This window comes from Cyprinus carpio, chromosome A4 (assembly GCF_018340385.1).
Source record: "Cyprinus carpio isolate SPL01 chromosome A4, ASM1834038v1, whole genome shotgun sequence".
Lineage (NCBI taxonomy): Eukaryota > Metazoa > Chordata > Actinopteri > Cypriniformes > Cyprinidae > Cyprinus > Cyprinus carpio.
Window position 1 is genome coordinate 28893056 of NC_056575.1, and position 72089 is coordinate 28965144.

A 72089-nucleotide genomic window follows, 5' to 3' on the forward strand; every position below is an offset into this window, starting at 1 on the left:
CATTTTCAATAAAAGAGCCAATCACCAATTGATAAAGTCATCACGTCACTGCAGCTGCCATTAGAAGCTCCGGTTGCTATAGAAACAGTCAGCGTTTTAAGACATGTGCTAGGACTGCGCATCCGCATTGGCTGGTTTAGTCAAAAAAATAAGCTTTTGTAATGCAATTGGAGCATAAGAAACAACATTTATGAGGCAGTTGCTGTCAGATTCAAATATGAAATTAAATTGTAAGGTTGGTGAAAAAAGATAGGAGCTGCACTTGCATGCCAGAGAAGCATTTCAAAGATAGCTGCCAAGTGAAATGACTTTTCTTAAAGGGACCTTAATTCCAAGAACATAAAGAATGGACTTTTTTTGTTCTTGTGGAGACCAGTCTTGCCAGGTGTTGGAAAACTTTTTTTCCTAGACCAGGAGATGTTGGGATATCTTTCATACAGAAGTTACTCTTTATTGAGGACTCGCTGTGTGTCACTGCAGTCATCCAAGTCTAACTAGTCATTGATACATTGTGGTTTATATACATTTCAAGGGGGAGAGATACATAGAGGTGGAGACAATTTAAACAAAGCATGCAGATGCAGTACAGGAATCAGCCAGACACTGGCATTTTCCCAGCCTTGATCTCATCAGCATAACAAGTGTCATTCAAATACATAGGTGCTAATCCAAGATAGAGCATAATGACAAAAGGTCATTATCTCAGACACCTGGGCTTCCTGATTTGATCCTTTTTTTACCTCAAAATGTAAAACACACTGTACATAACTTTTTTCAGTTTATATACTATTACATTGGAACCTAGATTTAACATTTTATAAATTTGTTATTCCACACAGGCTACCTTGAAAGAATGAATTCGGGAGGACGTGAGAACACAGAACACATCTTTGTGAAAATTGAGCAGATTCATTTATGATGATATTAATTCTGCTACAGTTACTACTGGCAGCTGATATAAACAATTATAATTGATTTTAATTAATTGTAATTAATTTATTTATATACATTTCCATTTTGATCTAATTTGCTACATCCAAGTATTGATAAAATTTTCTAATTAAAAACAAATAAACTTAACTTATATACCTATACCACTATGGTACCTATATACATATATAAATAATACAGAAGCACATGAAAGAGTTACATAATTTATGTCACAGAGGCAGTTAGCATCTGTTGCCAATACATGTAAGCTGCCCTTCATATTGGAACGCCAAAGCCAGTATGTGAACACTCGATTGTGACTTTTGACCTTGTGTCTGCAAACACATATATGAATATTTACATCAGCAATAAACTTCAGCAGATAATTTTGTTAAACTAACACAATACAACAACACAAATGTGTTAAGCTGTGAAGAGAACCAGGCTGAAAGCCTTAATTATTCAGTCCAGTGTGTGTTTGCCTTTAAAACATGAGCCCTATCATATTCAGTAACATCAAAACGTGGCCAGAAGTGCAAACTACGCCTCTCGGCTGGATAAAGGTAACCAGCGTCTCACTAGAACAGTTGTGATGGATGAAGATCACAATCAAAGTAATATCGACTGCATTCAGGAGTTGTACAGTAAGCACGTTTGAGTCTGTTATAATGATGCACAAACAAACCATTTATGTGTACTCTCAACACACTGACTTTCTCGGCACATTGTATTAATGCACAGACACATTTCAGTATATTTGAGTTTTTTCCACACACCTTCAGGATAATGGTATGATTTGTCACATACTGTGTATAAATCTACTACAGCACACAGATCTATTCAGAATTACTAAACAGTCAAATCAAGGTGATTGATTTAGTTTTTTTTAGGCATCTCCGTGTGATCCTGATCGGTATCACAACTTGCCTAAAATGTAAACAAATTTCTTTGTTGTTGCACTCTATACATACTATACACTGTGAATTTGAGTTTTTTTTTCTTAACATTCCTTAACAGTCCTTTTATCAGGGGTGTCCAAAGTCCGGTCCGGGGGCCAGTCATGGCCCAGCTATGAATTTCAAACAGGCTGAAGCTTGACTATTCAAATATTTGGGGAAGTCGTGGCCTAACGGTTAGAGAGTTTGACTCCTAACCCTAAGGTTGTGGGCTTTGAGTCTCGGGCTGGAAATACCACGACTGAGGTGCCCTTGAGCAAGGCACCCAACCCCCAACTGCTCCCCGGGCGCCGCAGCATAAATGGCTGCCCACTGCTCTGGGTGTGTGTTCACTGCTGTGTGTGTACACTTTGGATGGGTTAAATGCAGAGCACAAATTCTGAGTATAGGTCACCATACTTGGGTGTATGTCACGTCACTTCACTTCATATTTTATATGTGACCCAACCATGCATTATTTACAAATCTTGCAGTTTTGCAATAATACTAGATTTTACACCAATTATAGCAGTAAACTATGAATTACTGATTATTAACAGTTGTTAATGATCACCATGGCCACATAAAAAAGAACTAGATGAGGAGGGCTGTCGATTTTTATGAGCACTGGAAATCAGAATATTTTTCACAGAGAATCATAACTGCATTGTTCTCTCATTTCCTCTTTACATATTTTTCAAAGTTAAGGCTGGCATATAAGTTGCCTTTCTTCCCTATTTTGGCATATATCCAACTAAAATGGCTTCTGGAACAAGAAAATCTGTTACTCTGTGTCTACACCAGACACGAGCGGCGTGACACGACTAAAGACAATAGAGCTCATCATAGAACCCATTATAATAGTATTTGTCTATACTGGATGCAGTGCATTGCAAGTGACAAATCCCTGATGGTCCGATTCTATTTCTGACAAACTCCAAATGCTCACGCTGCTTCTGACATTAAAAAGAAATGGTTTGGAATGTTTGCTTTGTCACATCCAGTGTGTCACGCTACGCTGCCGGAAGGAACACGGAGTCAAGAATAATTAAGAGAGTCTTTATTAATCCAACACGGGTAAATCCAACATGGAACACAGGAGGAAGACACACGTACTGACTTTTTTAGACCCAACAAACACAGACTGAAAGGACATGGGTTTTAAAGACAGGCTAACGAGGGACTAAGGAGACACCTTGGAACTAATCCAACACACCTGGAAACTAATCAAATCAAGGAGGGACAGAAACTGGGTCACACAGAACACGGGGAATGGAACACATGTAGGGAAAACACAACATTATGAGTCCAGGGGTGTGATATTACACCCCCCTCCCAGAAGGTGCGACCTCGCACCATAGAAACAACAGAGGGAGGTGTGGGTGGGAACTTGGGAGGAGGTTCCGGTGGAGGACGGACCTCCGGGAGGGGGCCAGCAGACAGAGACCATGGAGGAAGGAGCCAGGGAGGAGACGACGGAGGGAGGAGACAGGAGGGACCTGGAGCAGGAGGAGCCCAGCAGGACCCAGGCCACAGCCATAACAGCCCAAGGTGGAGCCGACGGTGGGAGGAGCCATGGAGGACGAATGGCTGCCGACTCCAGGGAGCCAACCCACGGCAGCGGAGCAGGTGGAGGAAGAGCCGGAGAGCCGAAGAGCTAGGGTGATGGGGAGGATCCGGAGGTCCTAGGTGTAACTGATGGCGCCGACGACCAACGCAGAGATGTGGATCCAGGAGGCTGCGGTGGTGCCAGACCGACAGAGGACCGAGGTGGAGCCGAGGGGATGAAGGAGCCTGACGGAGCCAGAGGGATGGAGGGACGAGGCGAAGCCAGTAGAGTGGAGTCCCGAGGTGCAGGATGGTCGATGCCAGACCAAGGCGGAGCCGGAGGGATGAGGGAGTTAGGCAGAACTTGTGGACTGCCGGGCCACGGCGGAGAGGAGGGAGCTAGGAGCCATGGTGGAGCAAACGGGCCGAGGCGGAGTCCTGGCCTTGGAGGCAGGAGACGGAGGTGAGGGAGACTCAGAGCACGGCGACGCTGGAGGATGGCAGTCCGCAGAGCTCGCACCACAATGATGGTGGTTTGTGGGTTGAGGGCGAGCAGACGACAGCGGTGGAGGAGGCAGGAGCAGGTGGGAGGGTGGGCATTTTGGATTAGCGGCCACAGTAGGGCACATTCTAGGATCTGGCACTGGAGGACACATTCTAGGAGCAGGCACTGGAGGACACATTCTAGGAACAGGCACTGGAGTGAGCTCTGGGGCTGGAGCCGACACTGGAGCGAGCTCTGGGGCTGGAGCCGACACTGGGCTTAACTGGGGATCAGGAGCCCATCATGGGCTTAACTCGGGAACAGGCATTGGAGAATTGGAAGGGCTGGACGAGGAAACCAAGGACAAAGGAGGGCTGGATGGAACCAGTGGAGACGTCGGAGAGAGGAGAGGGAGCAGTTCATCCTCCCAGTTCAGAGTCCCCAGTCTATAAGATACTCCTCATTTTTGCACTTTTGGCACTCCATAGTCCGCTCACCCTCAGCTGCTATGCAGGGGGTGGAGCTCTGCCATCACAATCACACCATCCGCGGCTCTCTCCCTTGCAGTGGGGAGATGGTGGGCTGGGCTCTGGGTCCGAAGTGAACCTGGCGAGATCCTCCATTGGGCAGACAGTGAGTGGGGACCCGTTTCTCACCAGAGTCCACTCCACGAAGGCGGCGAATTCCTTCCGAGGACCATCTTCGGATGACAACGCTCTGCACTCTGAGTTCAGGCTGGTGTTATAGAATGCGCAGAGCACGTCATCCGGGTAGCTGGTGATGTTAGCTAGCAGTTGGAACTGTCTCGTATGGTCCTCGAGAGAATGTCCTTCCTGCTCCAGCAGGAGGAGGAGGAATTCGGGGCGAAGGAGGGGATCCATGGACACATCACTACAGAAAAAAAAGGACTGAGGAAAACCGGAAAACAAACGGAAGGGAGACACGCAATTGAAACTTTTTTGGGTCGGGTCTTCTGTCATGCTACGATGCCAGAAGGAACATGGAGTCGAAAATAATCGAGAGAGTCTTTATTAATTCAACACAGTTGTAAATCCAACATGGAACACAGGAGGAGGACACACATACTGACTTGTAGACCCGACAAACACAGACTGAAAGGACATGGGTTTTAAAGACAGGCTAACGAGGGACTAAGGAGTAGAGCTGTAATCGGGCCTTAAAAGTTAGGCCCGACAGGACCCGAGCCCGACAAGTTTCGGCCCGAGCCCGACAAGTACATTTTGATTGACAGCTTTTTAAAAGCCCGAACCCGTTTACAGCCCGACATTATTCAAATGTGCGCACACACACAGCTCTTTTGCCTTTTGTCAAGAATGAGTCATTTATACATGTTTTAATATAATTTATTCATAACTAATGTAGACTAGACCACTTGGAAGTTGGAATACCGAAATAAAATAAGTCCGCTTATTTTAACATCTCAGCACTCTAAATAGGCATAGGCTCATTTAGCCTATAAATAGACCAATGCACCAATAAAAACGAGTCTTTTTTAACAAATTAAATTAAGATAAATTTTAAATTAAGATGGGTATTTGGCAATAACGAAATTAAGATAAAGGCTCCGCAGGATTTGCTTCGCCACTATCACTGACATTTAATAAAAGAATAATGCCAACATTAGCGTATATACTCTTTCCACATTATGCATTTTTAGACTTAATGAATATTTAGTTATCATTAAAAAAAAACCTTTACTAATAGAGATTTGGATAATCCTACATGTTTTTGTGGAGGAAAATTATTGAATCCACTGTAGATGTCTTCAGCGCGTTCCTGCGCTCACTGATGGTGCGTCATTATTCACTCATTATTCTCATTATAAACATGGTCAAAACTTTTCAACACCTCAGACTTTGCTTTAGTTGCTGGTGCAATTAAAACGTAATCGCCAGAGGCAAGCCTCCGTACCGGTTATACCTACTCAGCATCCATTTTTCGCATCTTTCTCGCGCTAATCGGAACACATCACATGACCGCTCGTTACCCCCTACGCAAACAAACTGAGCGCAAGCCCGAGCCCGGCCCGAGCCCAGCCCGCGTAAGATGATACAAATTAAGCCCGAACCCGACCGAACCCATCGGGTCCCGTCGGGTTCGGGCAAAGATCTTCAGCTCTACTAAGGAGACACACCTTGGAACTAATCCAACACACCTGGGAACTAATCAAATCAAGGAGGGACAGAAACTGGGACACACAGAACATGGGGAATGGAACACATGCAGGGAAAACATAACATTATGAGTCCAGGGGTGTGACACAGTGTATATACAATGTTTTATGTTTGGTGCCTCCTTCTGTTTCAAACTTTCACATATTATTTTTAGGTTATAATAACATTAAAAATTCAAATCCAGATTTTGATTTTCAAAAAATTATTATAAAAACTGATTATCTTTTCCCAAAATGCAATAAATCCATTGAATCAATATAAAAGTAATTTTTCATATTGAAACTGTAACAACAAAGAAAATAAACAAAAAAGTAAGTGGATCCACATATGACAGCCTCTGAACTTGGTCAATACTAATCTTATTAATAGCTTACGTTTCTTCCCCACCGCAGAAACCACCACAGGTTCATCAATGCCATCAAACTTATTCCTTTTTTTAGGGCTGCATGATAAATCTCATGCGATTGTTATGTGCATCTCGTCAGTAAAGGCGGTTCTGTGACTAGTAATAAATCTCCATCACATGCTTTCAGATAGAGCTGCATTTACACAAAGCTGTAGATCATTGACAAGCTACACAATATCGAGTTTATAATCGAAGGTGATTCATCTGCGTTTTGGAACCAAACTCTTCTAATTAATATATAATATATATATATATATATATATATATATATATATATATATATAAATATATATATATATTATATATGTATATATACCACATACACACATTTATTCTGGTTCTCTTTAAAAAAGGATACTCCTGCCTATACACACACACAAACACACACACACACAGACACTGAGGAATTGAAATAATAAAACATCATGCTTGACATACTTAGTCAGTTTGTCCAATAAGCAGCTTGCAGGTCCTCCAGTTTTTCAGAGAGAAGTTTGACACTCCTGAATCTCTTGGGTGATTGAAGCTCAGATCCAGTTCTCTCAGGTGTGAGGGGTTTGAACTCAAAGCTGAAGACACATAATGACAGCCTTTCTCTGTCACCATACAGCCAGACAATCTACAAATACAGCAATAATCCATGTGACATCTTTTATGAGGTCATGTGTTAATGTTTACTTTATTAAAAATAAATATCCCTCATTAGAAAAGCAGTAATGTCACTATCAGTATATGATGTCAATGATATAAAAACAAAACAAAACAAAACAGCTAAAAAGCCATGTAAACATTATAAATAAAATGATAGAAATGGCTGTCCAGTGGAGTTGTGTCACTGTTGTTACCATTGAATAAACAACACTTGTTAAGAAAAAAATTTAGACTTTTGACATCACTTTCTATTTACATCTATATCACTTTTTACTGTCTTTTCACCTTGGGAGAATACATATCGTCATTGTCATGTTGAAAAAATGCCCACCAACGCAAGCGGGTAGCATGTTCTGTTTCAAGTTGTGTGAATTCATGATAGCATTGATACATTCCTATATAAGAGCTTTACTGCCACCAATCTCCACTGTGGAAACCAGGCACTCTCACTGTACTCCTCCTCTAACAGCACCTGTTAGATCTGAAATGATTGACTTGATCTCATGAGTCCTGAGTATGGATTCCTAGAGGTCTATATTTTGTAAATATGGGCCACGGAAAAGTCTAATTGAGTTTATTGTACTTTGGCTACAGTAGGTAGTTTCAGGGAGGACAACAACCATGCATGTCACTTCTGCAGGCTGCATCTTACTCGGTGAGATACACAGAGCCTGCAAAAGCTATGAAAAAAGTGATAAGTTAGAAGTTATTTTAAGTGACCCAAACTCTCAGCTCTTGCATGAAATGGAGTTTGTGTGGAGCAGGATTTACTGTGAACCAAGCCACTCAGAGACCCTAGCTGGGTTTTCATCACCCTGTTTTTATACGCTTTTTGAAGTATCGCATCAGAATTGAGTGATGGAAATGCTGAATTTCGAATAAAAGTGCCTTATTTTGCAAAAAAGTTTTTACGCTCGCTTGAGGTGGTTTTTGACTTGTGCAAAAAAGGGTTAACGTGAATAACTGGAGATGGAAATGCATTTTGAGAATAAATTCCTCCAAGCGCATCAAAAAAGTCATGTGACTGCGATATGGGAAGGTAAATCCTGACTAAACAGCAGACCAATCTCATTTCACAGCATCTAAAATGTTATGGTCATTCGGAAATGCCTGAGCAAAGTCTGTCATCAAAGTATTTCTGTATTTTTGCCTCCCAGAACTGTAAAACGACTGAAGCTGCAATCCCAAACAGCAGCATCCACCTCCGAAAGCAATAACCGCATTCATTGTTTCATCTGCTCGTTCTGAGGTGCGAGTAAATTATTATATATGAAAATAATTATATTCAGTAGCTTCTTCTACTTTTCTTAGTGATGTATAGTGCCAGTTTATCAGGAATTGACGATTTTGTTCACTTTGACTTGTTGGATGTAAATGGTGCTAGTTTACAGATGTTTTGTGTGATATTCCAATTTTGCGCATGAGTTAAATTTGCAGCTTTGGATGGAAACCCGGCTACTGAAAACACTGGATCAAGAGCTGCTTGCGTGTAAATTAAGATACTGCCATGCTGTGTTTTTATATCAAATTACATCACAAGCTTTACAATTTGATAAACACACTGAATATTTTATTAATTTATTTGATTGAGAACCATTTACTTCAGTATCTCCAGCTGACAGTTTGGGCTCTTCAGTCCATCAGAAAGCAGCTTCACTCCTGAATCCTGCAGGTCATTGTTACTCAGGTCCAGCTCTCTCAGGACAGAGTTTGAGGATTGTAGCACTGAAGACAAACTTCCACAAGACTGAGCAGTGAGATTACATTCACATAGCCTGTGTAAAGAACAAAACAAATATAATGTATATGAATATTTGTATATTTATATGTATATATAAAAAAATATGTTTACTTATTGTGTTTATTTATCTGGTTAGGGTTTATAATCTGGAGCACATATGACTTCCAAAAAGTTTTGACTGTGGTGATACAGTTGAAGTAAACTCAATGATCAGTGAATATATCTGATGGTTTTAACTTAAAGAAAGAGTTTAAGGTGATTACACAAAATTAAGGGCTTCCATTAGATTTTAAATGTATGTTCAATTCTTCATAAAACACCTGTCACAGCAAGGCAGAGAAGGGACAGTGGATCCAGTTGCAGCAAGTTTGTATGTTAAAATTAAAAAAAAAAAATGTCCAAAGGGTATAAAGACTAAGGGAAAAAAACAGCAGGCAAACATGCATAGACAAGATAAATATATTTACATTTAGTAATCCAAAGTGACTTACAAATGAGGGCAATAGAAGCAATCAAGACCATCAAAAGGCCAATAATATATAAGTGTTGTGACAACTCTCGGTTACCCTAACGGTGTACATGTAGCAATTTTTTTATTTGTTTATTTTTTATAATAAATTAAAAGAAAAAACTACATAGAATAGAAAAGGAATAGGGAACGCTAGTGTTAAAGGGTTTTTCTTTTTAATTGATTTCCATTTTCTTTTTTTAATTAAGAACCAAACTAGACACAGGTAAGAAACTAATCAGCAACTATGGAAACTAACAAGAACATACTTAGGGACCTAGGACACAAAAGACACAGGAAATAAACCAAGAAATCTAGAAACAAAATACAACAGGATGAAAAGAACATAAAATGAAGAGTCCCGGAACAGAAACAGAACATCAACATGACAACACCTGGACATGTACCAAACATTTTCCTTAACTTAAGATATAATTTAGAATAATAAACTGGTTAAAATGTGAGTACAACAAAGCAAAATCTCTAGTGTTAAATTACCACTGCTCACATGACATATTGTCCCAATCTACAGATCAGTGATTTACAGTTATTCATGATTTAGATACAATCAATGATTATAAGTACTCTGTCTGAAACCACATTTCACAATGTAGGCTACAGATACATAATGAACAAATGGTAAAACAGTCATCATGGGGTGTTTTCCCATAATTTAAGTGTTTTTATTTGAAAAGACAGTGAACATCTCAAATTATGACTGTAACCATGGTTCCCAGAGAGGAGGAACGGGACACTGCGTTTTGGACTGACGCTGTGGGGAAGGTTCATACAGCGTTTACCGGTTCATCAGCGTTACCGGTGTCTGAAGCATGTGTGCAAACACTGGAGCACCATGAATATAAGAGTGTGCCTGCAATGTACATCATCAGCTTTTTTTGTCTCCAGGAGCTGCTTGTTTTCATGCACATGTAAGATGAACACTGAATGCACTCATTATGTTGCATTTGTGGTAAATTCTAGCTTTATTCTATCCAGTGGCAATGAAATAATAACAATGGTAATAATAATAATAATTACTGCTGAAATAAAACAAATGGCAGCTTCTGTCTTGGGCTTCTAGGGCGGGCAGAGTAGAGGCAGATATTATCTATTAATTTTCCTCCTCTGCTGAACACCTTGTGACTTTTGGCAAGACATATGAAAAGCAAAACAGGCCTGGGAGTCCCTTCACAGCATGGAATCTGCCCAGATGCTGCTCAGCAGTGTTACTGGAGGATGGTGTTCTCTCCTTTCTGAAGAGGGTGTTAAAGGGGTGCTATTATGCTTTTTTCACTTTTTTCAACTTTAGTTAGTAGTCTGTAATGTTTGCTGTTTGAGCATAAATAGATCTGCAAAGTTACAAAGCTCAAAGTCCACTTCAAAAGGAGATATTTTTTTTTAACAGAAATCACTTTTCAAAAACTACAACAATCGACTCATTTGGACTACAACCATAGGTGTAATTTGTGGGTGGGACATGTCCCCACCACTTTTTGCCAGGGTCGATATTGTCCCTACCACTTTTTTAAAAAGTGATTGAAAAATATATTGTGGAAGGTATGTATTAAAGGGAAAACAAGATCAACAAAGCATTCTTGATAATCTAAAAATCTAATTCATAAAATTTTGACTCCTTATGCATTACTCAATACTTGTGCAGTGCAATCACAACGTGATTTGCAGCTGTCGCAATTTTCGTAATGTCATTATAGCATTTTATTTTAAAAATGGAGCGCTTCCTTGTGCTTAGTAGGCCAGTCCTCTACTAAAGATTTTTCTAGTCTTCTAGTCACACGTTATATTAAACTGATTCATATAATAATATATTAACCATAATTTAATATATAGGCAGACGAGCCTACTCCGCGCTCCGGCTCGTGCGTAAAGCAATTGCCTCAAAGCACCGGCAAAGTGATTATGAATGTGTCAGGGGGAAAGAAGACATTTTAATTATTTATTAATAAACTAGTGCTTTCTGAGTCAATGTCGGGTACAAAGATGAATTTGGCGAATGCCGACGCTGACTCGCCATCTCCACATGGACGTGCCTTTAATAGAAATGCATCTTTAAAAAAATTAAGTGTTAAAATTAAAGAATATTACAAAATCGAGTGGGCGATATTTATTTAGATTTATTTTATTATTCATATACAAAATAATAATTACCTGTTTTGGTTATACTTAATATGAATTGCTAAAATTAATTAATTAAAATTTTGTGAGCGGTCGCAATGGCGCGAACACACCACGCGTTGTTCAGCGCATAAAAGCTGCCATATTTCTGTTGCAAATGAGAAACATCAAACACAACTCGTTTGAACTGCGCAGCGCTTCGAGTGTAGAGCCTGGTTTATACTCGCCGCATCAGCAGGAGCGAGAAGGTGCGCTCAGCAAATATGACACGAATATTGACGGTTTTCACACTAAAGTAAAGAAAAAGACCGCATCTTAAACCAGAGAAGGTGAACATGTTGGTATTCTTGTGTAAAACAAGTTTAGTTTTACTTTTCTTTTCTTTTTGTTTTGTTTTAATTTTGAAAAGCTTATCTTTGCAGTTTACTTCACCTTATGCTTAATAGTTATTTCCGTAAAACTATACGATAAAAGTTCATCAGCATGCATTGATTAATAGCATGTTGTAGCAAAAAAAAAAAAGAAAAAAAGTGCTCTTGACCAACTGAGAAAGTGGGATAAATGAGTGTGGAGCGCTGAGTTGCCCAGCTCCCCTTGTTAGTGAACTAGCACCCCCTCAGCACCGGCATTCAACATTCTCTGGCGCCGCCCCGAAGCAAACATTACGTTTTTCCAACTCTAAACCCAGTACCCAAGTAAATTAGGTTATTAAATAATAAAATAGCAAAACGAGTTGCGCGGTGTCCCCACCACTTTTCAAAGCAAAGTTACGCCACTGACTACAACGCATATTTTCCGGAATTTGTGATATCACAAAGATTGACGAATGGGACGAGACCTGGTTGAGCTACACTAGAAAAGGTAGCAAGTTTTATCACTATGTCGGAGACGGGCTAGTGTTCCCAAGGCAAACAAGCTTAGAGTGGTTACAATCATCTGGGTTTAAATCTTGCTCAAATTGATTTGATTTTGAGAGCAATATTTAAACTGAAGCTGACAGCAGGCAGCTATAGTAAGAGGCAGGACATTTCCCGACCAGTGCGCCGAGTGCTGTCAATCCACAACACAACACTCGCCCCCAGCTAACCAATCACAGCGCATTTCGTGTTTCATTTGATACAGGAACTATTCGAGCCGTTCATGCCAGACTGGGGAGAGAGGTGTTGTTATAATGTTAAATATGTGAAAAACAAAATCAAGACCTTGTAAACCTTGTAAAGCCACTGGAATCACCTGACTAAGGCATTTATAAATGTTTATCCTCTTCAAAACAAATGAATTTCTCTTCTTAAAAATAGTGCTTTAGCATACCTGCATGTTTGTGCTTTTGAACACAGACGCCCAGCTTACAACTTCATCAATACATCATATACTGATCATTTACTAATGGTTTATTCATCATTACGTTCATGATTAACAATATTGTTATTGATATAATGATACAGGGAGAAAACAATTTTGACGAGGAGAAAGTAACTTCAAGGGAGAGATTTATAAGTGATAAAATAATGTATCAACTAATAACTTTATAAATACCATCTACTAATCGATAGAGTTTGATTATTTCATGATTTGAACTTTTTTTAAGATAACTACCAACACATTTGGAAATCGTTAGCATACCACTCATTAATTATTATGAACATATAGTCATGTTTTGTAAATGATTCGTTCATCATTAACTAATAACTTATAAGTGACTGAATGAATAAAACATTACTAAAATGTTAACTTATCACGTATTAATCATTTATGAATGTATAGTCATGTTTTGTAAATGATTAGTTCATCATTAACTAATAATTCATAAATGACTTATAACAGAACGTTATTATAAAGTGTTACCAAAAACTTATATTCATCCTAGGCTGAATTTTGTATTGCATAATCTGTATGATGCTTGTTCTCAGCGCTCAGTATCATGTCCGTCATGTCGTCATTATCTGCGTCAAGACACAAATGCGCTTCCATCATGTTTTTCTAATTACGTTTATGTAAGCATGGTGAAAGTGAGTTAAGGTACGTTTAAACTGTAAATCCGTCAGTCTTTCTGTTGATAGATTTCACGTGACGTCACACACATCATAGAAAACACCCACCTGGAGGACAAAACCCAAGCTTTGCTCCACTGACCACCAGTTATTTTTACACAGATTGCATTAAGTAGTAATGTAGTGAAACACAGATATTAAAAGGTGAAATTCAGTAAACACTTTATGATGATGTATATATGTACAGGCAAGCTATGAAACCAGAATATTAAACACAATGTGCAAAGTTTCACGTTAAATGGTTTCCCACAGAAAACCATTAGAAAGAAAACACTGAACCATTAAGCAGATTGCGTTCATATTCCAGCCTCATCTGCTTGCCTATGTAAACTATGCCTGATTAATATAGTGATTACTGAATTTGATCTTTTAATATTACTGTTTTAAATATATTAATGCACTTTAAGTGATTTTACAATGTTTGTCGCACTGTTTAATGATTGAAATATTGCCGCGGCTGCTTTATATGGATTGCAAATGGCCAAAACTTGCATTTTGTTCACATATCTTTGTTTTATTTGTGTGAGATGTGATTTAAATATTTGTGGCTGTGAAACAGATGGAAAATTGACAGGCTTGTGCTGCAGTTCTATGGATGTTTTGCCCTCCAGGTCTTCGAGCCGATCACGTGACTGAAAGCTATGAACAGGGGATATGTCGAAAATTACCTGACCAAACCCGGAAAACACGAATATATTAGAAATCGCCCCTATACCCTTATATAGGGCACTATTTGAGGGGACAGCAATTTTTAATGGTGTCTGAAACCATAGAGGACGTTCTCGAGTGCACTCATTCAATCCCAAAATGCACCGCAAAAAGGAGTGTGCAACTGGTGCACACTCAACAGCTAGAGAATACCCATAATGCACTGTGAGAGTCACGTGCTGAATGAATTCCTGCATCTAGCCAGAAGATGGTGCCCGCAGCTGAATAATCATTATGTTCATATTACAAAGTGCTCATCCATGGCATACAGCATAATGCAACACAGGTATAAATTAACTGTAAATTGATTATTAAATTGTTTCATTAAGGCTTATACATAATTTCCATGACAGAGTTCAAGATAAATCCTTTAATCTTACTACTGGAGCTGCTAGTTTGCCAGTTTTAAATGATTAAAAAAGCGGCAGTCCTTCCGGTGCACTCAGTGTTCAAATTCACACACTCATTTTCATTCACTCCTTCTTAGTGTACTGAATTAGTGACCTAATGTAGGGAATAGCAAATGAGGGTATATGGGGAGATTTCTGATTCAGCCCAGGTCTCATCGCTTCCGCTTGTCGGAGAACGTGCTAAAAGCTGTAATGAAAAATAGCAATATCTATGGACTTTTAAGATAATCAATTAAACTAGCTAGCTGTTTTTATTGTTGTCATTTTTTATATAAATGTTAGTGAAAAGAATAAAAATAAAAAGAATTTAGATATCATTCCGCATATGTGATGGACATTGGTTATGATAATCTTTGGTATCTACTTTGAAGGCATCTTGAGTAATTCTGCTTCATATTTAGCATATGCAAAACACTTGAACCGGAAGAGACGATACCAGGTTAACAGAATACAGAAGTCTGTGCATAACCCCTATTTCCTTCAATGCCCACTGGCCGAGCATGCAGGTACTTTAGCTTGAAACCAGTCTTTATCAATTATATGGAATGCTATTTTGGGTTAAATAATGTTCTAAATATTTCCAGGTATATAAAGTTAAGTTTTAATGGAGAAAGATATGCCTGAATCTATATTTTCTTTTCACATTATAAATAATAAATTAATAGTAAGATATGTTAATTTTAAGATGCCTTATTACTCATGTTACTCATTAAAATTATACAAATGTATTTAATAATCAGATTAAATAAATACTTAAATTGTTTTAAGGCCTTCATGTGAATATTGCACAGTATTTAATTGACCCTAGAATGAAGGATGAAAATAAAAAAATTACGATTTGACACCCGTATTATAGACAGCTCTCAGCATACTCAAAATTAGGAGTAATCACAATTATTTTACCATATTTACAGTCCTAATGTAAATTTAAATTACTGAAATGTGTTTTTTCTTTTATTCCAATAGAATTGGCCCAACATTCTGCAGTCTCAAGTGAAGGAAGCTCCACTCATAAGCTTTTAAACTGGGAGTCTGATGACCCTGAGTGAGTGATTGAAGCCCTTCAAGAAAGGAGCAGAATGCTGAAGATGAATCCAGAATTGTGAGTCTGTGTCATTTATATATTATTCTATGTGCAGTACAAATTTAAAATGCACAAATGAGTATGAACAATTTAAGTTTAATTGGGCAGGCACACAATATCTGCTTATGTTCACACCCTGGATGTACTAATTATTAATCTAAGATATAAAACTGCAAAAAGATAAATGGTTAGTTGACCCAAAAATGAAAAATTGTCATTATTTCTCACTCTCTGTCATTCCAAACCTGCAAGACTTCCATTCATTTTCAAAACACAAATTAAGATATTTTAAACTGAACCTGAGAGATTTCTGTCCTTCTATCGACAGTCTACACAACTTATACTTTGACACTTCAAGAAGTATAAAGAGATCACAAATCTAATGCAAATGAATTGAGTGGTTTAGTCCAAAAAAAGAGATTGCTTTACAATGAACAGATTGATTTTTTTTTTCTTTTCACATTTAAACACTGATCAGGGAACATAAACAGAAAATTTGGACTAAACCACATATGTGACCCTGGACCACAAAACCAGTCTTAAAGGGGTCATATGATGCTGCTAAAAAGAACATTATTTTGTGTATTTGGTGTAATGAAATGAGTTTATGCGGTTTAAGGTTAAAAAAACATTATTTTTCACATACTGTACATTATTGTTTCTCCTCTATGCCCGCCTTCTGAAACGCGTCGATTTTCACAAAGCTCATCTCTCTGAAAAGGGAGGTGTGCTCTGATTGGTCAGCTATCCAGCGCGTTGTGATTGGCCGAATGCCTCAAGCGTGTGACGGAAATGTTACACCCCTTAACATATTGTGATGCCTTGTCCGACATAAACATAAAACCCATTATAAACGTATTCGCCAGGTGTGCGCAAACACACAAGGAATTTGTTGAATTTTTTTTAAGGTGCTCCTGGTACATACATACATACATACACATTGTAAAGCTAAAAAGCAGATATGTGTGTGTGATTGCTGCACTGTCAATGGAAATAAGTGAAACAAAGGAGCTGAGTTCGAATCGAGTGCCGGAGAATGCCGAACAGCAGAGAGTGACGGAGAACGGCGGAGCGTGACGAAGAGTGGCGGAGAGTGCCGAGCGAACACGGAAGAGAGTGAAACTCACATGGCAGATGCATGCACGCAGAACTAGGGTGCAGAAAAGTCGCAGATGCGATTGTTTTCAGTGAGATAACAATGCGGATTAGATGCACGAGTACTTTCTGTATCAGCATGAAGATGATGTGTGCTGGAGAGTTAAAAGATTGTGAGTGACGCACAAAACGGGAAACGCATCAGCTGTCAGTCATCTCAGGGACACTGATGGTATGGAAATATCTCTCTTTAATTATGAGAAGGACTGATTTTCACGTGAATCTGTGTTATTTGATTATTATAATTTATAATATGAAGGAAAACAGTAATTTGTATTATGCTGCAATTATTACTAAGTGTATGACGCACAACTTTCGTGTATTCATAAGTGCATAAATGCAGTAAAATGCCATCAATCTCATGTTTGCTTAAACTGTTCATGTAAAATGTTATAAATGTTATGCTTGCATAAGAAGAGAAAATAAGCTAAATATATAAATGAACAAACAGAGACAATTGTAAATTGTAAAGTTTATTTAAATTGTATTTGTTCACAGTTGTTAACATTTCATCAGAGGTAATGATGTATCCTTTTCTTTTCTTTTTAAGGTTTTATTTAAGGTTATCAGCCTAATTGAATCTACTTGAGCCAAATTGAAACTACTGTCTAACCTGCCAAACTACCAAATACAAGAGCTGAAAAGTGATTCTGGAGTTGTTCCCTGTGTCCCCTGTAGTTGGCTGATGCTTTATTCAAGTTAGAAGCAGATGTTGATGAGCAAAATTCCCAGATAACTCGACACACATCTGACATGAGAACAGAAAAAATAGAAAAATAAACATACAATAAAAATAAAATTAGTAAGACTTAGCAATAAATAATGTGTATGAATCTGGAACAGTGGATTAATTTATGTATAGATTTGTGCATTTTTACTCTATACAGAACTGTATAAATAAAGAGATATGCATATGTATTTGCATAATACTTGAGAAAGGCAATAATTAAAGATGTAGAATGATTTATGGAAAAGAATTACAGAACACAGGTGATGATTCATATGTTAGCTGTTTAAGCTGAAGATGGCATGGGGAGTTGTACAGGTCCTGAAGACTGGGCAGGTGCGCACCAATGATCCTTTCTGCTGTCCTAACAGTCCCTTGCAGTCTTCTTAAATCTGATTTGCTGCCTGACCCAAACCAGACAGTTATAGAAGAGCACAGAACTGACTCAATAATAGCAGAGTGTCATCTGTGCCTGTGGCAGGTTGAACTTTTTCAGCTGGCGAAGGAAGTACAACCTCTGCTGGGCCTTTTTCACAATGGAATCGTTGGCTGTTTCTCAATTCCAAGAATGCAAAGAACGGACTTGTGTTCTCGTGGAGACTGGTCTTGCCAAGCTTCCTTGGAAGAACGAACTCAGAAGGACGCGAGAACACACCCTTATATGAGTATTGAGATGTGATGCGTTCTTGCTTAACTGACCGCATAATCAGCAGAAGCAGCGGCCAATGAACCATAAATATAACATAACATTACAAACAAATGTCATAACTTATTAAAACATTTCAAACTATTATAGATAATATTTATATACCGTATAATTGTATATCGTTTTATTTTATAGCATTATATGTTTAACTATGACTATGTTAATGTAACGACGAGGCTGAGGCAGTATGAGAATCCATTTGCAGGAGTTTATTAAGGGAAGATCTTACAATCTGAGTCGTGAAACCAGGCAAAGTGTCAGTACCGTAATGGCAGTCCGATCTTTCAACATGCACAGGGGTAATCTACTCAGGTGAGAGCGCCCTCTGCTGGCGTGGCATTACAGAATCCCCCTCCCTATGTGTGCCTCCTGGCACTCGGCGTGGACGTCCCCGTGGTCGTGGCGCTGGTCAATCAGGTCTGGCTCGATGGAAGTCCTCCGTGAGAGACGGATCCAGAATGTCACTGGCGGCTTCCCATGACCTCTCCTCAGGTCCATAGCCCTCCCAGTCCATCAAATATTGTAGCTGACCCCCTCTCCTTCTAGAGTCCAGTAACTCCTTGACTTGTAGGTCGCTTTGTAGGCCATGTCCAGTGGCGGCGGTGGCTCTTGAGCCTCATGATTGGGGTCAGCATTCGGGTGGACCGGTTTCAGCAGCGAGACATGGAAGGAGGGAGAGATACGGTAATTAGCAGGAAGCTCTAATTGGTACGTGACTTCATTGATTCTTTGTAGAATTTTGAAAGGACCAACATACCTTGGGCTGAGCTTCCTGCTTGGTAGCCGCAACATAAGATCCCGTGTAGAGAGCCAGACCCGTTGTCCTGGTTGGTAGGGAGGTTGTGGCTGACGTCACTTGTTAGCCTGGAGTTCCTGTACTCTTACAGCTCGTTGGCAGACGTGAGCACTGTCCCACACCCTCTCGCTACGACGAGTCCAGTCATCCACAGCGGGGACTGATGATGGTTCGCCAGACCACGGGAACATAGGGGGTTGGTATCCGAGGACACACTGGAAATGGGTCAGACCTGTTGACGAATGAGTTAGTGAGTTCTGTGCATACTCTGCCAGTGGGAGGAATTCTGACCATCGATGCTGCTCTCTGCTGCAATAGGACTGTAAGTATCTGCCTATTTCCTGATTTAATCTTTCCACCTGACCATTGGCTTGTGGATGATAACCAGAGGTGAGACTGACGTTGATATCCAGCTGTTTGCAGAATGCTCTCCATACTTGGGATGTGTCACTGACAATATCCTCCGGGATTCCATAGTTCCTGAACACGTGGTGGAACATAGCCTGTGCAGTCTCCATGGCTGTGGGGAGTCCTTTCAAGGGGACCAACCGGCAGGACTTGGAGAACTGGTCTATGATAACGAGGATTGTTGTGAAACCATGGTACAGCGGTAAGTCTGTAACAAAGTCTATTGAGAGGTGAGACCAGGGACGTTGTGGAATGGGCAGAGGTTGCAGGAGTCCGGAGGGTAATTCCTTGGGGGTCTTGAATTGAGCGCAAACCTGACAGGCTTTGACGTAATTAGTGATGTCCTTGGACATTGAAGGCCACCAGAATGAGTTAAGTAATAGGTGTAGAGTGCAGGAGATACCTGGATGGCCTGAGCTGACTGAGGTGTGGACGCACTGAATGACCCTGGGACGCAGACCTTGTGGAACATAATGGAGGTTGGGGGGGCAGTTGGTAGGAGCTGGATCTTGGATCTGTTCCCGTTGGATCTCCTCCATGATATCCCAAGTAATTGGGGCAATGATTACAGATGGAGGAAGAATGTATTCTGGGGTGTTGTTGTCCATGAGAAGATCATATTGCCTGGACAGAGCATCTGCCTTACTGTTCTTACTTCCTGGGCGATAGGTCACTGTGAATTGGAAGCGTGTGAAGAAGAGGGACCATCGAGCTTGGCGTGGGTTGAGTCGTTTTGCACTTTTAATGTACTCCAGGTTTTTGTGATCTGTAATCACCTGGAACGGGTGGACTGCTCCCTCGAGCCAGTGCCTCCATTGCTCTAACGCTGCTTTCATTGACAGGAGTTTCTTATTCCCCACGTCATAGTTTTGCTCAGCTGCCGTTAACTTCCTGGAAAAGAATGCACAAGGGTACAGTTTACCCGGTTGACCATGGCGCTGGGAGAGCACGGCTCCAATTCCTGAGTCCGGGGCATCTACTTCCACGATGAAGGGTAAGTTGGGGTCAGGGTGCTTGAGGATAGGAGCCGTGGTAAACTTAACTTTTAAGATGTTGAACGCTTGAGTGGCCTCCTCACTCCACCTGAGTTTGGGAGGTTTTCCCTTGAGGAGTGATGTCAGCGGTGATGCAACCATGCTGTAGTTTCTAATGAACCTTCTGTAAAAGTTAGCAAATCCCAGGAATCTCTGAAGTTCCTTGACGGTGGAAGGTTGGGCCCGTTCCGTTACTGCCTTGACCTTGGCTTCATCCATCTTGACACCCTGAAGACTAATGTGATAACCCAGGAACGATGTCTGCTTGACGTGAAACTCACACTTCTCTGCCTTGACGTACAGGTGATTCTTCAGGAGCCGAGTGAGGACGGTCTTGACATGGTTAACGTGTTCTGCTTCAGACTTGGAGTAGATGAGAATGTCATCAATGTAGGCAATTACGTACTGGTTCAGCAAGTCACGGAAGATTTCATTTATGAAGGACTGGAAAACAGCGGGTGCGTTGGCAAGTCCATACGGCATGACCTGATACTCATAGTGCCCTCTAGTGGTGAGGAAGGCAGTCTTCTATTCGTCACCCTCTTTGATTCGAATGAGGTTGTATGCACTTCGTAGGTCTAGTTTGGTGTATATCCATGCTTCACGGAGCTGTTCCAGAGCTGAAGGAACCAATGGCAAAGGGTAGCGGAATTTTATTGTGACACTGACACTGTAATCCTCGATAATCAATACAGGGCCTGAGTCCTCCGTCCTTTTTTTCCACAAAGAAGAACCCTGCTGCAGCTGGAGAAGTGGAAGGTCGGATGAGTCCGGAACTCAGGGCTTCCTCAACATAATCCTCCATGGCTTGAGATTCGGTTCGAGACAATGGGTAAACACGACTTTTGGGAGGCATGGCATTGGGGAGTAAATCAATACTACAGTCCCAGGGACGATGAGGTGGTAGTTGTGTTGCCTTAGTTTTGCTAAAGACCTCTGCTAGGTCATCATAACAGGGGAGAATATTGACAGTCTTGGTACTCGTGGGACTTTCGATACTAGTGATATAGCAAGGCTGGGGAACTGACGAGAAACAGTGACTTTCACAAAAGGCTGACCACTTGGTCAACTCACCCTGATGCCAGGACAGGACGCGGTCGTGAACGGACAGCCATGGGAATCCTAGGATGACTTCATGCTTAGGGGAGTTAACGACGTAGAGGGATATGGACTCCTGGTGAAATAATCCTACTTGCAACGTAAGGGTCTTGGTTTGCTGAATTATTCCAGTTCCGATTGCTGTGTCGTTGATGGCTTTGATCTTAATGGGTGGGTTACATGGTTGGAGGGGTAAGTTATACTCCCTGACGATATCCTCATGAATGAGATTTAATGCAGCTCCGGAGTCGATCATTGCTGTTAATGATATGGACAGTTCTTCAGGTTTCAAGGTAAGGGGAAGTTTGAAGGATTGATTATTAGGTAATGACAAGTGTTCCATATTTATCATAATGGGGTTCTGGGCCTTGTGTGGGCATCTCTGGCAACGATGGCCTGGTTCACTGCAGTAGAAACAGAGATGGAGATGGTGTCGCCTTGCTCGTTCACTTTCAGAGAGTTTGGTAATGTTTACTTGCATGGCTTCTCCCCTGAACTTGGCATTATATCGGTAGGTATAGCTTGAATCACTGTTGGTATAACAGGCGGTATCTCCCTCACATACCTTCCTCGTGGAGTCTGTCTCATTAAATTACCCATCTTGATTGCAAGCGTGACGAAGTCGATAAACAAGGACTTTTCTCCTTTACATACCAGTTCTGCCTGAAGATCAGTGTTGAGGCTTCTCTGGAACATGGCTTTTAGAGAAACATCATTCCACACACTCTGAGCAGCGAGGGTGCAAAAAAAGATGGCGTACTCTGCAGCTGTTCTGTTTCCTTCCGACATTTGCAGAAGTTGAGTTGATATATCCTTGGCCCCTGCAGGATATTCAAACACTTCTTGAAGTTGTTGCAGGAAATAGTCAAAGGATAGTCTGAATCGCATGTCAGTATCCCAAACAGCTGCAGCCCAGTCAATCGCCTTTCCAGACAACAAGGACATCATGACAGCACTTTTCTTTTCGTCAGAGCTAAACTTGTCTTCCTGGTTGTCGAAATAAATCTTCACTTGACGAACAAAGCCCCTACATCGATCAGCAGAACCATCAAATTTATCTGGTAGTGCAAAACTCACCGCTCTAGGCATGGTTGATGGAAGTGACTGGATGTAGCTCGTCAAGTGCTCGTTGACTGCTTGAAGTTTACCCAACTGATCTTGGTACCCCTTTAATACTCCACTTTGATAAGCGAACGCCGCTGCCTGTTAGTAACTTCTGCTGGATTTAGTTGTGGCGAAGTATTCTGTAACGACGAGGCTGACACAGTATGAGAATCCATTTACAGGAGTTTATTAAGGGAAGATCATACAATCAGAGTCATGAAACCAGGCAAAGTGTCAGTACCGTAATGGCAGTCCGATCTTTCAACATGCACAGGGGTAATCCAATAGGCAGAGATGAGTAGGCAGGCAAACAGGTCAAACACAAACATCAGTCCAATCATGCAGTAAATCCAATGGGGCAATCCAAGAGACGTGAACGAGGAAACAGGCAGAATCGTAAACAAACAGGCAGTCAGAATAATCGCAAGGAAAACGCTCGGTAAGGCAGGTAAACTGGCAATACTTCGCAGTGAAGTAACATGCTGACTCATGTTAAATAGTCCCAAACAGGAAATGACTGTAGAAGCAGAGGGAGCGGTGAACAGTCAATACTCAGGTGAGAGCTCCCTCTGCTGGCGTGGCGTTACAGTTAAGATTAATTTTAATATGCCAGTAAAAATACTGCAGACTTTCTCCGGGTCTTATAACTTTATTAGAATTAAGTAAAACAAAACTATAAATGTTTACTTTCAAGAGCCGTCAAGCATTTGCGAGAGCAAGTTTAAAGCTTACAGGCTTCCGTACACCAGCCGCGCGCAGCGTCTTCTGTGATTTCTAACGGCTCGATTCTCTCAAGTCTGCACTCTATGCATCCTTGATATCAAGACACTTTCATGTGTCCTCTGTACTTGTGTTCTTGAGAATTGGAATTGAACTTAGATGGTTAATGATGACGTATAGGGAGAACACAAGGACACAAGATCGCTAAAGAACGCATACTGAGAAACAGCCAATGTGAATGTCCCACTTCAGGTCCTGAGAGATTGTGGTGCCCAGGAACCTGAATGACTCCACTGCAGTCACAGTGCTGTTCATGATGGTGAGTGGGGGGAGAGCATGGGGTTTTCTCCTGAAGTCCACTATCATCTCCACAGTTTTGAGCGTGTTGAGCTCCAGGTTGTTGTGACTGCACCAGACAGCCAGCTGCTCAACCTCTTGTCTGTAAGCAGACTCGTCACCGTTCTGGATGAAACCGATGACTGTGGCATCGTCTGCAAACTTCAGGAGCTTGACAGAGGTGTCCTTAGAAGTGCAGTTATTTGTGTAGAGGGAGAAGAGCAGTAGGGAGAGAACGCAGCCCTGAGGAGCCCCAATGCTGATGGTGCGGGTGTTGGATGTGAGTTTTCCCAGCCTTACTAACATAAACATGATTTCTAGTCATGTCTTCTTTTGGAAGGCCAAACAAAGTAGTTTTGCATTCTCAACGAAACAGCGTTACACAATGTGGCTTTGAGTGAGATGCGGCCTAGAGTGAGCAGAGGCGGGCAGCTTGAGAATGGCGCGGCAGGCGGATTCTACGAAGGAGGGTACCTTGGGGTTTGCAGCAACCACATGTGACAACCCCGGGCTGGACTCCATGTCATCCACGGTGAAAGCCGATTCAGCAAACCACAGTGCAAAGTTGATGTATTTCCTCAGCGACCAGCACGGTTCAGCTCCAGGCATGACAAAGTGGATATTGTCCTCTTTTGGAAGTCTAAACAAAGTAGTTTCTCTTTCACGGTGAAACACACAGCATCTATACTACAAACCCGATTCCAAAAAAGTTGGGACACTGTACAAATTTTGAGTAAAAAAGGAATGGAATAATTTACAAATCTCATAAACTCACATTTTATTCACAATAGAATATAGATAACATATCAAATGTTGAAAGTGAGACATTTTGAAATATCATGCCAAATATTGGCTCATTTTGGATTTCATGAGAGCTACACATTCCAAAAACGTTGGGACAAGTAGCAATAAAAGGCCGGAAAAGTTAAATGTACATATAAGGAACTGCTGGAGGACCAATCTTTAACTTATTAGGTCAATTGGCAACATGATTGGGTATAAAAAGAGCCTCTCAGAGTGGCAGTCTCTCTCAGAAGTCAAGATGGGCAGAGGATCACCAATTCCCCCAGTGCTGCGGTGAAAAATAGTGGTTGGATATCAGAAAGGAGTTTCTCAGAGAAAAATTGCAAAGAGTTTGAAGTTATCATCTACAGTGCATAATATCATCCAAAGATTCAGAGAATCTGGAACAATCTCTGTGCGTAAGGGTCAAGGCCAGAAAACCATACTGGATGCCCGTGATCTTCGGGCCCTTAGACGGCACTGCATCACATACAGAAATGCTACTGTAATGGAAATCACAACATGGGCTCAGGAATACTTCCAGAAAACATTGTCGGTGAACACAATCCATCGTGCCAATCGCCGTTGCCAGCTAAAACTCTATAGGTCAAAAAAGAAGCCATATCTAAACATGATCCAGAAGCGCAGGCGTTTTCTCTGGGCCAAGGCTAATTTAAAATGGACTGTGGAAAGGTGGAAAACTGTTCTGTGGTCAGACGAATCAAAATTTGTAGTTCTTTTTGGAAAACTGGGACGCCATTTCATCTGGACTAAAGAGGACAAGGACAACCCAAGTTGTTATCAGCGCTCAGTTCAGAAACCTGCATCTCTAATGGTATGGGGTTGCATGAGTGCGTGTGGCATGGGCAGCTTACACATCTGGAAAGGCACCATCAATGCTGAAAGGTATGTCCAAGTTCTAGAACAACATATGCTCCCATCCAGATGTCGTCTCTTTCAGGGAAGACCTTGCATTTTCCGACATGACAATGCCAGACAACATACTGCATCAATTACAACATCATGGCTGCGTAGAAGAAGGATCCGGGTACTGAAATGGCCAGACTGCAGTCCAGATCTTTCACCCACAGAAAACATTTGGCGCATCATAAAGAGAAAGATGCGACAAAGAAGACCTAAGACAGTTGAGCAACTAGAAGCCTGTATTAGACAAGAATGGGACAACATTCCTATTCCTAAACTTGAGCAACTTGTCTCCTCAGTCCCCAGGCGTTTGCAGACTGTTATAAAAAGAAGAGGGGATGCCACACAGTGGTAAACATGACCTTGTCCCAACTTTTTTGAGATGTGTTGATGCCATGAAATTTAAAATCAACTTATTTTTCCCTTAAAGTGATACATTTTCTCAGTTTATTTGATGTCATCTATGTTGTATTCTGAATAAAATATTGAAATTTAAAACTTCCACATCATTGCATTCTGTTTTTATTCACAATTTGTAGTGTCCCAACTTTTTTGGAATCGGGTTTGTACATGGCGGTTGCGGCAACAACAATACTACATTTAGAATAAAAGGTACGCCTTCTTTCTTTGCTTGAACATCTGGGCAGCGTTATGCAAATCTTCCCACATAGTGATGTAGATATGTGGGGGCGTGTTAGAACGAGCCGTTTCGAGGGGCGTGGATGAGGCTCAACTTTTATAAAGAATATCTCTTTGGATTTGAGACTTTAGTCTTTGCAACTTTACATATCTTCTTTATGCACCAAGAGCTTGAATCTGGAATCTGAGGGTGCAAAAAAATCTAAATACTGAGAAAATCGCCTTTAAAGTTGTCCAAATGAAGTTCTTAGCAATGCATATTAGTAATCAAAAATTAAGTTTTGATATATTTACGATAGGAAATTTACAAAATATCTTCATGGAACATGATCTTTACTTAATTTCCTAATGATTTTTGGTGTAACCCCTCTCTCCAGGGTCCTCAACGCCACACCTCATCCTTGCTCCCAGTGGGCCTCGAACCCAGGTCTCCGGCATGGGAGGCAGACGCACTAACAAGGAGGCTAAAGTGCATGATAAAAATGTTTCTCAAAAGAGAAAGTCGATTCTGAATCGCCTTAACGAGTCGTCAAATTTTCAAATCTTTTGCCTGTTATATGACATTGGCAACACATTTGCCGACAAACACTTCCTCTATTAGTGTGTTTACATCATGTTTAAGAAGATGACGTGTTCAAGGATACCACAGAAATACAATTCAAACCTTTTGTTGTGTGCATGTCATTTTACCAAGGACTGCTTCTCTAAACTTGGCTTCTATCTTCATTGGCTTCTAATCTTCTTAATTTGGACTAACAAGCTCTTCGAACCACAACCTGTAATTAAGATTGATACGTTGTGTACATTTTCAATTGAGTGCTCAAAATATCAAGCGTTGTAGTCCAAACGAGTTGTTCGTTGTAGTTTTTTAAAAGTGATTTCTGTTAAATAAAATATCTCTTTTTGAAGTTTTTTTTTGAGCTTTGTAACTTTACAGATGTTTTTTTATGCTCAAACAGCAACATTACAACAAGCTGAGTGTTTTATCTCCTATATCTTCTAACTTCAGATAATTAACATTTAAATCAATGTATTTATGACACACAATAAGCAAACCTCTACAGATTAAAGAACATGAATGATGAACTGACTCCAGCTGTGATTAAAGAAACAAAATGTGAACATTTTACAAATTCAAATGTCATTCATACAGACAATAAAACAAACATATAAACATAATTGGAAATCTGTTTGCTGTCAGTTTTGACCTCCTCACATTCATTCCTTCATCTTCATCTTCATCTTCCACACTGAGCTCTACATCATCAGCTCTCACACAGAAACACACACATCCTCAGCTACTTTAGTTTGTGTCTCGCACACTTCTCCTGCTCACTGACAGAAATGTGATTCTCTGAGATTTTCCCCATTTTGTTGCTTTGGTAAAAAAACACATGCTAAACTCATAAATGTGATCATGTTTTGAAAGTGCAGTGATTGTTTTCAGTGTTACTCACCGAACTGATCTGGATTCTTTAACCACAGGTAACAGATTCTGAAGAACTTCATCTGCTGTGTGTTGTGCTCCAATAAACTGTTTCAGATCAAACACATCCATCTTCTGCTCTGATGTCAGCAACACATAAACCAGAGCTGACCACTGTGAAGACGAGAGGTAGATTTCTCTTACTTTACCAGATTTCAGACAATCTTGGATCTCCTGCATCAGTGAATCATCACCCAGTTCATTCAGACAGTGAAACAGATTGATGGATTTATGTGGAGAGTTATTCTCTCTGATCTTCTGTTTGATGTTCTGAACTGTTTCCTCTTTGTTGTAGGAGCAGCTTCCTGTCTGTGTCAATAGTGTTCGTAAGAGAGTCTGATTGGACTCAACTGAGAGACCCAGAAGAAAACGCAGGAGAAGATCCAGATGTCCATTCTTACTCTGTAAAGCTTCATCCATAGCTTTCTGATGCAGCTCAGATAATGAAAGTTGTTTTGATAAATCATTTTGGAACCAGTACAACATTTTATAAAACAGACTCTGTTTGGTTTGATCAAACACATTGATGTTGTTGATTGTACAGGAGAGGTGCACATATAGAGCTGCTAGATGTTCCTGAAGGCTCAGATGAACAAAGCAGAAGACTTTCCCCTGATACAAGCCCAACTCCTCTCTGAAGATCTGAGTGCACAATCCTGAGTACACTGATGCTTCTGTCACATCAATGCCACACTCTCTCAGGTCTTCCTCATAGAAGATCAGGTTTCCTTTCACAAGCTGCTGGAAAGCCAGTTTCCCCAGCTTGAGGATCATGTCTTCATCTGTCACCTTCTTCTCATAATCCTTCTGATGTTTGATGTTGGTCTGAAGGATCAGGAAGTGTGTGTACATCTGAGTGAGAGTCTTGGGAATCTCTCCACTCTCTGCTCGACTAAATCTTCTCCAGAACAGCGGCTGAGATCCAGCAGAAGACTGGGATGTGGCACATGATGAAGAGGCTCCTTGATGACTTCAGGTGTGAGATGATCCTGTCAGCCAGACTCTGATCACTGATTCTCTTCCTGAAGTATTCCTCCTTCTGTGGCTCATTGAAGCCTCGTACCTCTGTCACTCGATGGACACACTCAGAGGGGACGAGATCAGCTGCTGCTGGTCTGGAGGTGATCCAGATGAGAGCAGAGGGAAGCAGATTCCCCACAATGAGGTTCATCAGCAGCACGTCCACTGAGGCTGATTCAGATATATTACACAGTTTCACTTTGCTCTTAAAGTCCAGAAACAGACGACACTCGTCCAGACCATCAAAGATGAACAACACTTTATATTCATCACTGGATATTTCCATTTCTTTAGTTTCAGGGAAAAACACATGAAGTAGATCTGAAAGACTGAGTGTTTTGTCCTTCATCAAGTTGATTTCTCTGAAAGGAAGTGGAAATATGAGCTGTACGTCCTGATTCTCTTTCCCTTCAGCCCAGTCCAGGATGAACTTCTGCACAGAGACTGTTTTGCCAATGCCAGCGACTCCCTTTGTCAGCACAGTTCTGATGGCTTTGTCTTGTCCAGGTAAAGCTCTAAAGATGTCACTGCATTTGATAGCTGTGTCCTCTGTTGCTGCTCTCCTGGATAGTGTCTCAATCTGCCTCACCTCATGCTCATTACTGATCTCTCCACTCTCACTCTCTGTGATGTAGAGCTCTGTGTAGATCTCATTCAGCAGTGTTGGGTTTCTCTGCATCGCTGTTCCCTCATACAGACACGCAAACTTCTTCTGCAGATTTGATCTAAATGTTTTGAGGACTTCATTGCTGTAAAATAAAAATTACACATTATTAGATAAGTTAAAAAGCACAATGTCTTATGTTGTATCCTATGTTCAGATCATATCTCTTACAGAAATATTATACCTGAGATCAGGCCGTGTATCTCCACTGTTAAAGATTATTGGTTGAATCATAGACGCATCAGTTTTCATAGACACACAGCTGGACTCTGCTTCTGATATCTTCTGATGAACTGAGCTAAAACAGAGAAACATTTTAGTTCATTATTTAAAACTACAGCCGCCACGGGGTAAATTTTACCCATGGCTTTTTTTCAAATGTACATGATAGATTTAACACTAGAACTGCCAGAGGTCACTGTATACCTAAAACCGCGTGTTTTTTACCCACGTACATGACTACTGTTTTGATATAGGTAAATAACATATTATTTCACTGTATTATGCCACTGACTTCACAAAGAAGTGTCTAGAGTCATGAAATGATTATGTCTAGTCATCAGCTATATTTTTATTCTGTTGTTTTATGTTCAAGACTTTTTAATGCAGGCTACACTAATCCATAACGGTCAGTAGACTAAGGTAAGAAAAAAAAAAGGTCTGCACTGACAGCGAAAAATAGAAGGTAGTAGCCTAAATATGTATTTTTGTGTTGTTATTTTTGTTGTGTAATGTTATTATTCAATGTAATTAATAATAATATAGTATATAGTAATATATAATGTAGTATTTTATGATGAAAATAATAATTCACCACACTGCATGACGCGACGACAAATTCAAGCACACAGCTTCACCTAATTAATTATTAATTTGTTTAGTTATATAATTTATAATCTGAATAAGAGAACAACACCATTAAACTTTGGGTAATCAAAAAATTATTTTATTCATTACATCATATAGATCAGATTTTTTTCTTTTTATTCTTCAGCAAACGGCCAGACTAGAATAGCAACACAGTAGGGAACAAACGATATGGCAAGACAAAAATAAAATGATTAAACCAAAGTTTGACGAGTTAGAGTAACGTTAGGATAAAACATGTAAATGTGATATCTGGATCACCGTCAGATGCTGAGCCGACCCAGGACACATCAGACTCTCCATCACTCATGGCATTTAGTGTTTCTAATACCTAATACCTACCTTCCATAAATCGCCTTTTTTTAGTCAATTGTACTTAATTTAAGAAACTGATAACCACTAAATCAGTGAGTGAAAGGCATGGCCTAGAAATGTACAATGTTAAAACATAAGCAGCAAGAAAATGACGGCGTCAATTATATATGAATTTTATTTTGGCGTGATTTTGCTTATAGGTATAAATGCTCAATTTTTTTAATTTGGTTTTATCAAAATAATTTTTAAAATAATTTTTTTTTTTTGATAAAACCAGATCAAAAAATGGGGCATTTATATCTATAAGCACCAGCGGGTCAAATTTACCCACCTATATAATGCATGTGTTTTTTGCTCTGCTTATGTTTTAACATTGTACATTGATAGCCAATACCTTTCACTCACTGAATTAGCGGTTATCAGTTTCATAAATAAAGTAAATAAGATGATTTCTGGATGCTGAAGAGGTATTAGAAACACTAAATGCCATGAGTGATGGAGAGTCTGATGTGTGCTGGGTCGGCTCAGCATCTGACAGTGATCCAGATATCATATTTACATGTTTTAGCCTACTCAGAAATGTTCAAACTTTGGATTAATTCATTTTTGTTTTGCCATTTCTATTGTTTATTGTTTGCTACTGTGTTGCTATTTATTCTAGTCTGCCTGTTTCCTGAAAAAAAAAAAATCTGATCTGATGTAATGAATAAGAAAATTTTTTTGATTACCCAAAGCTTATTGGTGTTCTCTTGTTCAAATTATAAATGACATAACTAAACAAATTAATAATTAATTAGGTGAAGCTGTGCACTTGAATTTGTCATCGCGTCATGCAGTGTGGTGAATTATTATTGCTCATTAATGTCTATAGGCTATTTTAGCAATGGGTTATCTTTATATATTGATTAATGACATTGTATTATAATTTTTCCCCACCCAAATATGTATTTACTTCTAATTCTCGTTGTCAGTGCAGGCTTGTTTAGCTTATATTGACCGTTATGAAAAGTGATTAGTGTAACCTGCATAAAAATCGTCTTGAACATAAAACAACAGGATAAAAATATAGCTGATGACTTGATATAATCATTTCATGACTCTAGACACTTCTTTGTGAAGACAGTGGCATAATACAGTGAAATAATATGTTGTTCTTTAGCCATATCAAAACAGTAGTCATGTGCGGGTAAAATTGATCAACTGGCGGTTTTAGGTTACAACGACCTCTGGAGGTTAAAGTGTTAAATAGTTGTATGCAACAAATCAACTATACATTTATCATTATCAAATTCACTTTGGGGGTTGATTGCGATTTCACTTTTTTAATCTTAGTTAGTGTGTAATGTTGCTGTTTGAGCATAAAAATATCTGCAAAGTTACGACGCTGAAAATTCAATGCAAACAGAGATATCTTTTAAAATTATGCCATTTAACCCTTGTATGATGTTCATATTTTTGTTACTCATCCAGTGTTCGTGGGTCTGGTAGACCCGCTGCAGTTTTTGGTTTTTAATTCAACACAATCAAAAATTATATGTTAAAATACTCATTAGATGTTTACTTTTATCCAAATTACAAGCAATATAAACAGCATATATGGTAAAAATTTGCCCATTTATTTTGTTAGAAAACATTTATGAATTAAAGTGCTACAACCTTGTGTGGGAATGGCAGGAGCAGAAACACAAAACTCACACTTACACTCACACTCTTAGAGACTCTCTCTTTCTCTGTCTCTCACACACACACACACACACACACACACACACACACACACACACACACACATATAAACACACAAACACATACTAATAGCAGGCCCAGACAATAGGAGAACCGAGTGAAAGTACACATGATCTAAAATTTCCACTCTTTTACTAGCTCTTACTAGCGCTGTGTGTAATATAAATATGCAGGGGGGGGGGGGGGGGCGTGTACAGTGAGTGGTTAATGAAAATTTGTTCTGATATATGTTCTTCACTGAAAATGAGCCAAGGCCAATGAGTCTGAGTTTGAAAAAATAATTAATAGTATAATTTTTCTTTTGATAAAAACTGAAAACGGGTCCCACAGACCCAAACACCATACAAGGGTTAATGCCTACAAAAACGGCTGGTAGGGACTACAAGAAGTTACTACCCGAAATTTACATAAACCCCGCTTTTTACTCACTCATACTATTTATACAAAAACTGTGAACATAACTGTGAACATAATATATGACAATATTAAAAGTCATGTTATAATCACATTTTCATCCAAAGTTATACCTGAGATCAGGCTGTGAATCTCCACTCTTAAACTTCATTGGTTCAATCATAGACACGTCACTCTTCATAGACACACAGCTGAACTCTGCTTCTGATCTCTTCTGATGAACTGAGCTAAAACAGAGAAACACTGAAGTTCATTATTTAAATGACTGTATGCAACAAATCAACTATACATTTATTATCAACATTCACTTTAAAGAGCACTTTATAGTCATTTCATGTACTGTGTTTATACAAAAACTGTAAACTCAACTGTGATAATATGTGACAATATTAAAGGTCATGTTATAATCACATTTTCATCCAAAGTTATACCTGAGATCAGGCCGTGTATCTCCACTCTTAAACTTCATTGGTTCAATCATAGACACGTCACTCTTCACAGACACACAGCTGAACTCTGCTTCTGATCTCTTCTGATGAACTGAACTAAAACAAAGAGAGATTGAAGTTCTTTATTTAAATGACTGTATGTAACAAATCAACTATACATTTATTATCAACATTTACTTTAAAGAGCACTTTATAGTCATTTCATGTACTGTGTTTCTACAAAAACTGTCAACTCAGCTGTTATATACTGTATGTGACAATATTAAAAGTCATGTTATAATCATATTTTCATACAAATGTTATACCTGAGTTTAGGCTGTGAATCTCCACTCTTAAACTTCATTGGTTCAATCATAGACACGTCACTCTTCATAGACACACAGCTGAACTCTGCTTCTGATCTCTTCTGATGAACTGAGCTAAAACAGAGCGAAACACTGAAGTTCATTATTTAAATGACTGTATGCAACAAATCAACTATACATTTATTATCAACATTTACTTTAAAGAGCACTTTATAGTCATTTCATGTACTGTGTTTCTACAAAAACTGTAAACTCAACTGTGATAATATGTGACAATATTAAAAGTCATGTTATAATCATATTTTCATACAAATGTTATACCTGAGATCAGGCTGTGAATCTCCACTCTTAAACTTCATTGGTTCAATCATAGACACGTCACTCTTCACAGACACACAGCTGAACTCTGCTTCTGATCTCTTCTGATGAACTGAGCTAAAACACAACAGATTTAACCCTTTATTATGAGAATAATAGATAACAGATCATTAGTTAATATATATTCACATAGCTAGAAACATGAGATAATGTGCTTGTTTGTGTTTACAAATGTACTTAATAAAAATTACAGATCATTATTTAATGTAAATTAAAATGTTTACAAATGTCATTTAACTTTCAAATGATCAAATGGTTTGAACTTTGAATGATTTTGACAGATGGTTTACAATGATTTAAAGCTTCATTAATAAATCATTAACAAACATTATATAATGCTTAACTGATCTTGAATTAATGCTTACTATTAATGCTTATTTATACTATAATGCACTTTTCAAAATCTACAAATAATTTTAACAGAAATTATACAGTGATGACAACCTTATTTGTTAAGTAATTCAATGTTAACAAATATCATGGAAATTACAAATTTTGTGAAAAAATGAGCTTAAATTTACAGATTAAGCTTAGTTTTTCACAAAATTTGTAAATATAAAAAAGAGCATTAATATGAGAACTGAATTTCACTGAATAATACATCAGCAGGAGAAATCTTTTTTTTCAACCTACCCACACACCAAACCTGCCCCTAACCCTTAAACTTACCCATATCACAGCTCAATAACAGCAGAAGTGTTGTGCATTAACACAAGCTTTTAATCATTCTATAACATCTGTTAAAATCATTTGTTGATTTTCAAGACGTGCATGAGCTTATGAATTAAAAGTTTAATGACATTTGTAAGCATTGTAATTTACATTAATTATCTGTTGATCATTAGGTAACAAGTGTAGTAAACACTAACAAGCACATTAGCTGTGTGAATATATATATACTAATGATCCGTTAAGCATTACATAATGTTTGTTAATGATTTATGAATGAATCTATTATAAAGTGTTGTCGAATCATCATAATATAAAATCTTCATAAAGTATTAGCCATTTATTAAAAGCAGGCTTGGGGGCATTCCCTGCTGAAAAAAAAAACTGCCTAAGCTGGTCAGGCTGGTTTTAGCTGGTCTTCCAGCCTGGTCATAGCTGGTTTATCAAGCTGGTTTTAGAGGGGTTTTGTCCACTTTTTTAGCTGGTCAGGCTGGTCTTGGCTGGTTTTAGCTGGTCAGGCTGGCTGGTCTTAGCTGGTTTTAGCTGGTCTTAGCTGGTTTTAGCTGGTCAGGCTGGTCTTAGCTGGTTTAAGCTGGTCAGGCTGGTCTTAGCTGGTTTAAGATGGTCAGACTGGCTGGTCTTAGCTGGTTTTAGCTGGTCAGGTTGGCTGGTCTTAGCTGGTCAGGCTGGGAGACCACCCAGATAGCAAACTGACTTAGAAACAACATAGAATCGATGTTTCTCGTGGCACTGAAACAATGTTGATTTTCCGCTTGTTTTAAAAATCTCACATATTTAATAATAGATACATTAGTAATAATTTATTAATTAGTAATAATTAATAGATACAGTAATAATAATTTATAATTTATTAATAATTTATACAGCAAATATGTTTAGAGCATACAAACCTTCTGTATACAAAGCTTCTATAAGACTTATATAGAAAATGCATTTACACTCAAATACACAAAGAGGTATAATGTAAATTATAGGCTAAAATAAATAGTCTCAAGTTACAAATTAAAAGAATTTACTTAAGAATGAAACTATTATGTTATTTTGTACCAAATATATTTGACTTTTTTTTTTTGTCAGTGGGGCACAAAAGGAGATGCAAGGCAGAACATTAAGAGACTGACATCGTCAGTCACCATTCACTATCACTGCTTCTTTTCTATAAAATAAATTAATGGTGACTAAGGCCCCGTTTACAGTAGTGCATTTTCGTTTTAAAACAGCATTTTAGAATTAAAATGATCCACGTTTAGACTGGCGTTTCAGCTGCATTTCAGAAACGATCTCCGTCTACACTACATAACAGAAGACAGAGACAAGATACGGTTACACGGTCGTCAAGGATAGGCAGAGATCACATGGGCAGCCACGCCTTCATTTTTAAAAGACTCCGTTTGGGTCTGTTTACACTGAAATGCAACCCCGGAGTTTTCAAACTAAAATGGGGTCAGCAGCGTTTACAAAAGTTTAAAACGAAAACGCACTAGTGTAAACGGGGCCTGAGGCTATACCACTCTCCTTTTGTGTTCCACAAAATAAAGACATTTGGGTAAGATGATTTTTGTGACTTTCCCATTGACTGCCAAATAAAATACACTGTCAAGGTACATACACTCTTTGGATCTACATAAATCACGCAAATGATCTATTTTGGATTCGAAATGACAATTTTCACTTTTTTACAAATTAAGAAATTTTCACTTTTTTTAGTAATTTTTTCACACATTACAAATTAAGAACTTCACAGGCTGTTATACCAGATTTATGCAGGGATATATTTATTTTTATCCAGAATATTCTGTAATATTAATTTCAATATAATTTTGAATTGTTTTTTTCCACATTTTTACAGACTTTCTTAAAATTGAACTGTGATATTTGTGTATCCAATCATGGACAGGTAAAACTCATCATTACCATGGCCATATCCTTCTAAAAAAAAAGAAAATATTATGAAGTTTGTTAAGAAATATTCATAAAAGTGACCTATATCCCTCTAATTTAGCCTAGAATATTGAATGTGAAATAGTAGCACTCATCAAAAAATATTTAGCCACTGTACATTTCTTGCCAAAACCATATTTCTACAGTGCAAAGTTATTTCAGGGTGATGTTGTGTCGACTGATTAATAATGACATGATCATGTCATTTTTCTGTGTCAAATAAAATGAGTCAAAGGCCACGTGCTGTGTTTATCACTGGATAGAGTGCAAGAATGCATGTGGGGTCTCACATATCAGTTCTCATTCTTACAGTCGTAGTCAGACTCAAAATTATTGGCACCCTTAGTAAATATGATCAAAGAAATCTGTAAAACATAAATCTGTATTGTTTATATTTTGATATTTCATTAAAAAAATTAAAAAAAAAAAAAGTAATAATAATCACAAAAATCTAACCTTTCAATAAGTAAAAAAATAATGAAACCGGTATGTGATCAGCTAGAGAAAAAAAGCAGAAAAATATGACTACTCCCTAAGCCACGCCCCGGCACTTATTATTAAAAAATATATATTTTAGCACATTAAAAGATATATCTTATATTGTAATAATACATACTATTATCATGTAAAAATAAAAAAAACAGCATTTCATAATCATGAAAATAATATAACGATAATAAAATATGAATAGAATTATTATTAAAGTACCTGCCAAAAGTTTGGAAACATTACAATTATTAATTATTTTGAAATAAATATTTTCTGCTCATCAAGGCTGCATTTATTTGATCAAAATATTGTAAACTATTACTACAAATAAAAATAAAAAAGTGGAAATGTGTTAAAAAAAAGTTTTTAATTTTAATACATTATAAAATGTAATGTTATTCCTGTGATGCAAAGCAGAATTTTCTGCATCATTATGCCAGTTTTCAGTGTCACATGGTCTTTTAGAAGCCATTACAATTTGATTTGATGCTCAAGAAATATTTCTGATAATTATCAATGTTAAAACAGTTTTGCTGCTTCATATTTTGTGTGGAAATGGTGATACATTTTATTTTTCAGGATTCTTTGATAAATAGAAAGTTCATTGAACAGCATTTATTAAATATAAATCTTTTGAAACATTTTAAATGTCTTCACTCGTCACTCACTTTTCAGCACTTTATTTCTCCCTCTTTTTTAAATCTTACCACAAATATTTGAGTGGTATCATTGTTTCCACAAAAAAGTTAAGAAGCAGAAACTGTTTTTAAATTTGCTAATAATAAATAGTTAATGCTTCTTGAGCAGTAAATCAGCATATTGACTTGTTCGGTGTCGTGTCATAGCTGTGTGGGCGGAGTCGGTGTGGGGAAAACAGTCCTTTTCCCCTCCTTGGAAAAGCATGGTGTTGACTCAGAATGGCTTACATAAAATCATTTCTGCTGCTCGACAGAGCAACATACGAATAAAAACTGGGCCCTATTGGGTCGGACTGTCCGTACGGTATCTGTGACTGGACAAACGACTCAACGGAATGGCCAGAGGTGTAGTTTCCCGACATTTTCTGTTACCTAATGGAGCAATTGACTGCTTACTACAAGCCTAAATGAGAACAAGACAGCTTGCGAAAAGTAAACATTTGTCGTTTTGATTTGCTTCATTTTAATAAAGTGATAAAGACTTGAGTAAAAGCCTGCCGTACTTTATAATTGATATATTACAAAGGATTTTTAACATTGACAAAACAGGTAACATTAAGGTCCCCTGAAGTGCCTTGAAATGCGCAGCGTTATTCTATGTGATGTGTGCTGCGGCTGCCTAATCATTTTCACAAATACATGCCGTAAAATAAAAATATAACATGAAAATTTGTATATAAAATACTAAAAAAAAAACATAGTTATTGGTTACTAGTTAAATCATGGTAAAAACGTTTTGTTACACTAACCATAGTTTAACTATGGTATTTGTAGTAAAACTGTAGGCTATAATTGGTAATAAAAACGCCAAAAAAAAAAAAAAAAAAAATGGTTAGCCTAACTTACTATATTTTTACTATAGTAGTACCATTGCTAATTTTCATAAGGGATTGTGTATAATAATATGAAATAAATATTTTAATAGATTATGACATCACAAAATATCAGGGAGTGAGATTTATTTGATTGTGATGCGAAGGAGGGTTACTGTAAGCCATGTAGGGGGACAGGACTAATGACAGATCAGTGCAGGGTAAGTAGTATAGAATTTCTGTGCTACCCGGTCTGTGCTACCTCTGGTAGTCCATCTGTTTATCAGTGATATACATCTTCAGATCTGTTTTTTTTTTTACTTATTAGAGGTACAGAATGCTACACAGCAACTTTTCGGCACTGCACCAAGCAAAAATCAAACGAAATCTTCACAAAACGTAAAGATCAAGTGCCTAACAAGGTTAAGAAACTCTACCGACCTCAGTGTCTATCAGTCTCTCCTCTCTTCCTTCTCTGCAAACGTCTTCACTGCTAAAACATCATACTACCACGACAAAATTAACAACTGTTGTGACGCTCGGACACTCTTCAAAACCTTCTCTTCTCTTCTTAATCCACCTCCACCTCCTCCTCCATCGACTCTTACAGCTGACGACTTTGCAGTTTTCTTCACAAATAAGACAAGAACCATCAGTGACCAATTCTCCAAACCGCAGACTGAGGATAACTTCACAAAGACTAATGCACACTCTCTCTCCTCCTTCTCTCCACTCTCAGAGATGGGCGTTTCTAAACTTGTCCTGTCCAATCATCCTACTACTTGTCCACTTGATCCTATCCCCACTCACCTCCTTCAAGCAATTTCTTCTTCAGTAATACCTTCACTTACTCACATTATCAACTCCTCTCTTCACTCTGGAACATTTCCATCAGCATTTAAGCAGGCTCGGGTAAGCCCACTGCTGAAGAAACCATCTCTAAATCCAGCACTTCTAGAAAATTACAGACCGGTATCCCTTCTTCCATTCATTGCAAAGACACTTGAACGAGCTGTGTTCAACCAGCTCTCCATGTTTCTTGTACAGAACAACCTCCTGGACAGCAACCAATCTGGCTTCAAAAGCGGCCACTCAACTGAGACTGCCCTGCTCTCGGTTACTGAAGCCCTGCGACTGGCAAGAGCAGCTTCAAAATCCTTAGTACTCATTTTGCTGGATCTGTCTGCTGCTTTTGACACAGTTAATCACCAGATTCTACTGTCCACCCTCAGAAAGATGGGCATCTCTGGAACCGCACTCCAGTGGTTTAAGTCCTACCTTTCTGATAGATCCTTCATGGTGTCTTGGAGGGGTGAAGTTTCTAAGTCACAACAACTTGCTACTGGGGTTCCTCAAGGCTCAGTACTTGGACCACTTCTCTTCTCCATCTACATGACGTCATTAGGATCTGTCATTCAGAAGCATGGCTTTTCCTATCACTGCTACACTGATGACACTCAACTCTACTTCTCATTCCAACCGGATGACCCGACGGTAGTTGCGCGCATTTCAGCCTGAGTGACATTTCTAGCTGGATGAATGACCATCACCTTCAGCTCAACCTTACTAAGACTGAACTGCTGGTGGTTCCAGCTAACCCATCGTTTCATCACAACTTCTCTATACAGCTGGGTTCGTCAACCATAACTCCTTCCAGGACAGCCAGAAACCTAGTAGTTTTGATGGATCATCAGTTAAGCTTCACAGACCATATTGCTACAATAACCCGGTCCTGCAGATTTGCCTTGTACAACATTAGGAAGATTAGACCCTTCCTGTCAGAGCAAGCCACCCAACTTCTTGTCCAAGCTCTTGTTCTCTCCAGACTAGACTATTGTAACGCTCTCCTGGCAGGCCTTCCTGCATGTACTATCAAGCCTCTGCAACTGATCCAGAATGCAGCAGCGAGGGTTGTCTTCAATGAGTCAAAAACAGCTCATGTTACTCCTCTCCTCATCAGGTTACACTGGCTACCAGTAGCTGCTCGCATCAAATTCAAGGTACTGATGCTTGCCTACAAGACGACCACTGGCACGGCGCCAACATACCTAAGCTCATTAGTTCAATCTTATGTGCCCTCCAGAAGTTTGCGCTCTGCAAGTGAACAATGCCTTGTGGTGCCATCCCAAAGAGGTTCAAAATCACTCTCACTGACTTTTTCCTGGACTGCGCCCAGCTGGTGGAATGACCTCCCGATCTCAATTCGAACAGCTGAGTCTTTACTCATTTTCAAAAAAACATCTAAAGACTCATCTTTTTCGCCTGCACTTAACCAACTAATACTAGTACTTACCTTTTCTTTTTCTTGTCTATCATATTCTTAAAAAAAAAAGAAGAAGAAAAAAAAACCTGGCTATGTGATCTGTACTAGACTAACTGAGACTTGTCATAGCACTTGTATACCGTTGTTGTTCTCTTGTTGATCGGATTGTTTCGATTGTTCTCATTTGTAAGTCGCTTTGGATAAAAGTGTCTGCTAAATGATTAAATGTAAATGTATGGAAATGTAATTCGAATGGTTTGTTCTCCCCCACGACATAAACAGTTATGACGTTTTTGTGGGCGTTCCCACCAATGTCAATTAAAATGATTTCTAAAGGACCATGTGACAATAAATCTTCTCTTTGTAAACAACAACAGATTTATAAACCATTCTAATGACAAAAGTTCCGTTCCCAAATGCAAATTAAAGTGACTCTAACATAGCATTTACAGTCACCTGAAACTGAAAACACAGTACTGTTACAGCAGACATGACGCGCTACATCACAACTGTTGCAAATTTTATGATAGTATTAAGCAATCTCAAATTCTCCCCACCATTCATAAAAGTTACCAGGCGAGTAACATGCTTCAGCATTTAATCGCATTTGGCGCTTTGAAGCATTTGAATGCTTTTAACGGTCCTCCAGGTGGCACTGCAAGCTTGTACAGCGCTCTCAGGAATATTCTGTCCATGATGTTTTAGAAAACAATATTTTCAGAGTTTATTTAGTTGCTTAACCCTTGTGCATTGTTCAAATTCACTACCCTTTCGTTATGTTCGGGATGAAAACATCCACTCAATTAAACTGCTGTAAAAAAGTATCAGATAAAAAAAAAAAATTTGAATTTTTTTTGCATAAATCTATTAATCAACCTCAGTCCTGATCAAAACTGAGGGGGGGGGGCAAACAAAATGACTTATTTTCAATATAAAAGTAATTGTGGCTGGATTTTTTTTTTCACAGTCTTGGCCATGTCAAAGATTAGTAACAACATTGGCTTTGATGCATTTTTAGTTTTTGTGCAGCATTAGATTTTATTTTTTTCTCGCTCATTTATTGTTTGTGGCTGTTTTTGTCCCATTGACTTCCATTATAATGACATTTTTTGATCGCAAAGCCATGACACCATAATATCATGCATTCTTGATGGTTGGTGGTTTTCCCTGTTGGGAAGAGGTAAAAATTTTAATTTTTAAGGTTGATCATTAGGTGGGACCATTAACCCTTTATATAGGCCTGTGCAAAAAAAGCTTAGTTTCTGACTTGTATATGGAGCTAAACTCTGCAGGACACCGGCCCTCCAGGACAGAGTTTGGACACCCCTGGCTTAAGGCCATTTGCATGATTTCAATCATCATGCAGTAACCAGCATCACCGTGACTTTTATTTTCATATTTATCAAGGGTGCCAGTAATTCTGACCACGACTGTATATACAAATGTGCAAAATTTGTTCATGATTTCACATTTTTGATTTGGGTGTATAAGTATGTTTTGCCCCACATTCACTACAGCAACTCTGTCCAAACTGTGAGCATATGGGTTTCTTTATTTTGTGATTTGTGCACTTCAGAATTTGAAATGGTGTTACTGTTGTGTTTATGAGAAAGAGTAAATAAAACATTTGCAACTCCTAAAAAAAACTTTTGTGACTTCAGTTTACTGATACGCATGTGTGACTATTCTTTACAACAGCAAATTCCACTGTCACAGGTGCTCAGTTTTGCTATAATACCTTCATAGAAAAAGGTAGTAGTCAGCTATCAATGCAAAAGCAGAGGTCAGTGTGATCAGAGACAATTTTGTAAGAGACATGCCACTTCCTCAATCCTCAATACAACTATATAAGGAAAACCCATAACGGCAAAGATAGCAGTTGTATGCACATGTCCCGCCCCTCCCGCTGGAAAGCCAATCATCTCCTTTTAACAATCAAGCCGGGAAACATTTAAGCCTATCGTCTGGTTCCACTGACGCATGCGCACAGTTGAGGTTTTGCGACAGCGGAGACGATTTGGCGACAGCAAGATATAATAGTAAGCAAGCTAACGTTACCGGGGTCTAACGTTAATGGTAAAAATATTTAAGACGTTACCTTTTATTCTCCTTTGGGAAGGCGAAAAAGGATCTCCCACATCCCACTCTGTTATTGCACCCATAGAAGGCACATAAACGTGGCATATGTACTTATATTTTACTTTAAAGTTATGGAGTAACTTTAGAAATGTACAAATCTCTGTCTTGATGCTAACGTTATTTTTGTCCGCCAAAATACGTTACTGTTTGAAAAGGCGGCAGATTTGATATGCAGTGTATGTGTGCATTGTGTAAATATAGATGGTAACGTTATATGAATTGTCTATGGTTATATGCTGACTGTATCCCTAACGTCAATAAGCACAGCATTTCTTCAAGGGTTTTTAAAAAATAATTTTGTTTTACAGAACACATAACGTTATACAATGAGATTACAAAAAATTCTGTCCATATCAGGGGTAGACAAAGCAAAGAAAAAGTGAGACAAGAAGAACAAGACACAAGAAAATAATTCAAAATATTGTACTGTATACTGATAAAACAAATGACATTGAGCATTTGTTTAAGTGCTTGGCACAACACCGGCATTCTGGATAGAGACGTAAATGAAGTTGGTGTCGTGAACCCTTGCGCATGCATAGTAAAAGTATAACCTGTGGGGGAAAAAGGCGTTTTAAACCTTATTTTGGGGCAAAGTCATCAAACTTTTTCAGCAATTTCTATCATATTTTACTGCTGTTTCTATACATGCAGTTTTTATGTACCGGTGACCAGTGAAAGTGCAATTCTGACTCTCTGCCCATTCATTTAGATAGGAGCCTGGTCTTGTTAGTCCAAAATAGCTGCCCGGAGGCGTTGCCAAGATGGCGGCCGAGTGGCACGACTTGCCTAAAAGGACTTTGATGTGGTGTACTGTAGGTACAGCTGTCCAGGCCAACATCTCATGTTCTGATGTCTTCAACTGGGATCCCAGAAAAGCTGCAATAAAAATAGTACAGTTCAAAATCAATCATACGTAACCAATATAAGATGGCTGCCCAATCCTGTTCGTGGAGATCTGCCTTCCTGCAGAATTCAGATCTAACCCTGATCCATCTGTAATTGTCAACTGCTCCTGAGGAGCTGAAATTTGCAGGAAGGTAGATCTCCAGGAACCGGACCCCTGCATTATGAAGCATCACATCTGGTATTATAAAGTATCAATCCAAGTTTAATTTAAGATAAGCTAAGTAGAAAATATTTGTGGCATAATACTGGCATTTTGTGAGAAGTCCAGTGACCTTGTCATGTTTTCTTTTTCATATAATTTTCATACAAGATTAATGATGCAAAATATAATATCCCCATACATTTACAAACCTGATATGGATAAATACAAGAGTGGAAAACCATGTTTGTTACATAGAAAAGCCTTTCAAGTGAATTTGTTGAGAAGTTCCTCCCTCAAGTAGAGAAAAAGACATCGATAACACAGTAAAACTGTATTTTCATAGTGGGTCATTTACTAAAGTCACTATGTTACTTTTTTTTTTTTTTTTGGAAACATGGTAAAAAGATGTCCAAACTGATTAATAATTTAATAGTAGTAGATAGGGCTGGACAATAAATCAATATCAATATTGTATCGGGATAAAAAAAAAATTCAGTAGCGGTGATATGGTTTTTAAACACATTTCTGATATTTCGATATACATTACCATTGTTTCCCATACATTGATTTATTTGTGGTGTTTGGCTTTGTTGAATAAACATAAGCACTGCACATTTCAAAAACAAAACACGTCGCGGGTGTTTTATATAAATGTATCTCTGAAGGGAACCGACTGTCTTCAGAAAAGTTTAGATACCATTTTCATTTGACCTGATAAAGAAGCGTTCATAAGCGGAGCTGCTTTGATCACAGTCGTTACTAGAGAAACCGCTGGGTCTACCGCTCTCACAGCGCCTCCTGCTGGCAGACAATCAGCTTGCATTCAAGTCCGTCTCCACTCTCCAGCAAGATTTTTTTTGTTTTTTTGTGCAGCAACTCAAAGCACTTTTCATACTCTTTATCCTGGCTAAAGCACATTTGTTTGAATCTATAAGAATAATCAGCTTACACTACCAGTCAAAAGTTTTTGAACAGGAAGATTTTTAATGGTTTTAAAATGTTTTTTTTTTTTTTTTGTATAATGTTTTTCTTTTAAAGAATTCTTCTGCTCACCAAGCCTGCATTTATTTGATCCAAAGTACTGAAAAAAAAAACAGTTAAATCTTGAAATATTTTTACTATTTAAAATAACTGCTTTATTTTAAAATGTAATTTATTCCTGTGATGGCAAAGCTGAATTTTCAGCATCATTACTCCAGTCTTCAGTGTCACATGATCCAGAAATCAATCTAATATGCCGGTTTGCTGATTATCAATATTTAAGAGAGTTGAGTAATTTTTTTTTTTTCAGGATTGTTTGATGAATAGAAAGATCCAAAGATCAGCATTTATCTGAAACACAAAGCTTTTGTAACATTATACACTATTCCACTCAAAAGCTTTGAGTCAGTATGATTTCTTTCTTTCTTTTTTTTTGGAAAGAAATTATAGAAATTTTTATTTAGCAAAGATGCTTTAAATTGATCAAAAGTGATGATAAAGACATTTATAATTGTTACAAAAGATTTCTATTTCAAATAAATGTTCTTCTCAACTTTCTGTTCATCACGAAACCTGAAAAAATTTTTCTCAGCTGTTTTCGACGTAATAATAAATTATTTTTGAGCAGCAAAACAGAATATAAGAATGATTACTGAAAGGATCATGTAATCAGAGTAATGATGCTAAAATATAGCTTTGAAATCACAGAAATAAATTACATTTTAAAATATTTCCAAATGTAAAAGTTATTTAAATAGCAAAAATCTTACTGTTCAAAAACTTTTGACTGGTAGTATATATTAGCCTATAGTTTGATGTTGAAGATGTAAATTTTAATTAGGTGAGTCTGAGATGATTATTTGACAGTGATTTCACATTTATTGTTTGTATGAAGGCTAAAAAAAAAAAGTTTTGTTTTTTTTTCAAAAATATTATATGGTTTTAAATGAGGTGTCATAGACTTGGCAAATTCATTTTACAGTTTCAGTTTGTATGCACAGACATCTGTTGTGGGTGTTCTTGGCAGTCTTTACGAGGCTTTTTTTAGTAGGGTTCATATTGATATCGGAATTATATCGTATCGACCAAAATTAAGAAATATATCGTGATATAAATTTTGGCCATATCGTCCAGCCCTAGTAGTAGACTAGTAGTATATAAAAATAACAAAAATGTCATCATGAGATGTTTGAGTGTAAACAAACAGTGAGAATACAGAGGGAGAAAACACAGCTAAACCCTCCATCTAAATTTTCTCAAACAAGTCAAAGGAGTACTAACTCCTGTTCAAAAGTTCTAGTGCACAGGACACACAAGTGAGACATGCAGTCAACCTTTTGCATCATCTGGCAGAGTTTTGCCTCCAAATAAATGGTGATATTTCGGTACATGTAATTTAGAGAACAGGTAAACATCGTTCATTTACATTTATTATAATACAAAGCTGGTTGAAAATCTGTGAACTTACCTTTTAGTGAAATGATTACAATATAAGGATAATATTTGGCAGCTTTGTATGTTCATCTATAGTTGTCATCATCTGAAGTCATTGTGATTGTGTGTCATTTTCTGAAGTCTTCACAAGTGAGGCTGGATCCAAACTGGAACTGGCGTAATCTCTAGTAACCCTGGGATGGACATCCCGAGACAGAAACCGGAAACCAAAAGGAGAAAAATTAGCATAGCTGCTGTTCGTATTATTTCACACATAGGATGATTTATTGCATCACATATAGTGCACGGTTATGAGATGTGTTATGTGTGTGTTATGTTAAAATTTAATTGATCGCTGTGATCTAAGCTGAATTTTTTGAATAGCTGTTTTTTGTGTGAATATAGTAAAATGTAATTTATTTCTATTTTAAATAGACCCAGAACCTCTGAATGGTAGTGTACACTAAAAGTTCATGTGGCAAAGATGTGGTTCAGTGAGGTCTGCAGCGGGAGAGATATTTGGGAGACGAGCACTTAGTAAAGTGCAAAATGATAAACACCTGTGTCTGATTGCAGTAACTGGCGTGGAGAGACCGGATAAAAAGCCACCGGAGAACGGGAAGGTAGTGAGAGAGACTGGACTGAGAGCTTGTGCATGCTTCTCCCAAAAGCAGCGGGATGAACCACGCCCCCTCACTACAGCTTAAAAGTTTAGTTAAAAAAAAATAAAGAAATTCATATTTTTATTCATTTTTTATGCATCAAATCAATCAAAAGTGAGTGTAAAAAAAATTTGTTTCAAATAAATGCTGTTCTTTTTAAATTTTATTCATCAAAGAATCCTGAAAAAAACCTTTGGTGAGCATGACGTCTTTTCAAAAACTTATCTTACTGAATTTTGAACAATAGTGTATATTTGAGGTTATTAGCTATATGGTTCAGTGTTCCTTGTAGATGTTGTCTGTTGTACAATACCAGTTTTATTACGAGGAACCACGCTAAAGGAAAGAGGAAAAGAAAAAGAAGAAAATAAAGAAAACTATTTCTTAACGTAACAGAATTTGTTTCTAGGTTTATTTAATATTGCTCATATTGCTTATTTATGGATGTCAAAGCCCTCTTAAAAATGTAAGCTTTCCCAGTTCTTCTGCCTTCAGAAATTGTGAAATCTTGGAGCTTCCCGTTGCCAAGGTTTTTTTTTTTTTGCTTGTGAAATCAGTAGTTTTTGTTAATATTTGTTTACCATGAGAGATCAAAACACATGATTCAGTTCATTGTCACACTGATGTCAGTGACGTCACCGATTAACGGTTACAGTTTATATGTTTAACTTGAGGTTAAATAAATGAGCCAATTTCCAATCACCCATAAAAAAAAAAATTCCCGCAAACCTTTCACAGACCTGTCAAATGCTCTCATCTACACATAAAGATGTAATAAAAATCCCAAACTTTAATAACGAGCTCCATCTATGGAGTTAGCCTAATGTTACCTCCTCTGAAAACTGGTAAGATGATAACGGACGGATTCGAAGACATTAACCATTTATATGAAATAAACTCAACAGAAGTGAGTCAGAAACAAGCAAGAGAAACTTACCAAAAGCTTTGAAAACAGCAGCAAAAGTCAGTGATTCCCGGCTTGTCAGTTGTTGTGTTGGCGCTCCGTTTCCATGGCAACTCCCTCCGCTCCAGTGTTTGAATGAGACTTGAATGTTCAGCACGCACGCTCATTTAAACACGTCACAGTCATGCAGAATTTACATGAATAAACATTTAAAATTGGAACATAACTTAAATAAATAACTTAATTAAATTATTATTAAATCATCTATTCTTTTTCTATTCTTTTGACTTGTTTTATTTTGTGTTCACGGTGTGTGTGTACCTAGTACGTTATGGGGACCAAATGTAAGTATAGTATAGTAAGCCTAATACCAGTAAATTTTTGACCTTGTTGGGACATTTTTTAGGTCCCCATGAGGAAACAAGCTTATAAATCACACAGAATGGAGAGTATTGAAAATCTGAAATAGCAGAATATTTCCTGTAAGGGGTAGGTTTAGGTGTAGGGTTGGTGCGGGGCGATAGAAAATATGGTTAAAATTAGAAACCAGCTAAAACCAGCCTGGCCAGGCTGGGAGACCAGCTCAAACCTGCCTGGCCAGGCTGGGAGACCAGCTCAAACCTGCCTGGCCAGGCTGGGAGACCAGCTAAAAAGCTAAAACCAGCCTGGCCAGACTGGGAGACCAGCTAAAACCCGCCTGGCCAGGCTGGGAGACCAGCTAAAACCAGCCTGGCCAGACTGGGAGACCAGCTAAAACCTGCCTGACCAGCTAAAACCAGCCTGGCCAGACTGGGAGACCAGCTAAAACCAGCCTGGCCAGGCTGGGAGACCAGCTCAAACCTGCCTGGCCAGGCTGGGAGACCAGCTAAAAAGCTAAAACCAGCCTGGCCAGACTGGGAGACCAGCTAAAACCCGCCTGGCCAGGCTGGGAGACCAGCTAAAACCAGACTGGCCAGGCTGGGAGACCAGCTAAAACCTGCCTGACCAGCTAAAACCAGCCTGGCCAGACTGGGAGACCAGCTAAAACCAGCCTGACCAGCTAAAACCAGCCTGGCCAGACTGGGAGACCAGCTAAAACCTGCCTGACCAGCTAAAACCAGCCTGACCAGCTAAAAACAGCCTGGCCAGACTGGGAGACCAGCTAAAACCTGCCTGACCAGCTAAAACCAGCCTGGCCAGACTGGGAGACCAGCTAAAACCAGCCTGGCCAGACTGGGAGACCAGCTAAAACCAGCCTGGCCAGGCTGGGAGACCAGCTAAAAACCAGCCTGGCCAGGCTGGGAGACCAGCTAAAACCTGCCTGGCCAGGCTGGGAGACCAGCTAAAACCTGCCTGGCCAGGCTGGGAGACAAGCTAAAACCTGCCTGGCCAGGCTGGGAGACCAGCTAAAACCAGCCAGGCCAGACTGGGAGACCAGCTAAAACCTGCCTGACCAGCTAAAACCAGCCTGGCCAGGCTGGGAGTCCAGCTAAAACCTGCCTGGCCAGGCTGGGAGACCAGCTAAAACCTGCCTGGCCAGGCTGGGAGACCAGCTAAAAAGCTAAAACCTGCCTGGCCAGGCTGGGAGACCAGCTAAAACCCGCCTGGCCAGGCTGGGAGACCAGCCTAAAACCAGCCTGGCCAGGCTGGGAGACCAGCTAAAAACCTGCCTGACCAGCTAAAAACCAGCCTGGCCAGACTGGGAGACCAGCTAAAACCAGCCTGGCCAGACTGGGAGACCAGCTAAAAACCTGCCTGACCAGGCTAAAAGACCCTGAAAAGCTAAAAAAAACAGCCTGGCCAGACTGGGAGACCAGCTAAAACCCGCCTGACCAGGCTGGGAGGGAGCCTGGCAAAACCTGCCTGACCAGCTAAAACCAGCCTGGCCAGGCTGGGAGTCCAGCTAAAACCTGCCTGGCCAGGCTGGGAGACCAGCTAAAACCTGCCTGGCCAGGCTGGGAGACCAGCTAAAAAGCTAAAACCTGCCTGGCCAGGCTGGGAGACCAGCTAAAACCTCCTGAACCTGCTAAAACCAGCTAAAAACCACCAGACTGGGAGACCAGCTAAAACCAGCCTGGCCAGGCTGGGAGACCAGCTAAAACCTGCCTGACCAGCTATAAAACCAGCTGAAAAGCTAAAAACCCAGCCTGGCCAGACTGGGAGACCAGCTAAAAAACCTGGCCAGGCTGGGAGACCAGCTAAAAAGCTAAAACCAGCCTGGCCAGACTGGGAGACCAGCTAAAACCCGCCTGGCCAGACTGGGAGACCAGCGAAAACCAGCCTGACAGCTAAAACCCGCCTGGCCAGACTGGGAGACCAGCTAAAACCAGCCTGGCCAGGCTGAGTCCAGCTAAAAACTGCCTGGCCATCTGGGACCAGCTAAAACCTGCCTGGCCCTGGGAGACCAGCTAAAACCTGCCCTGACCAGCTAAAACCGCTGGCCAGACTGGGAGACCAGCTAAAACCAGCCTGGCCAGGCTGGGAGAACCAGCTAAATCCTGCCTGGCCAGGCTGGGAGACCAGCTAAAAACCAGCCTGGCCAGGCTGGGAGACCAGCTAAAAACCTCAAACCAGCCTGGCCAGGCTGGGAGACCAGCTAAAACCAGCCTGGCCAGGCTGGGAGACCAGCTAAAACCTGCCTGGCCAGGCTGGGAGACCAGCTAAAACCTGCCTGGCCAGGCTGGGAGACCAGCTAAAAAGATAAAACCTGCCTGGCCAGGCTGGGAGACCAGCTAAAACCTGCCTGACCAGCTAAAACCAGCCTGACCAGCTAAAACCAGCCTGGCCAGACTGGGAGACCAGCTAAAAAAAACCTGCCTGACCAGCTAAAACCAGCCTGGCCAGACTGGGAGACCAGCTAAAACCAGCCTGGCCAGGCTGGGAGACCAGCTAAAAACCAGCCTGGCCAGGCTTGGGAGACCAGCTAAAAAAGGCTAAAACCAGCCAACCCCAGCCTGGCCAGACTGGGGAGACCAGCTAAAAACCAGCCTGGCCCAGGACTGGGAGACCAGCTAAAACCTGCCTGACCAGCTAAACCAGCCTGGCCAGGCTGGGAGACCAGCTAAAAAACCAGCCTGGCCAGGCTGGGAGACCAGCTAAAACCTGCCTGGCCAGGCTTGGGAGACCAGCTAAAACCTGCCTGGCCAGGCTGGGAGACCAGCTAAAAAGCTAAAACCTGCCTGGCCAGGCTGGGAGACCAGCTAAAACCTGCCTGACCAGCTAAAAACCAGCCCCTGACCAGCCCTAAAACCAGCCTGGCCAGGCTGGGAGACCAGCTTAAAAACCTGCCTGACCTAATAAAACCAGCCTGGCCAGACTGGGAGACCAGCTAAAACCAGCCTGGCCAGGCTGGGAGACCAGCTAAATCCAGCCTGGCCAGGCTGGGAGACCAGCTAAAAACCAGCCTGGCCAGGCTGGGAGACCAGCTAAAAAGCTAAAACCAGCCTGGCCAGACTGGGAGACCAGCTAAAACCAGCCTGGCCAGGCTGGGAGACCAGCTAAAACCTGCCTGACCAGGCTGGGAGACCAGCTAAATCCAGCCTGGCCAGGCTGGGAGACCAGCTAAAAACCAGCCTGGCCAGGCTGGAGAACCAGCTCTAAAAGCTAAAACCAGCCTGGCCAGACTGGGAGACCAGCTAAAACCAGCCTGGCCAGGCTGGGAGACCAGCTAAAACCTGCCTGACCAGGCTGGGAGACCAGCTAAAACCTGCCTGACCAGCTAAAACCAGCCTGGCCAGGCTGGGAGACCAGCTAAATCCAGCCTGGCCAGGCTGGGAGACCAGCTAAAACCTGCCTGACCAGCTAAAACCAGCCTGGCCAGACTGGGAGACCAGCTAAAACCAGCCTGGCCAGGCTGGGAGTCCAGCTAAAACCTGCCTGGCCAGGCTGGGAGACCAGCTAAAACCTGCCTGGCCAGGCTGGGAGACCAGCTAAAACCTGCCTGACCAGCTAAAACCAGCCTGGCCAGGCTGGGAGACCAGCTAAATCCAGCCTGGCCAGGCTGGGAGACCAGCTAAAACCTGCCTGACCAGCTAAAACCAGCCTGGCCAGACTGGGAGACCAGCTAAAACCAGCCTGGCCAGGCTGGGAGACCAGCTAAAACCTGCCTGACCAGCTAAAACCAGCCTGGCCAGACTGGGAGACCAGTTAAAACCAGCCTGGCCAGGCTAGGAAACCAGCTAAAACCAGCTATTTCCAGCTAAAACCAGCCAACCAGTTTATAGGCTGGTTTATGCTGTTTTTTTTTCAGCAGGGGGTGTTATTGTTTTCAATAAATATTGAACTTTATTTATTTATGTATCATGTAGACAGCCATCTCTTCTATATCATAATAGTTTATTTAATGTGTTTTCTCAAAGTACCTGTGTGCTGGAAACAAATCTTCATCTCCAGAAGTTTGTGTTTCATCCATGATGGATCTGAACCAGTTTGACCTCCACTGACTCTAGATAGAAGAGACAACACAATCACACAAACTAATCAAAGCTAATCAAACAGCCTTTTGAGACTTTGATGATCAGCCGCTACAGTTAAAGGGTAAAAAAAACAGAAAACATAAAAAAACTGTGCGCTACAAACCAGTTCTTTGCTTATAATGAATAAAAATAATTAGATAAAATACCCAGTGTGCGGTATCGAGCAGCATAACGTAGTGTTTGTACCGCTAAATAACGGACACAAATGACACAGGAAGCCTCGCCCGTTCTTACATTAATAGTAATTTTAATGTGCATATTTCAGCTGAATGACAGTTAGAGGAACAGACTAAACTGCTTTCACTCAAATACAGAAGGTTAGACATATATTTTTTAACACAAATGCTATTTAGAGTTTTGAAGAATCGAATTTAGTAGTAAACATACAAGAAACTTTGTTCATTTGCTTCCGAGTAAAAAAAATATATAGCATACATACCGATTCACATTCCCATGGCCGGTAACTCCCACACAAACTCCTGCTTTAGCATTTATTAGCGATTCTATTAAAGATTTCAATGATTTAAATGTGTTGTAGATCATCGGTTCTGTCTGTTTAAAATTGCCACATCAACTCTGTTCGTTACTTTCACTTTCATTCATGAGGATAAGCGAGGTCGCCAGATCCCGGGGAAAATGTTCCTCAAGACAGCACTCTTTTATCACGGACAGGACTAGAGGATGTGCGAGTTATATGACATATTTTTAAAAAGGTTCGCTCGTTGCATACACTCTTGAAAATGTCAACCCTTTTCAGCTTCAAATAAGGAAGGTCAAAGGCTGCATTAAATTTAAACTCAATCGTTTTATCTCGATTGGATTTATTGTAATTCTTATATGCTGGAATTTCCAGTCCTGTTGTGTAATATTCCCGTGGGTGGAGTTTACATGAATATTCATTAGTTCCCTTGTTGTGGGCGTGTCTTTGAAACAACGCGCAAATGGAACTGAAAATATCAGTGCACGCTCCTCAAATCTCTTCTTGTTTAATGAATTATTTTGTACAGGTAATGAAGTGTCAGTGTTACACATTAATTAGCATTAACTGCAACCAGATGCCAAAACAATGTGTAATATGTTTTGCTTTGATTTGATTACAGGCACAGCAAACAATAAGCGAATAACCTATGCTAAGCCTTGGGTGATATAGTTTATTATTTTTTTTGATGTGTTTAGCTTTTTATATTTAATTTGTGGGGCTTTCATTTTTGTTTGAATAGTTTGAATAGCCTATAGTTAGGCTACCTGGTGACTATTACTGCAGTGTGTTCACAACAATGCTTGAAACACAATATATCTGCCGCCTAACAAATATAGCTATAAGCTAGATACCCTGTCATTTATAAAATCTTTTTTAGTTTGTATGTAGGCCAGTGTTTCTGTTACCTAAATAAGTCACATGAATAGGCTACTGAGAACAGTTTTCTTGCAATGAAAATGTTAATATTGTAATCAATCTAATTTGTAATTGATTGTTCTGATGCAGTCTTCTTGGACATAGGTCATCAGCTATTCCAGGAATATATTTTGTACATTTGGATAAGAAATCATGTGTCTCTCATCATCATCAATGTTATAATATAGCTTTTTGTTTTGCTTTTGTAATGTTTCCAAATATATTGATCATCATGTAAAGTCCACTGTTTCAGACTGGATGAGAGAGCTGAAGTCACTGTACAGTAGTTGATCACTGTATGAACTGAACATACATGGAGGCTGTTCTCATCGAGTGGCCAATAATATCTCAGACACTCACTTAATTTTGTATTCATCTCCATATGCATACTTTCACACTTTTCTTTTCAGTTTGAGATATATTCATAAAGCAATTACTTCTGTACTTGTCATAGTAACATGTAATTAATGTAAATATCTATGTGATCTACAATATCATTGTCTGAGTATAATTTTAAACAGTAAAAATAAAACACTATAAAGATAACATGTTATGTTTTGTTAACCTGCATGTCATGTTACTATTAACCCACATCAGAGGACTGTCAACATTAAAGTGTGTTGTTAAATTATTAAAATATTAACTTTAATTAATTAAAGGAGACATGAGAAGAACAGAGTTTGGATGAAAAAAAAAAAACTTTTGGTTTTTGTGGTGTGTTATTTTTGTAGTGTGAAACAATTTTGAATAAGATGTTCAAATGTTAAACATTATTAAACACAATGGATCATGAAATTTGGGATGTTTTCACACTATTCTTAAACATACTATGATGAGGTTGTTTTTCAGTGCAACATATGATCAAAGAACAGACACGATGTATGCTTATACATGATATTATTATAGTATTTATTATTAGTAGTTCTTTTCTCAGATTCTCTAAACTGTTAAGCTGTGTATTTGACTGTTAACTAAATACAAGAAATAAAAATGTGATATGCTATGCTATGACATACTTTGTAAGTTCATTTTAAAGAGACAGGTCATTTTAAACATAAAAATTAACTCTCTTCATATTGTTTCAATGTTGTATGAATCCTTCTGTAGAAGATACTTTAAAAAAAATGTATTTTCTTATTTGATTATTTTTGCTCATACTAGTTTCAAATGTGTGAGTAAATGATGGACAGTATTGTCATTTTTGGGTGGATTTCTACTTTCAATAATATTACAATCTATTAGTACTTGGAGAATTGGTGATTCCCAAACAGGCTTATGCAAGATCGTACTTGAGTTTTTAAAAATAATAGGAGAAAATATGTGACAGAAGTAATTTAAAACAGACGTAAAGTACATTTAATGTGACTTTAATTAGAATTTTACCTGATATTCAGAATATTTAAAAATTTATATACTGATGAGACTGTGGAGGCTGGTAAAAACTGGTTACTTAAAATAAAAAACAAAAGATTAAAGAAAGAATGACACAGGATGCTCACACCAATTTATTAGGCCACAGATACATTTGTAGTGGTTTGTTTCAGGCATAGATTTTATACAAACTGTACTAGTCTCCAATGACAACTAGGTAGGTTAATCAAAACAAAAACTATTAAAAACAAAGCCCCACAAATGAAATGTATAAAAAGCGAAAATACACCAAATAGTAAAAAACTGTTTTGCTGTGTGCCTGTAATCAATCAAGCAAAACATTACAGACAATTTTTCCATATTACACATTGTTTTTTGGGGCACTGTTTGCAGTTAATGCTAATTAATGTGTAACACTTACACTTCATTACCTGTTTTACCTGTTCAAAATAATCCATTAAACAAGAAGAGATTTGAGGAGCGTGCACTGATGTTCCATTCATTTGCGCTTCGTTTCAAGGACATGCCCACAACAAGGGAACTAATGAATATTCATGTGAACTCCACCCACGGGAACAGTTTTTCACAGGAACCGAATATTACACAACAACAGCAAAGAACGTGCGATTGCGCATGCGCGACTTTAAGTGCTACTCCGTGATGTTGCTTAAAGTCCCTACTTTCTAGCTCAGCCTTGAACGCGACTGAAGTCAAGAGGGGATCGTGCATTTGTCTTGTTGGACCTAGGCTCTGGAACAGTCTTCCTTTTTATCTGAGATCCCTGTCCTCTGTCCACGAGTTTACTTTTAAATTTAAAAAAGTTAAAGTCTTATCTTCTGGCCCAAGCTTTCAGCAAATCTTAATTATGTTTTTTTTTTTTAATGGTCTTATTGTTTTCTTTGTTATTTGTATCTTAGTTTATATTCTGTAAAGCACTGTGGTTAACTTCTGTTGTGCTTATTTGTGCTATATAAATTAAATGGGAATCAAAGTGTCTCCACAAGTTTTTTTCAACTTATTGTTTTAAATCTTGTCAAGTGTTGGATTTGTTCTCTGTAAGTTGACATGACTGTACAGTATTAGTTGTTTTCAACTTTAAGCCTGGAATACACTACACAACTTTCAACTTATTAACAGTCTGAAGAAGTTAATGCTAGCTGCTGAAAGTCAGAGCCAGTCTGCAGATCTGAGTTGACAGAACTTTTATCAGAAATCATGTAGCGTATGATGGTCGCAGACTCTTATTTTTTTAGATTCACTACTAAAAAATTCAATGCCTTAAACAAAATTTTTTATGACTCATTCATAAAGAGAGACAGTGCTTTGTTTAATGAATCAGTCATTTTGAATGAATCGTTTCAATGAGTCAGTCATTCAGACACTGACTTGCTGTCAACTACTGGCTATATTTGCTTTTAATTGAAAAGTATTGCATTTTTTTTTTTTTACAATATTTCTTATTTCTATATTTCAAATGTTATCTCTAAAACATGAATCTTATCATTTAACATTGAGATATGAAACATTTATAAATACATTTTCATCCGTTTCAGAGGTGAAGAAAGGAATTACTTCATTATGTACCGAGTGCAGCAGACTACTGAAGCCCAAGTCAAGTGACAGTGCAGATGTAACTGCTAAAGTAAGGCAGATCCGGCTTCTTATAAATATGTTATTCCTAAAGAAACACATGACGCCACACAGAAACCATTGTAAGAATTACACTTTTTTTCTCCATACTTAAAGTTTTTGTTGTATAGACAATGAGTTGTGACTGTAATACATGATTGTGAATATAACTTATTGTAAAAAAGAGTTACTGCACTCTTTCCTGTACAGTTAAAATATAAATGAGGACTGACCAATGTCAGATCCTGAATGAACTTGACAATAAATGTCTGCAAAGGGCCGGTTTTGAATGGAGAAAATTTCATGACACCAACGCTGAAAAACTGATTAAAATGAAGTGTAAAAAAAAATTGTTAATGTATGTTCTGATGTTTTTATAATTTTTTTTAATCATGTCAATTCAAATGTTTGTTATTACTTTTCACTTCATAAGAACACCAAACTTATATTTTAATGAGTCACTGATTGATTGATTAGAATTTTAAAAGATTTGACCTTTTCTTTTTACTTCTATACATCAATGAATTATATTCAAGGCTTACATCAAGCCTTTAATATCTTTACAAGCCTTTAATATCTTTACAGCTTGACCCATCAATAAATCAACTGTTGTAAGAAGATGAGAAGTATTCAAATGAACTGAGTGATCGAGAAACCTGCAAGTCAGATGGATCTGAACAGGAAGCAAGACCCATTTGAACCACACCGGGACTGTTAAAACTGATACTTACCATGAAAAGAGTGCTTTTCCAAAAACACAAACGAAGAAACAACAGAAACAGAGACAATCTGAAGACAGAGAAATTCAAAAACTTAGTGTTAAAAGAGAGGTCAGCATTCATTCAAATGCTGATGCTAATTCAGAAGCAGCGTTTGAGCAACAGAAATTAGCAACCTTAAAGATCACACCTTGCGAATTAGTTGTAAAGAGAAAAATAATAAACGCAATTTATGAGAGCAGTTGGGTCCAACCCCAAATTATCCCAAAACCCACCCTTTGTTGCACACCATTACACCAACCTTTCAGCCCCAGCTCAGTCTTCATCTCACTCACTCAGCTGAGGACTAAAGTCTGAACTATATTTATGCCTTGTGTTCTGCTTCTGTTATGAAAATGCTTTTAAATGTACTAAATGTTACACACGTTGTTTTTATGAGCTCTCATCTGCTTGTGCCCCTGGTTTACATGTTTCCTTAATTCAATAACATTTTCTTTGTATGTATTTTCATAATACATTTGTAAGTGTACTTTACTTAGGGAATACTGTAGTACTGGATAATTCCATTGGATATAGAGGTGATAGAAAAGTATATTTGTTTTAACAATCTTATTTGTTTTCTTCAAACTATAAAACACAACCATTTCGTTTTCATTTAAAATATAAAACATATTAATATGGGTTTAGGTAATATGATTATCTTCTCTGTATAGCCTTTAATAAAATGAAATATGACAAGCACAACTTTTTTGTTTTAATGAACATTATAGCCATTATAAAAGAATAAGTATAAAGTATACAAGACTTATGTCATAGGAAATAAAAAAAGGAAAAAATTTGGTTAAATGTATACAACAAAGTCAGCATTGTATTAGGATCAACAAATAAATAATTTATTAAACAAAACTTTGTGCTCAGCCAAAACGATATGCTCTCAGTGGATACATGAGCACTGAGCGCTCAGTGAAAATAAACGTTCAAATAGGCGCTATCTTTATAAATAAACCGCAGATTTGAGTTTTAAACAACTACATTCTCACCTGAAATACTCTTAGAATTGCATTTCATGATACAATAACAGTAATATATTAAAAATTATGCAAGTTTTCTCCTCCGCCATTAACACTTGCTTGTTGGTGTGAAATGCATTCTGGGATACCTGGCCTGCCTCAAGTCGCCCAACTCACCTCTGGACTATACAGGGGGCTGCAGACCTGGAGCAGCAGAGCTACGGCCCAGACGTTTTCACGCCCCTGTTGTTCCTGATGCCCTCAGTAGGGTGGAGGAGGATATAAGGAAAGATTAAACCAACGCTCAAACCCTCATTAATAACCATCCTGTTCAGAGATATTGACTAATTGAGAGTTTTGTTGTTGTTGTGTTGTTTGTGAAAAAAAAATAAAAAACTAAAGTTGAATAGCTGTAGAAAGAAAACAGGTATTTGTGATTAAAGGCAGGATGTTTGAACATGTTTTCCTTTATAGTACCTTATGTAAATGAAAGGTCCTCGCAGAGAACATTCTCCTCAGCCTTTAGTATGGACAGATTTTCCTGAGGGAAATGAAGCGTTAGCATGGTGTAGAGAGCATATGTCAACATTAATTGCCATAGGAACGTTGCAGTCGTTTCTTAGCGGTGGACCTAAAGATGTCTCTGTGCTGGTCATCTCCAAAACCAGGCTTTGATTACTATACAGGGAGACTTGAAGGATGATCTCTCTTAAGAGAGGCATCTGTACTACCAATATAGGGATGCATAGAAAAGTGTTATGAAAATCCATTTCACATTTGGCATTATCTTTGCCTTATGTTATAAATTTGGGGGTAAAGTCACCCTCCAAAAAAAAACAGCATAAAAGAACAATCCCTCCAAACCACAAAGTTTAATAATTACTAGGCCTATATTCTTATGAAGCTACACCCTGTAAAATCTACCCATAATAACAATTTAGATAAATGATCTGGGCTGGTGGCTTGTGTCATGCAGGGGACAAAAGGGCACCTTCATGATGAAAGCATTATCCTAAAAAACACATAAATAACACCAAAAATGATACCTTTTATTTTACTTCTGAACAATGGTAGATGTCAAATAGTATGATTTATGCATTCAATACCACTGGAGAGTAGGCTAGGGGGTTGTGGCAATAACATGCACTGTTGGCAGTGTACATGTCTTTGCCCTGGCAGAGTACAAAATAAAATAAGCAGATTACCACTTGCCTTTTCAAATATGAAATGAAATATGCAACACAGCATCTCTCTATATTTATCACAAAGATTGATGTGCTTTACACTCTTCTATGTACAAATTTGATTACATCTTAATAGACAGGAGGAGATGAGAAAGGCAGTAAGATGTGTTCCATTAGTACGAGGGGTGGGGATGACATGACATACAATTCTACCTGTCCATGAATATATACAAATAAATATGGCTATTTTTTAAAATTATATATCTTTATGTTGTTCCTCCTGACAAGATATTACAGGCACACCAGTTGCTTTAGTTGGTGTATAAAGACCTATACTTCAAATCTAACCATAAAATTGCATATGGGTGTAAACTGTCTTGAGCTATGTCTGACTTTATTAATACAAACAATATATCTCAGCAAAGTATAGAAACGAATTGATAGATTTACAGTTTAATTAACACCAATTAGGCATTTTTTTTGGACACAGAAAAGTGTTGATGGCTAGGTGCATCATTTTAAAGCAAGTTCGTAAAATGGGTGTCATATGGTGTGACATTACAATCTGTATTTTGAATGGCCCTTATGCCCATTTGGACCTCATTATGATGGAAGAGATCCACTCTCAACCCCAGGAAAGTGCAGCGTCATCTCTGGAGTGGTTGGAAGGTCAAGAGGTGAGCTTCTGACTTTTTAGAATCTTTAATTAAAAAGCTCTGTAATCTGATATTTCTAGTCATAATGTTTGTTGTCTTATGGTGTGACACTAGTTTTCATAAGAAAGTAAACACTTTTTTACAATCATTAAATCATTGCTGCCATGTGGCAATTTACATGTTAACCTTTTCATGGTGAGTTTTAAATATTCCAACGGTCCCCCAGAGTGAGTTTTTTTAGGTGACCATTATTTTAGAAAGTTTCCCCTTACTGTTTCCATGGCGACGCCATCAGGCTTGTCACGTTGGACACACGCGTCTACAATAACACTGTAATGACAGATGGATCGCTTTTTATTTAGTTTCCTTCTTTTTTATTTAAAATATTCACAAACTTGCATTCCAATGTCATGGGGAACAATCTGATATTCCGATTCATAAATATGTGTAAAGAGTGTTTTTATCGTTTTTTAAAAACCTTTCTAAATGATCTTGAGTGCTGATCGTAATGTGAGACGGGCCCCACCATGTTTTGTTTCGCCGCTGCAAGAGTTCAGAGAATCCTGTCAGTCGGATTTACAGCAGTGGATTCATCAAATCTCTCCCGAAATACAAGTAATAAGTGCGCCGGTGAATTGGTGGTGGAAGAAAGAGTGAAACTTTATAGTTACTTACACTATGTGTATCTGATATGAATAAAACACATCTGCAAAATTAAATTTGAATGGTTGTTATTGTTGCTTCCATAGACATAGGCGTGTATTTTTCAAAACTCTAAATGTATTGTTTACTAGTACTTATGTGTATTTTAATGGCTCTGAAACCTTTAAAAATATGCATTATGTGGGTAAGAACAATGCATAGTTGTGATCACATATGACAAGCACAGTGCACGTCTGTCTCTGGCTCAGCGCCAGCCACCGCGTGAAAACCAGTTTGAAATGTGAAGAAAGCTACTGCGACGTAACGGAACGTTCTAAAATCCCCTATGTGGAGACCATCCCGCTCAAAAAGGTTAATATAAGCTACCTGTTTTTAGTTAACCCAATAGTTTAACTTAATGAATAAAACGTCATATGATACATTGGTCACACAAGATTAAATTACACCTTCTCAATTATAAAATAATATTCAAAACATATTGAAAAATTTTATGGTGAACCATTAAATTACCTAGACAATTACCAGTGTAGTCAAACAATGTATTCCTTTGCAATTTTATACCTAGCGTAAGTTGTTAACCAGTTTCACCATGTTTGCTGCTTTACATATTAAAACATGGATATGCAGAATTCCTTTAAGGTATTCACTCCCTTTTAAGACTTTGAAGGACTTCTCAAAATTTTAGATCATCATCACCCCACTTCAAGTTTTAATCAACAACAATCTTTAACTTAATAAAAAATGATAGTTTGCAAAATTCTCTATAGAGCACAACCATTACAACAAGAATCACCACACAATCAGCTTGGAAGAAGAAAACAAAGCTCATACGAATATATAACCGATCCAACACTCATGATGTGCCTCAGTTCATTTGCTTTGGATTGTCATTCCATCAACAGTTTTGTCCAGATATTAAGGTTCCTTTTGAAAGCTTCAGTCGGTTGCGGTGCTGCTCACACATAGTCTGGGACAACACGTCTTGTTCGGACCAGCTGGTGAATAATGGTCGTAACTACGTCGATAGAATTGGACCCGGCGGTACTATAGCTCGGTTTGATGGACGTCATATGATGCGCGCCCGCAACAGCGGCGATAAATAGATAAGTCACAGGTGCATCAACATGTCTTTTGTTTCAGATCATTCTGTTCTTGTGCAGCAGCCATGTTTGCGCTTGTGCGTTGCTCTTAATTAAACGATGATTCCCTTTTTGTAGATTTTTCCGATGTTGTTTCATGTCTTGCGCGTCAGGACGATATTTTTGTCTACTCCAGATTTAGTACGATGACGCAGCAAGAACAGTAAGTTTGCGTTCCTCTCATGATCTCGTTAGTCCTATGTATGAGCTGGATATTGATGATTACGGTTTTGTTTGTTTGGGGGAAGAGCACGCGTTTATGGTTTAGCGACGGGCTGAGTGCGCAGCATGCGGAACTGCTCTCAGTGAAGATGCTTGTGCTCATGCTGAAATATTTTTAGACCGCACCAACCTTTTTCTCGGTGAGGGCTTTCAGTGCGGGTATGCGTGACGAGCGAGCCGACGGGTGCCCATCCCTTGCGCGTACAGTGTCACCAGCTCCACACGAATCCTCTCGTCGTGATCTCGAAGAGAACTCCGGTGCTTCTTCGATTCACGAGGAGGATGATACATCTTTTGAGTCTTCGGGCGATGAAGCAGGCCGAGGCCGCCTCTGACACGCTTCTCTCTCCGCGAGAGGAAATCGGTCGAGGAAGCTGCTCGAGGTGTTACGTCGTGCGGGTGGAGCAGGCTGCAGCTTGCACTGGCCACGCGAACAAGAGACGCCCCCACGTCGTAAGCTGGGAGGACTAGGTTTCTGTCCCAGGCGTGGTAGCGAGAGAGAGACCGCAACATAAGTCTTCTCCCCTTTTTCGTAGGACCTCAATGTGTGAAACTGTCGAACGTCATGGAGGCAAAAACCATATACTTCCCGCATCTTTGTGGCCCTTGACGTTGACTTTTTCAACTATTTTGGATGCCAAATTCGCGGGGAGTATTCGGAGGATGACTCGGGTTTGGTGACAGAAAAAGTCGCTTGCGAGCTATCTCTCGCCTGAATCCTGCATCCTCGGTGAAGAGAAACAATCTCTCCCACTATTGAACCCTTGTTAGGAATTTAATCATAGCTAGTGGGTTTAAAGCTTACCAAGCTGCAGGTACAGGCTGGTACTGCGCTGCACACTATGGCAGTGTTACAGGCACTACACAGGGCTGACCTGTGGAAGGACTTGAGTCGTGGCAAGTAAATCGAAGAGGAAGCCATTCGCGGAGCTTCGTTCGGGCCACAGATTTGTCTCTCCGGGCGGACCAAGCAGACTGCTCGTTGCCATTGGACGGTCGATGTCAGTCTTTCAGCTCCGCACGGGAGAGGGCATTTGTGGCTTTAATTTGACGGGCATTAACGGACGAAGGAACGTTTGTTTCTTTAAGTACTCCTTATCTCTCCATCGGGCCTGTTTGGCGATTGGGTTAATACGGTCGTCGACAGGTTTAGGGAAGTAAAAGAACAAAACATCGAAGACGCGTTCGTTCAGTTCTTCCTCGCGCCACTCAAGGGGGATGGGCCATCAGCAAAAACAGCCTCGCCTCGGTCCCTTCAAAAATCAGGGAGGTTAAAAAAAAAGAGCGTGGAAGACCGTGCTCCCCCACCTGTAGGGAGTGGCGACGAGGTTCGCCTGTCCTCAGCAAACCTCCCAAGCCAGGGACCATCAGGACTTTCATTACTAAGAAGAAGAAAGTCCTGACGCTATGGTGCCCGTGCTGGTTGGGGGTAGTCCCTCAACGGGAGTGGTGCGAGTCGAGAGCTTTTCGCCCCGCCCCGTTACCCTCACAAAACCCCTCCATCCCCGCCGCGTGTCTTGTTGCGCTCGGGGGGCGGGGTTTCCAGCGAGATGATTAGATGTTCAGTGCTTCCTGCCGTCATTCCAGGACATTGAACATGCTAACATCCCCCAAGTAAGGATTATGACATGGTTACCACCTCTCCGGCGTATGGCAGCGTGGAACCTTCTGCCCGGATTTCTGGCCGGGTGTTGAGGCCAGTAGGCTATTGTGTAAAGTGAAGCACCATATTTGTCATCCTCCCCGTTTCCCCTGGGTTGGTCTCCATAGTGGCAATCGCGGGCGCTGTAGCAGGATCTGTCTTCAATTTTGAGCTCTATAAGAATCCTTTGTGGTGCGACTCCATTAAAGATGGCCCCCCCCCCCCTTCACAAACGCACCATGTTCCTCTTCCACCGCGAGAGTCGGGCTATTACAGCCGATACTCTTCCTAGTTCCGAAACCGGTTGTTTTGGTGGGGTGTCTTGTTGGTTGTTTCGATTTTTTCATCTATCTTGTTGGATCTCTCCCCACACAGACAGACTGTTTCCACCGTACCCCCGCCGCCCCTCCCCGCTGTTTAACGTCCGCCAGGAGCAGGTCGTGGATCGGTCACAGGGATTTTTGGTGTACATCAAAACGCGGATCAATCTGAAGGACGCCATCTTTTCATAGTAGGACAATTTTCGCCAAACCAAACCCACACCAGTTTCAGAGAAATTCTTGAGGTTCGCTTCATCGGGGGCGAAGCAAAACCAGTTTCGGGTTCTTCCTTGCGGCCTAGGCCTTATCTCACCACCGCACGTACACAAAATGCAGGGAGGCAGCGCTGGCTCCAGTTTACGACTCAAAGGGCATTGCCCATTTCGAATATTATAGACGATTGGCTGATACTAGCGCCCCAATCGCGAGAGCATGGCGATACAACACAGGGGACATCGTGTTTAGCTCATCTAGTTTCTCTGGGGTTGAGACCTCAACACCGAGAAGAGTGTTTCTCTGTCCGGACAGAGAACACCCTTATCTCGGGATCGTTTGGGATTCGATCACGATGCGGGCACCATCTGTATCCGCTCGGACTCGAGACACTTCAGCAGACCATGAGAGCAAGGTCAGGCCTAGGCCTAGGATAGCACTGTTCGTCACGAGTATCAAAAGATGTAGGATTTCATGGCTTCAGCATCCACGGTTGATGATCCTTTGGGGCTGTTACATAATGAGACCGTTTCAGTTGTGGCTTAAAAGCCAGAGGATTTCATCCGAGAGCAAATCCTCAAAGGCAAAGAAAAGTTGACGCGCCGCTTGCGTTAGTACACTATCTCTGTGGATCAGACCCCGGGTTTCCTTGCCTTGGGGTCCCACTATAGGGGCACCTGTGTCGTAGCAGACTGCTAACCGACAGATGCATACTGGATGGGTGGGGAGCCATTCTTGGATGGCCACCCAGGTAAGGGGCATGGGCGGGGTCATCAGCTCGATTGGCACATCAATGCCTCGAGCTGATGGTCCGTATTTCTGGCTCTGAAATATTTCCCTCATTTGAGGCGAGGCGGTCATGTTCCTAGTACGGGTTGGAACAACACAGCAACATGTCTCGTAGTAAAAATCACCAGGGGGTCCTCGCTGCCACGCAATCTGGACAAGATACCGAGGGGATTTTTTTCTTTGGGACAGGACAAGATCCTGTCAACTCCGGGCAGTTTACATTACGGGGGTTTGAATGGGGGAGCGGATTTTACTGTCCAGGACAGGACACTACCGACATGGGGAATGGACACGTCCACCCAGACTGGTAGTTGAAAAACAGCATTGGGAAAACATTTTCAGAAAGCAGAGGTGGACCTCTTTGTCCTCCCATCAGACCAGCGTCAATGTCCACCTCTACTATATCTTCTGTTCCACCAGCCCCCCGGGTCTGGATGCGATAGCGCACTCATGGCCAGAATGCAGGCTCGCCATGGGCGATCCGGAGAGGAGGGACCTTCTGTCTCAGCAGGGGTGGCCCGATATTGCGGCCTTGCCAAACGCCTTGATTGACGGGACGCAACTCGGGAGACCACCTCTGCTCTCAGCTACTTTCTCCTGTGGGGCCAAGACGAATGAGTCCTACAGTAAAACCAAGCTTGCCTTCTTGGGAACTTATGCTATCGTTCATCGAGGGTTGGTTTGAGAACCCCTTTGAACCTTTAGAGGTCAGGTCTGAGAGACTTCTAACTCGAAAAATGGTTTTTTATCATGGCAAGAGACTTCTTTGAAGTAGAAATGGGGGTATGCAGGCTCTGTCGGATCCTCACAATCATGCCTTAGAGACTTTGCCCCAGGGGAGCGTGGAAAGTTGATTTCTGTCTCATCCTAATCATGAATACCACCTGCCTAAGGTTCCGTTTTACAGCTTGTACATTCAGTCATTCTAGAGGACTTCTGTTCCGTCCGCCGTTCACAACGCCGGAGCAGGAGAAATCTTATAGACTGTGTCCAGTCCGTGCGCTTCAGACTTAACGTTCCCGCACTAGCAGTGACGTAAGGTCGGAGCAACTGTTCGTGCTGGTTATGGTTGTGGTGGTAACAGAGGAGCAGCTGACACCAGGCAGGGACCATGTTCACTGGGTACAGGGATGCTATTGACTTTGGCTTATGAGGCGCAGAGGGGTCAAGCTTCGCCTAGAGGTCTTAGAGATCACTCAACAAGGGGGGTCGCCTCCTATAGTGCTTTAGCAAGAGGGGACCCCTTACAACAGGTTTGTGATGCGGAAGGTTTGGTCCCTCTCCGAACACCATTCAGAAGACTTCTTTATAGTTTGGATGTCCATGCTACTCCGGCTCTCATGTTACTCGGAGTCGACATCACAAGTAATGTCTGAGGCACTTCTTGTGGTTTGGTAGCACGACCTGCAAACCTTAGGGTGAGTCCAGACAATTTTCAAGCACGGCGGCGTGGGTTCTTCTCTTTTCCCAATGCGCTGAAGGCAGCGCAGCACCCGACTGAAGCTTTCGAAAGGGAACGTTCCCAGTTTACTTAGCTGTAACCTTGTTCCCTGAGAAAAGCGGATCGAGATGCTGCCGCTGCGTTGCCCGTACTGAACTATGTCCCAGGGACTGCACTCTTCAGGGACAAAATGTCCTGTTGGATTGCAACTGTGGCTTATCTATGTCTAGCCCCGTGTTGCCGGGCAGCGCTCAGATGGATGCGTCATCGAACCGAGGCTCTATTACCGGCCGTGTCAATTCTATATCGCCGTGTTTACACCCATTCTTCAACAGCTGGTCAACGAACAAGACGGGTTCCCAATGCGCTGGAGCAGCGCAGCATCTCGTTCCGCTGTTCTAAGGGACACGGGTACAGCTAAGTAACCGGGAATGTTTACCTTTCAAGGGAAACTTGCGAACTGCTGCGTCCTAGGGGTAGATATGGGGCACAAATAGTAGTGGACACTGATCTTGTGGCAAATGGAGGTGAGAAGAGCTGCTGGTGAGCATTTCAGGTGGGGTCTGTCTGAATGGGTTAAAGAGGGGACTTTTCCCGGTCCCACGCTCATAATGGCGGCGGGACGAGAGCGAGCCTCGGGAGGATGTATGTTATATCTTTACCACTTTCTGCTGATACTGAGGTTAGGACTCTGCTGGGTGTTTTACCCAGGAAAAGCAGGAGATATTTGAGGATGGTGAAGAAGCTGAGGATGAGCCTTCTCAATTCTCCTGCCATGCGTATGCTCAGCTGTTTGATTTATGGATCCGCGCCTCGATGATCGTTAATCTTTCGCGACCATAGCCCTCCACTCAGGTGAGCCCCTTCCATTTCTTTCTGCATGAATCTCCATACAAAGATCGAAAGGAAATGAAAAGAGGCCGTTTTTCTTCTCGCATCCACGGTTTCGGCATAAGAAGGTTTGCCGAACATCGAGGGGCGATGCGCGATAACAGGTATGAGAGGATGCCCCCTGTAGAAAGAGCTTAGCATTCTGCGGGGGAGACATCCTCTCGGAATCTCCCTCCTTGCTATCTAAGCCCCTTCTCGCTTAATTGGCAAGCATACGACAGCAGCAGCATCTAAAGTTTCAACTTATCATGACTTATATATTTTTTCCTTTCACAAACTTATTTATTTTGTTAGCCTGTTTTCATAAATAAATAAATAATAAATAATTTTAAAAACATGCAGCACAAACGAAAATAGGGAGCTTATCGGTTAAAATTTGTTACTGTGGTTAACAGTATTATAATTTTATATACTTGGAACAGAGTTGGCCTAATCTAGGCTACCAGGGTTTTTTTGGTTTTGTTTTTGTTCATTGCATCTGAAAAATGACTTTTTTCAGCAGCACATTAACTTCGCACGCCACCTGCCGCGCGTGTTGCTCACTGTGGACAGATTTAAAAATGTTTGATATACAGTAGGGCTGGTGCAATGATAATCACGATTATCACATTCCACAAATAAAAGTTTTGTTTACATAATAAATATACACCTGTACACATACATATCTTATTATAATAGAATACACCCCACATAAATTATATATATTTAGAAAATTTACCTGTAATACATTTAATATATTTCTATTCTTATATTTTTATATTATATATAATATATTTAATATATAAACATAACATATTCTTCTTAAATATTACATGCATGTGTGGTGTATTTATATATACATAATAAATATACACAGTTATACAAACACTATATTTGTAACAAAACTTTTATTTTGGATGTGCTTATCGTGATTAATCATTTTGACAGCCCTAATTAAAGTTGATGTCTCCACCCATTTTATACAGAATCGTTTCATTTAAAAAAAAAATTGATTATATTGTTAAGTTCTAGTTATATGTTTACACAGTTTCATTTAGGCTATTAACATGCACGTGACATTTACTCCTTTTTAACTTATAAACTCCTTAGATTTAAAGTCCTGTTTATAGTATTGAGGTTTTTAAAAAAAGGTTTAATTGCTTTAAAAGTATTTCTATGAATAATAATATGTATCATGTTTTAATTGCTTAATCATTTCTATGAATTAATAATATGTTATCAGTTTATCTTTGTAGAAAATAGAGTTTGATGCTTTAAGAAAATACTGGAAAAAATAAGGGATGATCCAAATATTCTTCATATTCATGTTTTGCTTCACCCTATTATGTAGTCTACCAATTATTTCCAAAAAAAAAACTAAAATAAATAAATAAAATATAAAAATAATGTCCATTAAACGTGCCATCAGACTGACGTAAATTTTACCATTATCGATTTGTGACCTAAAGGTTATGCTTTAGGAGTGTGAAAATACCTGTGAAATTACAAGGCATTGGGAATTTTAGAGCATAAAACTGAAGGTCTACGACCGTAGCCATAAATCATTTTTTTTTAAAAATGGCCTTAAAGTTTTGACCTAATATTATTTCAAACCAATATAGCCTGTGAATAAACAAAAACATACTTTTCAATGAAAGAACACTGAGAGTGTAGGTGTCTCTGGTTGTTTTGTTTGTACTTTATTTTCAATATAATGAGCTCCAAGTTTCGGAAATAGCCGAACACGTTTTTTTATCTCTCTCTCTCTCTCTTCTCTCTCTCTCTCCGTCTTCTCTCTCCCCTTTAACTCTCTAGTTTAACAGCAATTAATTACCATAAAAATCCATCTTCTTCATGTAGACTGAATTTTTTTGTCTTGCTAATGTTTTGGGCTCATGATGTAAGTTGTATTCGCTCAACTGATTTAGTTAAATCAACTTGTGGACTTTGAAGCTTGTTGCATTTAGCGCGAGTCACATTCGCTTTGAAGCGGGAGCAGCTGATGGAGGACCTTAAAGCCTCCACAAAAGCTACGTTCACAAAAACAATGATTTTCGTAAAACATGATTAATTTATCAATTGATAATTTGTTATTATTATGGTCTTGTGAAACAATAAAATTGCTGCGGTAGTCACCATATGTAACCATTACCCAGTAACATGACAACACAGCGTTCCTTCACAGCCCAAACCACCGAGTTCAAGTTCAGCTGGAGGGGGTTTTGTGGTATTTCTGTATAGCTTGTGGGGGTTGATATAAATTTGTGAATCTCCTTGCTCTTTCATATGGACAGGTTTAGATAGGACGATTGCCTTTGTCTTTTGGTTTAAGGGGCAAGTTTGAAAGAAAGGTTTTTTGATCCACTTCAAATGTTGACTACTAGCGCAATATAGTTTATTGGTTATTATAACTTAATTTCATGAGTTAGTTTGCCATACTCAAAAAAAAAAAAAAAAAAATAAAATAAAAATTAAATAAATAAATTCGCAAACTGTGCGTGAATTTTATTTTGTTTCGTCTAAACAATATTTTTAGACTAGACAAATAATTCTCACAGAATGTACCTTTTATAACCAATATATTGCAAAGAGTCCAGACATCAGTATGGGATTTTTACGTCTAATGTGTTATAGGCTTTTTTAGATTTGGAATACACATGCGTTACAGACAGACCAAAAACAGTTAGGAGTTTTTGGAGACCATTAATATTATTATTATTATTATTATTATTAATTAATATATATATATATATATATTCATATATATATATATATATAGATATATATTTTTTTTTTTTTTTTTTTTTCTAGCCTGCCATTTACAAACGCACAAACCAGAAGCACCAATATCTGTCAGAGAAGGGATGGCCATTTCTCAAAACCTAAAATATCAATTTTTATTAATTTTCGTTTATGTTTTTCAAATAAAAAATCATGTTAAAGCTTCTCTCCTTACGGACCGTTCTGAAGAAGAATTTATGCAAATGCGAATAAAATGCGTTAAAAAAAACTTTAACAGAGATGTCTAGGAGGGTATTTTAATTGGTCTGCCCCCCCACGTAATATGTTTTTTAGTTACTAGTCGTTCATTTGTCCAATTATTCAACTAATCAGAGGTTTATATGAAATAAATATCTATATCCATAATGAGCCTTATATATATTCTCGCTCAAGAACATGCATTAAGTTTGCCACAAAGCACGGCAGAAGTAGCCTAAGATTGTAAAAAAGGACATTTTAATTATTTTTTACTAACAATGTTTTTCTTGTCAGCTGCAAGATGGAATTCAAGTGCTGACTCTCCCACATGAACGCGCCTTTAAAGAGAACTCAACCTTACAGATTACCTAATACTTTAGTCTTTTGAATGGATTCGTTTGAAAGACATTTCAAGCTTCTGTAGATATAATTTCTCCTGTAATGTGAGACCGCACAACAATTTTAAGTTAATTCATGATCAGGAAAAAATTCAAGTGATCTTGAGGTCTCCTCCCTGTCCTGCATGCGCATTAATAATTTTTCACACACACACTTGAATATGAATAATCATTCACATCTTGCATATGCTTACACGTAAATTATTTTTTACATGCAATTATCCAAAATAAAAACCAACAATATTTGTAAAGAAGATAAAACAAATAGAATAATGCTGCTCGTGCACATCAGCATCCACTCCCGCGCCGGGCAAATCGTAGGAGTGACTTTGCACGCAGCACGTTTTAAACACCTGATTAAATGCGGCTGCCAATTTTTTTTTTTTTTTACTGAACATGATATGAATGCAAGAAATAAAGTCTCCCTTTAAAATCACTGAAGTTGTCCTATTAATGAAGCTCTTTTTTTTTAACCTCATTTGCACTTGGTGATTATAATGAGAGAACATTGAGTTTAAAAACGTGAGACTTTTATTAATCATTCCCTTCTTTTAGAATTTCAATGATTAGCTAAATCGTGCAGGTTTTAAATTTATTAGTTTCTTGTTTTAAATCAGGCAAATAATGGAACGAAATTATACAGTTCCTCATGTTTACTACATAAAGAAAATAATTATAAAATACGCAACATTTCTTAAACAGTGTACAGACCAATATTTTCCCAATTTGTCTGTCAAATAAGACAGGTACGAAAACAAAAATGGCATGTTGTTTTTATTAAAGGAAGTTTAAATATAAAATTTAAATATAGTCTACTATATGAGAATATTGACATTTTGCATCACTTAATATCCATGTAGCTAGCTCACTAAAATATGCTACCCCTTTTAATGCTCCGTGCAAAAGTAAGGCCACAATTTATTTTGCATAATATACAAATAATTCTATTATATAAATAATACTGCACACCTATTAAATGTGTCAAATCTAAATATGTGTAATACTGTGTAGCTTAGAGAAAATATAATCACAGGCTCAGAAGCACAGGCTTTGACATTTATCCTGCTTGAATATC

At 39.4% G+C, this 72089-nt stretch overlaps 1 protein-coding gene, 1 long non-coding RNA gene and 1 pseudogene across 2 annotated transcripts; all 3 read right to left on the reverse strand.

Annotated features, from left to right (window-relative positions):
* Nucleotides 1-6936: 6936 nt before the first annotated feature.
* On the reverse strand, nt 6937-28623 carry LOC122141006 (protein NLRC3-like). Its single transcript, XM_042746667.1, has 3 exons — nt 27672-28623; nt 8751-8924; nt 6937-7117 (listed from the first exon to the last, which is right to left on the reverse strand). Exons 1-3 carry the CDS (start codon nt 28550-28552, stop codon nt 6937-6939), a joined length of 1236 nt encoding a protein of 411 aa, XP_042602601.1. The 5' UTR covers nt 28553-28623.
* Nucleotides 28624-28707: 84 nt separating this feature from the next.
* On the reverse strand, nt 28708-52322 carry LOC109109785 (annotated as a pseudogene).
* On the reverse strand, nt 42393-46907 carry LOC122141732. The gene is made up of 2 exons (XR_006158047.1): nt 46388-46907; nt 42393-43766 (listed from the first exon to the last, which is right to left on the reverse strand). It is a non-coding gene; the product is annotated as an uncharacterized LOC122141732 (long non-coding RNA).
* Nucleotides 52323-72089: the final 19767 nt, after the last annotated feature.

Bases quoted from the DNA above. Each gene is read 5' to 3' on its own strand.
- LOC122141006 (XM_042746667.1), bottom strand. From the start codon at position 28,552: ATGTACACACACTTCCTGATCCTTCAGACCAACATCAAACATCAGAAG. The intron at 8,925-27,671 runs GTGAGTAACACT...TTCTTTACACAG, and splicing joins AAAGAATCCAGATCAGTTCG to GCTATGTGAATGTAATCTCA. The intron at 7,118-8,750 runs GTAAATGGTTCT...CTGTATTTGTAG, and splicing joins TGTCAGCTGGAGATACTGAA to ATTGTCTGGCTGTATGGTGA.